Below are 70,850 nucleotides of genomic sequence, written 5' to 3'. Positions count from 1 at the left end.
TCCAATTTCTCTAACATCGCTTGTAGTTAAGACCCTAGAGAAGCTAGTCACAAGACATATTATGGCTCATCTAGAAGATCATGACTTGTTAAGCCCTCATCAATATGGCTTTCGAGCTGGTTTTTCCTGCACATCCCAACTTATTCGCCTATTTCACTCCTGGGCATCAGCCTTAGATAAAAACAAAACATCAGATGTCGTCTTCTTGGACTTTGAGAAAGCGTTTGACTCAGTCCCACACAAACATCTCATCTCTAAGCTTGGCCGATATGGTATCAATGGTCAGATTCTCGAGTGGCTAGGTGATTTCCTGCAAGATCGTTTCCAACGTGTTGTTCTGGAAGGTGAAAGCTCAGACTGGTCCATGGTTTACTCTGGTGTCCCTCAGGGAAGTATTGTTGGGCCAATGTTGTTCTTGTTGTATGTCAACGATATACCTGAGAACTTATCGTGTTCAAGTGAAATGTTTGCCGATGATACTCTATTGTTTAACTCAGATCATCCATCATCTGTTCATCAACCTGTGTGTGAAAGCTTGTCTCAGATCGTAGACTGGTGTAAAAAGTGGCTTTTGAAACTTAAAGCAACTAAATCCAAATGTATGAAAATCACGAGATCTAGATCTGTAACACCTTGCTCGTACAACATCAATTCAATCCCACTGGAACAGGTTAAAACACACAAACATCTTGGAGTCACTATATCATCTGACTTATCTTGGAAACCGCATGTTCTCTCTGTTGCTGCTAAAGCAAATAAGATACTTGGCCTACTAAAGCGCACATTTGGGAAAAGCTCTGAAGCAATATCAATTGGATACAAGTCTATGGTTCGGCCAATTGTTGAGTATGCCTGTCCTGTGTGGAATCCACATCAACAATATCTTTCTGATAAGCTTGAAAGAGTGCAAAGGAATGCTTCCAGGTGGATCCTTGGTGGTTCTATCGACTATAGTGAACGTTTGAAGTATCTTGGCTGGCCAACACTCAACTCGCGTCGTGAATTTCTTAGTTTAGTGCAATTATTCAAATTCATTAATGGCTTTTCAAGAGTAGACTTATGTAATTACTTAACTTTCTCCAATAGTCGGACGAGATCTACCAACAATGTCAGAATCTGGACGCCTTATGCTCGAACAAATATCCTCAAGAACTCTTTTTGGTATAAATATATAAAAATCTGGAATGACTTGCCAAGTGACATAGTTAGCTCTAGCTCTGCTAGTAAGTTTAAAAAAAAACTGAAAGAACACATTTTTAAATAATATCAATAATATTGCACCAATATCCATTTATCAATTAACTTGTTTTTTCAATAATTTTTACCTTTACATTTTAGTTTTATTTTTATTGCATATTGCTTTTATTCTGGGGGCTGCCGTCAATGAGAATTTAGTTCCTCTCTGGCTTGACCCTTTTTGCCTTTTTGCATCTCGATGTTATTTCTATTGTTATCTGTCTGTATTATTATTATTATTATTATTATCTTATTATTTAGGCAAATGAAGTTATTATAAATAAATAAATAAATAAAAAAGCTAACGCGAGGTTCATTACGGAGGCCATCATGAAATGCTATTTGCAGAATTGTTAAAAAGGCATTTGATGGAGACTAATAAACCCTCCCTCCCCCCCCCGAAAAAAACAATAACTGCTAACTTTTAGAACACAAAAAGGAAACTTTGATACTGTCTTAAATTGTCAACAGTCATTAAATGATGGTCAGCTCATAAGCATATTGTATTGTGTACTCTGTTTTCATTCTGACTGGCAATTTCCTTACACCTGCTGGCCTAGTTAAGCAATAAGAAGTCAAGCAAACATTCATTTTTCTTCATCATAAACTTGCTGGTAGTGAAGACCAAACATGCATCTCCGTATAACAATTCTTCTTTGTGCCGTTGTGTACGGCGTAAGCCGTATTTCAGAGCCAGACCTGAGAGCTCTTAACTTTGTAAACAAGATAGAAGGACAAAAAGCTGAGCGGAAGCATTATAAGAGATAGGAAGTTGATTCGGAAATTTCTCGCCAGCTGGAATGTGTGGACGAAGAAGTATGTCATTCATATAACTTTGGAGCCATAAAGGGCGACTCAGAGAGATTCAAGTGTCAGCTAAGCGACTCTGATCGATTCGCTGGATTTGCTAACTTTACCGAGGATGAAAATTTCATTTACAGAGGAATGACGGTAAGCTAAATCTGTCCTAGTCCATCAACAATGACTAAATACTAAACAATGTCTAATTACTAAAAGACAACGCAGTTTAGGCTGTGATGTGATGCGTTTAATATCTTAGCCTTGCTTTTTTTCTTTCGCATAGATGTTGCTTAGAAACTTTCCTTTCAGGAAGAAGCGTAAAAGTTGCCCGAGGCGATAGCCGAGGGCAACTCTAGCTTCTTGAGTGCTCTCCAAAGCACGTGGAGCACGTGGAGCACGTGGGAAGCCACGTGCTCCATAACTCGGTAGTGCACAGCTGAAAGCATGAACCAATTGTTTTAAAACATAGCCGGTAGAATTGTGCATCAAATCCGACGCGAAAAACGGACAACAATATCAGTTGAAGCGAATCGTGACGGCGCTGAGGTCGATTCTCCTTTTCCGTTGTTTTTCTCTTTTTCTGCCTCATTTAAGAACTCTAGCCCAAGGGAAAAGGTCGAAACATTGTCTTCGTTTTCGGACTAGTAGGCCGAGTTTCTGTTCATATCCATTATTGTAGCGAAATATTTAACAAATGGTAAACACCACAGCGTACACTATTGAGTTATGGATGCACGCGGGAGGTTGCTAAGCACGAAAGAAGCGTAAGAGTCGCTCGAGGCGATAGCCGAGAGCGACTCTAGCTTCTTGAGTGCTTAGCAAACCTCCCAAGTGCATCCATAACTCAGTAGTGTACGCTGTGGTGTTTACCATTTGTTTTATAACATAACATTGATACATTGTAGCTAAAGAGTTCCCTTTTATTTAACAAATCTTACGTGACCAGAAAAAACAAGCGCGCGCGGAAAAATAGTCTTTGCATTTGCTCACGTCAGCAGCGTACACCCATGGGCAAATGGGGGACGCTAAATTGACCAATCAGAGCGCGCGCTTTACTTTGGTTATGTTATAAATTATTTTTCCCCGCACTAAGAATGGCCGCTCGTGCGAAAAAAAAAAACATTTCTGGCGAATTCGGTTTTTCTGACGCTATCAGCGTGCACTATCGGGATTTTGAACACGCTTACGTATAATGAATTTGATTGCGCGACTCTGCTAGCTATGTTCTAAAGAGAGATATCGCACCTCTTGAGTACATCTACACCTATCTTAAGTTTAAAGTATTTTTAAATAGTTTTTCTTGAGAAGCCAAATGTCATGCATTATGATAAAATTGAAAAGGAAAGGTTTCCAAGGAGGTATTTTCTTAACAGAGTGATTGCGAGGATGACAGGTTACAATGCGGCACAAAAGGAATCTGCATTCCCAGTTATAAAGATGGAGGCGATGGATGCAAATGTGAGGATGGCTGTATCGGAAAACCATGCAGTAAGTTAAGAATTTACACATGGCAGTGTTTTAACATCAATTGTGGCTTAATCTTAAAACCCCCCTCCGTTTTCTTTTTAACAGAAGCGAAGAGCTGCTCTCAATTGTTTCAAGGTGGTTTCAGTTCCAGTGGCTTGTACACCATCAATCCAGATGGCGGCAAACCAACTCAAGTGTTGTGTGACATGACCACGAATGGTGGAGGTTGGACTATTTTTCAGAGACGTTTGGATGGCTCTATTGACTTCTATCGTTGATGGGAATCCTGCATAAGAAGGTTTGGAAATCTGAAAAGCGAATTCTGGCTCGGAAACGACAATCTTCACCGTTTGACAGCCGCTGATGGCGTCATGTTGAGAGTTGACCTGGAAGACTTTCAGGATGAGAACATCAAGTACGCTGAGTAAACGACTTTTAAGGTGGCAGGCGAGGCAGATAAGTACAGGCTTTTAACTGGAGGATACAGTGGAACGGCTGGGGACTTTATGGCACCACACAAGTAAGAAATGTTTTCGTGTTGACAGAGAGCGAATCTATAACCAGCCGGAAGAGGGGCGCGCTATGATTAGCATTTGTGGCCTTAGAGAACTGATACCGGAAAGAAACTGAACGGCATATATTTCCATTGTTAAAAGATTTCTCCGGTTGGTCGTTTTTACGACTAACTAATCTATTCTATTCCTCTCTATGATATTGTATTACAAATCTAGTTCTTCATCTCTATCTCTCTGGTGTCTCTCGGTTTTTCTGTAAGGCAATTTGTCAACGTAATTCCATTGAGCAGAGTTGGTGTTCTAAGTTTAATGAGAACATTATCTCTACAATGGCTGTGCAGAAATAAACATGGCAACGTCAGTTTTATTTTATTCCAGCCAAATGTAGTTTTCCACGAAAGATCAAGATAGTGATCTATATGATGCCAGCTGTTCCCAACTCTTTAAGGGGGCGTGGTGGTACAATAACTGCCATGGTTCCAATCTGAACGGATTGTACCTCAATGGCCGACATGCCTGTTATGCTAATGGTGTCAACTGGAACACATTCAGGGGCCTATACTACTCACTAAAACGCACTGAGATGAAAGTCAAAACCAAGGAATAAATCAGTTTCGCAGGATGACAAATGCATGATTTTACGTATGGCGACTTAATTGAAACGATCTTTTTCTCATAGCTTTAGTGGATCAATCTTGACCGACTGATAGTTTTAGAAAAGCAGATATATGGCATAAGCTGTAGTTGTCATTCTCTTGGGTGTGCGCCGACGATGGTTTCGGTGTCCCGCTCGCATCCTTCCCTAGTATGCTTCTAGTTACTTAGTTATATTTCGTAGTCGTTCTTTTCCGGCGACCAATATTCATGATTTATTCATTTTATTTATTCACTTAGTGTGTGTTACCGAATCAGACTTTTAAAGAAAGCCTCAAGTTATTGATCGGCTTAAGCTCACGCACAAGTCCCCAGGAACAAGGTTGTGCTAGCTTTTATATGGAGAAACAATGAACTTGGACGAAATGTGTGATAACTTATTCAGGCTCCAGTTTAGACTAAACCCTGTGTTTTGTGAATCAAAGTTTCAAACCAAGCAGTCAAATATTCCTGGATCTGTTGTGTATCTTTTTAAGCCAACAACTTTGGGACGTTTCTTTACAATTGGAGCGGAAATCAGCTTCGCCATCCTCCTTGTCAGCCCTCCCTGTAAATGAATTCTTGATTTGGCTTTAGTCTCTTTCCTGTTATTATAATAAACAAACTCGAATGCTAAAAAAATGTTTGTCGGTAATTGCCACCCGAAATTTATTTGCAAAATACAGGAGGCGCCAACTTACGCCCACGTGGCTGTAGCTCAAGCCAATTAGGCACTCAGCCATTATTTATCGCCGGAGGGTGGGGGTAGGGGCAGTCAGAGGAATTTGAGGGGATTGCACGCCTAGAGAGCTGTTCACGATGCTTTCGTTTGTCTCATTTTGCATTATCGGCTGTCGAGATGAGTAAGCGACATTAATTAGATCTGGTCGGGGAAACCAAAATATGCGGATCCCGAGTAAGAGAATTAAGTCAATTGTTAGCACTGACTTTGTTCCAAAATTTTCGTTCACGAAGACGATGTCATTGGAGGCAACGAAAAGTCTACGAGAAGGTTAAAGTAATGGCCAGCGAGCGCCCCCCAGTTACTTGCACTGCATGAAGCGGGACAATAGGGATCTTACGCAAACCACGACGGCGACGGCGACGGGAACGTGAAAAAACAAAAGATCTAATTGGAAGAACAATAGCCCAGCACGTGCGTTTTAAGACTTTGTTCATTTCTTAGCTTCTCTTTGCAAAACAACAACGTGAAATCACCAAAATTTGCGTCGTCTGTGAACCGAAACCGCGACGGCAAATTATTTTAATCTCCATTTGGCCCTCAACGCTACTTTCATGCATTATGTTGAGGTTGAGGTCTGGCGCCCTATGAGACGGTAAACCCATGCCGTCATTTTCGAAATTCTAACTAAAAGTAGAAATTAATTTTTTAATCGACGTCTTCAGTGGCGTTGCCGTCCTGACTGCGTAAGGTCCCTAATTATAGACGGGGTGAGGAGAGGTTGCCGAGGGTCTGGAACTCTGTCAAAACACCAAAATTAAACCAAAGTTTCCTTCAGGTGTGTGCGTCCAGTTCAATAAAAATCTGACCCCAAACTTAAATGTACAATTGCGAGTACCAAAACATTTTATCGGGAACTGGTAACGACGGATGACTTAGGAACATCTTTGATTTACCTTCACTCTCCTTTTCGCTCAATTAAAATTACAACAAGTTACACATTAATAATTGAGAATACGAAGTTGAAAACTAAAAAATGCATAAACATCAACCACTGAGAGATTCCGAGGCATCTAAGTAAGAGACTCCGAAACATGAATCTGATTAAACCACTTTTAGCGTCCTTAGCAATTGCTTTTACATGCGGAGACCCTCGAATCATAACACCTGACATCAAGGCGGTTAACTTTGTTAGAGAAATAAGGGGACGACGTCTTAATGGAAGTGTTATTAGAGAAATAGAAGTGGATTCAGAGGGTCTATGTCAACTGCAGTGTGTGGAAGAAAGTTCCTGCGTGTCCTACAACTTTGGATCCAGAACAAATAAGAAGTTTAAATGTCAACTAAGCGACTCTGATCGCTTCACTAACTTCAGGAATTTCACCAAAGACAACGAATTTCTGTACAGAGGAATGATGGTAAGAAATTCTGAATATCATTTTCTAGAACGAAGCAGATAAGCTTTATATTCCCTTTATAATAAACTTGACTTTGCAAAAGTGTTCGCTGACATGATGGGTAAATTTTTGAGTCTTTCAGGATTCTACTGAAACAACTTCGGATTAAAAAAGAAAACTCAAACCTCCTCGTTCTTTAATGACGGGAAAAAAAATTATATAATGTGTAAAACAAGGACAGTGTAATCAACTGTGTTACTAAAACCATATATTCTCAATATTCTCAGGTAAAATTGGAAGATAAGGATTCGTTCTAAGAATATAATGGAAAGAGAATATCAAAGATGGAACAAAATTCCTTGAAGAGCTGCTTTTTAGTTCTTTGATCGCAAATTTAAGTTTTAGGTTAATTCTAATTATGTGAGAGGTAAGCATCTGCAGTACACAAAAAACTTTTCAATTATTTAAATTGCGGAACAATTTCCTTTTTTCTTTGGAAACAGTCCATATGGATGTTTTTCTTGAGCAATCGTATTACAAAAAGATTGTTTTTCTGTGAGTTTATTAAAGTTTTAAAGGTATAATATCTTTGCTACTGTGACTGTAACGTTAACTTTGCTAAAGAAAAATATATTTTTTTACAAAGCTCATGTAGAAAATGCCCTCTGTTATTTTTTTTAATGATCAGTTGATAATACATATCTCTCAATTGTCTGTATTTGACTCTGAGAAGAATTCATCAGCGAACTTGTTGGCAACTAAAGAAAATTATTAATTAATAGGGGTCCTTCGTTACCAACGGAACTGCATCCATAGAAACCTCGTGGTGAATCCCAAGAATCAAAATAATATTTTCGAGTTTTTATAATCAACTCATCCCCAGGTGTAAATGCACTGTCGGCGATATTCGAAACAAACCAATGAAGGGCACAACGAAAGCATAAGTTTACCAGGTTGATTAGATTTACTTTGGAAAAAATAATTGCGTTATGTATCCTTTTGTGTAGGTTATTTAGGTGCTTTTGAACAATTTGAGCCACGTCTGTTTATCTGATACTACTTCTTCCCCTTTCAGCAACAGAGATGTTATATCCAGTTTCTTTTCAGCTCACTGGTAAATAGAATTCAGAACAATTAGGTGATACTCGATCGTCCTTGTGCGAGAAGACAAGAACGTCCAACCATTTGCAGATAGCATAGCAAAGGCGTTACAATCCCCTCAGTTAATTTAAAACACTGAGTGTTAGTCCTTTCAGGAATCTTTGTGTTGGCCGGTCTAGAAGCTTACAATTCAATCTGAAAAATGAAACAGGTGCAATTTTAAAAGTCTATCAAACAATCAATCTCAAGGATACCTTTGTTGTAGTAAAAGTAATCAGGTGTTTTTGTTTCAACAGAGCGATTGGGAGGTCAATTCTTCCCTTTGTGCAAAAAACGAAATCTGTGTTCCCAATTATAAAGACAACACTGCATAATGCAAATGTCGTTATGCATCTGGATATACTGGAAAACCATGCGGTAAGTATTGTGGCTGGCGCTTTCACTAATTTTCGACTCTCTACTGACAGAATGCATGTTTGGAACAGAATCTTCATAATACGAGGTGTTTTACTCCCTTCAAAGTTAACTTGATCTGCAACTGGAGGCTTCCTTACAGTGGAATTTTTCACATTGTTATCACTTGGTCAAACTTCCTAGTCGATCTTTCTTAGTATTTTTGGATACACCGAATGAGGATATTCTTATTAAGAAAACGAAAGATAGTGAATTTTGAGTTCGAGTTGCGAAATAACAAAAGTTGTCCCTCGCTTTTTCAAGAGCGTAAGACAGTACAATAATCTGGGTCTCCTATGGGAACAGAGAATCCGACTGGTGAGCCTCAAGGTAAGCCACTGCTGTGTTCATAATCATCTAACAACAAATCTTGTAAACAGTAAAGATCCTGAGTTACCGCATCAGCTCTCCTCGTAATGCTTTATCAAAGAAGTGTAATCAACCTTATGATTTATTTCTGTTACGCATACGGCAGAAGCACAAAGCTGCCAGCAGCTCCTTAAAGATGGCTTCAATTCCAGTGGAGTGTACACGATCAATCCAGATGGAGGCAAACGAATTCAAGTGTTGTGTGACATGACCACGGATGGTGGAGGTTGGACCGTTTTTCAGAGACGTTTGGACGGCTCCGTTGACTTCGAACATGACTGGAAAACTTACAAAGACGGGTTTGGAAATCTGATCGGCGAGTTCTGGCTTGGAAACGACAATCTTCACCGTTTGACAGCCGCTGATGACGTCATGTTGAGAGTTGACTTGGAAGACTTTGAAGGGAACATCACCTACGCTAAGTACGCCACTTTCAAAGTCACAGACGAGGCAGAAAATTACACGCTCACTCTTGGAGGATATACTGGCGAGGCCGGTGACTCCCTCACATATCATAGGTACGTAAAACATACAATTTAACAGGACCTTTTTTACAGGTAAAAGTTCGGAATTTTGGAACTATAACAAAAACAAATGACCTTCTACAAGCCAATAATTATAAAGAACGTCCCTCCTTAAAAGATTGATTAACATAAAATGCGAACATCCTGAAAAAAGTCAAATAACACTCAAAAGCAAATCTGAAATCTTGGTATTTGTCTTGCTTCTCTTTTTACACGTTTCTATGAATCTTTTTATTTGTAATTAAAAGTCATTTGATAATGTTTTTCATTTGTAAATTTCCTTTATAGTGATAATCAGTTTTCCACCAAAGATCGAGATAATGACCAGTCACCATTCTATCACTGCGCACGTGATTATCAGGGAGGAGGCTGGTGGTTTTATAACCCTCAGTGTGTTCAATGCAATCTTAACGGTTTGTATAACGATACCAGCGGCCGAACAGGGGTTAACTGGAGGGCCTTCCGAGGCGCTTACTATTCACTCAAACGTTCTGAAATGAAAATCAAGCCCAAGGATCAATGATGTATACATATGTGTGCTTCCATTATCTTATTACTGATTTACTAAAAGGTTAGCTTCTGCAAGTTCACTTACAATACAAACTTTATTGACATTCCAATAAATGGCTTTTCAATGCCAATTTACAAAAACTGAAAAATTCACAGATAGATCTAAAAACGATTACCTTTAAATCAACTTTCAACTTTAACTCTCGATTTTATCATTCATCAGTAAATTTCTGTATCCAGATAAACTTGAGCTTCTTTTTAAAAGTAGTGATATTTACAATAGATTTTAAAGAAGTGTCTAAAGTCTAAAGTCTCAAAGGCTTTAGTTTAAGACTGTAACTTCAACGGGAAAATTAAAATAACACAGCTCTTATCCACCATTCCTAGAGTTGATCGAGCTTAGCCTAACCATTGACAATAATTCTGAAAAATGAAAGCTGCAACCAACATCTCCACTTATGCACGTTTCATTAGTGGCAGGTATAAGTACCTAAATAAAAACAAGCAAACAATTTCAGGCGTGGTAAAACTAGACTGACCAGGTCGAGATTACTGTTAGTCACGCATAAAATTTGTTGAGAAAGTGTCGCGAGTTTTAAGGACCAATCATACGGAGTAGTGAAGCAAACCAACGTAACCTTTGATCTCTTTTGATACTCAATTGAACATCGCTCTAATTAAACTTTTCGATTTAGTCCCTTTATTTGTCTTTTCCACTAACTCTGTTTCATGGAATAGACAACAGGATTAAGGTGATTTCTCAGAAATAAAAGTTAAAGAACAATTTTTTCAAACTTTCCTTAAATGGTCCCCTCCAACGTCTATTTCGAAATATACATATAGAAAGACAGTTCACTGTGCTTGTTTAAGGGACGACGAGCCTTTAAGGTTAAAATTTAATTTGCATCATCGAGTAAGAGGCTTCGTGAACCCTTTTCGCTATATCTTTTTTCCCTCTGATAAATATTTTTTAAATATCTCCAAATTAAAGAGGACTATTTGTACACCATAATTACGCAATAAAAACTATAGGTCACCTTGCTCGTTCAAGATGCAATGACCACCTTCCTTTTCATTCTTGTTTATTTCACGCTCACCACCGCTTTGATTAAATTGAATTAGCGTAAGAAAAGGATTAGCTTAAATATATTTTGCTTTTAGCCAATAGAAACATCACACTACACGGGCATATATGACCACCATTTTGATATGTTTTGTTCTTGGTTTAACATTCATTTCCATGTAACTTCTGCGTTAAAAATACAATAAACAACGTGAAAATGAAATAAAGGATGTCAGTTTCGTTTCATTTGAGCTAACCGGGAGGCTAACCGCCTCCCGGTTAGCTCAATGGATAGAGCGTTGGACTGTTGTGCGGGAGGTCGAGGGTTCGAGCCCCGGTCGGACCAACACTCAAGGTCTTAAAATAACTGAGAAGAATATGCTTCCTTTCTATAACATCAAGAAATGGTTAGATATTCTAGTCTTCTCGGATAGGGACGAATAAATGGAGGTTCCGTCTCCTACAGGGTTAGGGGTAGGAGACGTTAATTTCCCACGCACGAGATTACTGTGTGATGGATGTCCTCCCCAGGGGTGGGATGGGCGGGTTATGATTGATTGTAAAGCACTGTTGATCTGTCATTGTAAATAGCGCTCTATAAGTGATAAGTTGTAATTGTAATTTTAATTGTATTTACTTTCAATTTAAATCATTAAACTTCTTGGTGCTCTTGATACAAGTAAATCACGCTTCTATTTCAAATATTTTCGTTAAAACTGTTTTGTTTCGCCCTCTTCCGTTCGCCAAGCCAATGTATTCACTCTGACGAATAGCTAACACTCGAAACGTCAGCTTTACTGACTATTTAAAGTGCTTGGCCATTTTAAATTGTCAGTTCAATGTATAAAACCAATTTATCTGATTATAACCTTGCCAAGTAAAGCTGTGGGAATTGAGAAAATTTTTCTGATTTCAGAATTTCTGTTCGTCGTTGCAATTGTAATGAAAATTTTCAAAATTTGTGTTAAATCTCGCAAAGACTCACTGAAAACCCAGTTATTGGTTAAAACTTGACATTGATCAGAATGAACTATTTTTAAAACATTCGCTGTAGTTTGATCACATTTCCATTCCTCTTGAGCATTTCACTCTAAGATTCTGCATCAAGACTAAGAAAACCAAGAGCAAAAGTGTGGAATTCGACTTGCCGAACCATTTTTAGTTTAGCGTCTATAATAATTTCTGTAAAACTTGATTGCAGGGTGAATCGTATTGTAATGCTATTTCTGAGTGACTGCTGTGTATTTAACGCGTTCTGATCGTTCTCGCAGTCTTGCTACATCATTCTCTAAGATTGTTAGCGGGCTTCCCTGTTTGTTCAGTTTCGCGCCCTTTTGATCACACGACCTCTGTAACCTAGTAATGTCCAGTGTGTGAATCGAGTAAATTTTAACCGTTTGTAGTATGGATACACAATAGGAACGTTTGTTTTGTTTCCCGTTTTTCTTTCCACGTAGAAACCAATAAGAGAAAGCTTGATCCATACAGAATTATACAAAAAAGTCATCTCCCTCGCTTATCTATTGGTATTTTCTCATATACTGCAGGGGTCAATTTAATAAAACTTCTACACTCGTAATCTATAAGTTAGACCGTTATATTTACAAGTGCAGACGAAAAGTAGTTTAATAAACATCGTTACAAGTCCAGGTTACAAGTGTCCGTAAACGAGTTTAAGAAACATCGTTACAAGTCCAGGTTACAAGTGTCCGACTTGAAATTACAGGTGTAGCGCTACAAGTATAAAAGATGGTAAGTATCCAATTTAATAAAACTTTTACAAGAGTCAAACTTGTATTTTTACAAGAGTTCGACTTGTAAATCACAGGTGCAAAATACCTGTCGCATGTCACTTTTAAACACTGAGTACTTCTTCTGAAAAAGGACATGGGAGCGTCACAGTATGTCATCTTCTAGTGATGAGGAACTCGACGAACTGCTAAGACGTCAAGTTATCCGTCGACCTTGGAATTTCCAAAACAGAAGGCTTTTCGACACCGAAAATCCAAGGGAATTTCGAGAGAAGTTTCGACTGCCTGTGGACGCCTTCGTCCGCCTTTTGGAATTAATAGGCTCGCACTTGGAGCATAGAACGAGACGTAACAGAGCACTATCAGCAAGACAGCAACTTTTAGTATTTCTCCACTTCCTTGGAACAAATTCCTTCTATCACGTAATGCACTCTTGTCATTGTATCTCCACATCAACAGTACGGCACATCATTCATCGCGTTTTCCCTGCAATACTAAGCTTGAATTAAAAGACAAGAGTGAAAACGAAAACAAGGGTAAAAGCACGGAGTACTGGAAGAACGTTTTCAAAAAGTGGGCGAGTGAAGGAAACTTCCAAACAAATTTAGAAGAGTACGAGAGCGATGTCCTCGACCGAACACTGGCGCAGTTGCATGCCGAGTTACGAAAAGAAAACGGGGATGGGAACGACTGCCTGAAAGTAATGCAGGCATCACTGGAGAGATATATCTAAAATCAAAAGCCTATCCAAAGTCCTGGTATCTTTGTCCAAAAATTAAATTTGATTCAGCTCAATCGTGCGTTTGTGGCCATTGATTCTCTGTCAACTTTAAATGGCTTCCTATGACTGATTAATGAAGAGCGCATTTAGAAATTCAGTCATTTTCCCCTGAATTTCATTAACATGTAATCGCATGGGTCACGTAAAATTAAGGATTAATATCACTTGTGTTTTCAGAAGTTGCTGAAATTGCCCGAGTCGAAGCGACTCGGCGGGCAATTTCAGCAACTTCTGAAAACACAAGTGATATTAATCCTTAATTTTACTCGGTCCTATGCGATTACCTATATTAAACTAACCCCAGATCTCCGAAATTCCGCTTGAGCTGTATGAAAAATAAGATCAGCTTTCGACATTTCTATCATAACTTGGCTAACTCAAAAAAGATATCTTCCTTTCATAGATCTGTTGGCATTCGTTGGGTTGGGAAAATGATGTTGCCAGTAAAAAACAAATTAGGAGCTACTCTACATTCAACTGTTTTAGTTATGGTAGAAACATGTTACCAACTTTTCTGATGCCGACAGCAACTGAAATTAGATCTTCAGTCGAAAACGCGAGAAAGCGCAGATGTGTACCTTGCGGGAGCTCTTCGTATTGCTTTTGTTTGTTATCTTTTTGCACAACTGTTTGTCAAAATATTTCATACTTTTCTACTTTTCTTAAAATTTCTACCGTCACTTGCAAAATAAATTACAAATTTTAATTTTGAAATAAAGTTTTTGTTTTTAATCTGCATCACTTATTTTTGAACTTCACTTTTATTGTGTTTTGTTTGTTGAAGAATTGCCATCTATAGTCTCGGGAGGAACGACGTGGTCGAGTGGTTAGGGTGCTGGACTTGTAATCCGGTGTCCCGGGTTCAAGTCCTCCACCCTGCCACTCACTGGATTTGTTCTCGGATGCCCCTAGTTCAACTCCTCGGCTGCGCTCTGTAAATAGCCCACTGGTCTGCCTCCTGCCAGTGGGAATTTTTAAGCTCTTAGTTAGTCTACATTGTGGCTGAAAAGCCCCAAAGGAGGAGCCTCAATTAACGTATATTATTATTATAGTCTGTTTTCAACGCAATGGTAAATATTATAAAATTAGATGGTGGAACTAACAGGTGTGAATAAATGTTTTGATGCTTGGGAATTAAAACGGAAAATTTCATTATACATTTTTATCAGAATTTTCTGGATTGGACAAAGAATGAAACATGCGGCAAAAAATGACTTGGCAAGCTATCGTAGATTATGCTCACCTACCGAGCGTCAATAATACATAATTTATTGTTAAGTTTTTTGCTTAATCTTGGTTTCAGTTCCCTCTGGCCTTAGTTATATATGTACATAGCTGTTTTAAATTTCAACGGTTACTTTTGAAAATGTATGAGGAGTACATACGAAACGTCAAGTCATAATCAAAATGTGCAAGTTCAATATATTTATCACTATTGTTTGTGTCTTATTTTTGATCAAAATACGATGGCCCAAGAACAAAAACATTTACGATATAATTTAAACACCTTAGTTGTTTCATTAGATTTTTTTTGAGACGGCTGTAAGCTAATAGCACTCAATGAAAACAGACCTGTACCTTTTCTAAACCTCTTAAAACTGACAATGTAGCTATAGATCCTCTCGTCAACACAGTTGTTTACAGTATGATTAGGCCTATTTCTGAGCATGATTGAGAGGCCACAAACTTTGCTAAAGCAGTAGAGGGGAAAAAGCTAGATGAAAGGGTATTCTGAAACTGTTTGCGAGTTTGAGTGCTTCAGAGAAATCCGATGTAACTCTTACAACTTTAAAACAGCAAAAAAGCATGGGGAAAGTTTCAAGTGCCAGTTTAGCTACTCTGATCGATTTTTTAAGGGAATAATAACTTCACCGAAGATGAAGACATTGTTTGCCGAGGAGCAAAGGTAAATAAAATTCCTGTAAGGTAAAATACATCCCACTAGAGAGTGCTTCATTTCTTTTTAAGAGGCAAGACATAAATGAAAAACCTGCACGAGTTTAACCTCGAGCCTCAACGAAAAAATGTAGAAAGAAAACAGAGCAAATTAAAGAGAATAAGCCTATTCGAGACCTTGGATACCTAAGGCTATGAACGTAAACAAGAGTTGTACAGATAAATTAATTATAATTGTAATGAAAGATGGAAAACGTATACAAAAAGTGACATCTAGGCCTGTAAAAGTTTTAAAACACCTCTCTGATTATCTAGGAATTATTCAAAATGCTTCTCTCGTGCGTACTAGTACTCTCACTGACGATAACACTCGTGCAGTCGGTTATATTAAAAATATTTTCGTGAAAACAGCAAACATTTTTACGCTGGTGTTTCCAAAGTTAGTCCAAAATAATCAGTCAAGGAAAGAAAGGAATCCTTGGTGACACCCGAGAATGGCAAACGGTTCCCCGTTGCTTGAATTGGCGTCAGACGTACAAACACCGTCAGACACAAACACGTCTTCATGTTTTCTTCAAACAGTCTTGCCCATCAGCAAAGTATGAGACAGGAGTAAAAAATCAATAAAGCTATAAGTTTATCCCTGTTTAGGGCAACGAAAATTGCATGTCACTTTCGCTGGAAGTCATCAAAGCTGACCGTACCAATAAATGATTTTAAATAGTTCTAAATAACACCCCCGTACTTTGACCAGAATTTTCCAGACTCAGGTTCAACAACTCAGTTTAGACATGTTTTTTTTTTGGGGGGGGGGGGGCAACCACAAGAAAATAACAAAAGAAACAAAGCAGCTCTCCAAATAATTATCTCCGTGTACAATACTTGTGAGGAGAATACTCCTCTGTGCATCGACAAGGGGATGTGCATTCCTAACTACGAGGACGGCATAATAAGATGCAATTGTGACAATGGCTACTCACAAAAACCATGCAATAAGTACAATGTAAAACACCGCTTGCTTATCTCAGGGCCGAAATGCTATGCAGGAGGTCGAGGTCTCATGCCCCAGACTGGACCAACACAGGGTCTTAATATCATTGAGAATAATGTGTTGCCTTTGCTATGACATCTGCAAAGGACAAGACATTCAAGTCTCCTCGGATTAGGACAAAAAAACAGTAAGCCCCTTTTCAGCACTGAGTCTTCTCTATGCTGTTTTGGGCTGCGTCGGTGGGGGTAACGAAATAATTTGGATATATCAACAAAGTTGAAATGGTAAATTGGCCACCGTAACGATTACAAAAGCTGACGTTTCGAGCGGTAGCCCTTCGTCGGAGCGAATAGAGGAATTGTGGGTTGTGTGTGCTTTTAAAGGCAGAAAATGGAGCTACGTTATTGGTGGGAACATGGCAACGAGAAATGCCATGAAATATTCTTGCTTTTAATGAATTTTAATTTCGGGAGAGATTCATCCGTCTACTTAAACAGAGAAAATATCCCTTCCACCTTCTCTGTGTGGATATGGTTCCTTGAAAATTAGTGCTTAAATTGTAGAAGACAGAATATCTAGGGCAGCACAGCTTACAAATTTTATCTTTACCCATTATTTTAAATGGTTTTGATGGTCTTATATGCCTGTCTTCCTGCCTCCCTATCTACCTGTCTGAGTGCCTGTCTGCACGGGCCTGCCTGCCTGCCTGCCTGCCCGCTCGCATGTCTGCAACACATCTCATCATAATTACTCCTAGAACTTCTTGTCTTTACTTTTTACCTAAATTTCACAAACCTAACAACTTATGTGGGCCCATTGTCTCGACTTGCAGTTGCCCTACCGAACTTATTTCTTCCTATTTAGACAAAATTATGGCTCCCATCGTCAAAACTTAACCATCGTATATCAAAGACAGCCAACACGCTCTTCAAATGTTTCGCGACTTTAATTTCCTTGGCCATGACAACCTTCCTTTCACTATGGACATTACGTCTCTTTATACAGTCATTCCTAATAGCGAAGGTCTTCTGGCCCTAAAACATTTTTTCGGTCAACGCATTGTTAAAGAACCTAAATCTGAAACACTACTTAGCTTAGCTGAACTAGTGCTCACACTCAGTTGTTTTTCATTCGGGGACAACTTTTTCAAACAAACCAATGGTGTAGCAATTGGTACCAAAATGGGACCCAGCTATGCCAATGTTTTTTTGTAGGTTTTGTCGAACACAATTTTTTCAGCCAGTACAACGACCCCAAACCCCTGAACTCTACGGTCGCTTCATCCTCTATCTCCTCTACCAGAGCGAAGCTAATTCAATTCATAACCGCAGTCAACTCCTTTCACCCGGCTCTAAAATATACCTGGGAAATTTCCCACAATTCTTTATCCTTTTCAGACATCAAAGTTTCAATTGAAGGCAACGGTTTATGCACTAGTGTGTATTACACACCTACAGACTAACCAAGTTACTTGTTCTCATGATTCATCTTCGAATCCATCTCGTGTCAAGAATTCCATTCCCTTTTCTCGCAAAACTCTTGAACAAAAGTTTATCTTTCAAATCGGCACTCTTAACCCCATCGGTATCAACGAACGCTTTTTATTCTACAAATTTATTCGTGTTTTTCTCGACACCGTGTTCACACCAATGGCGTACCTCCGCTCTCTGCATATAAACCCACACACAACCTACAATTCCTCCTTTCTCTCTGACGAAGGGCTAACGTTCAACTTTTTAACTCTTTACGGTGGCCAATTTTCAATTTCAACTTACTGAGTTGATATAACCAAATTCCTTTGTTACCCCCACCGACGCAGCAACACAGTTTGTTTAGAAACTTACCCCCTTTATTTATTTGCCTGTATGTCTGCCTGCTTACCTATCTGCCTGTCTGTCTATTTATCAGTCTGTCTTTCTGATCGTCTGTCTGTCACCTGGCTGTCTTTCCTTCTTGATGATCAACTGTCTTTTTGCTCATCTATCTGTTTGAGCCGATATGTCTCCTTGCCTTCCTGATCGTTTGTCTACCTGAATATTATAATTGTTTCCTCCAAGCCCGAGAAGTTGTAAGGTTAAATAGTTTCCTCGAGACGTACACGAAATTAAAATTAACATCCCTCTCGAAATTTTATTTTCAGTAATATGCAGTTCATTGCGAAAGATCATGATAATGATACACGTGGTAACAACTGCGCCCAAGTCTCCAAGGGGGCGTTGTGGTACAAGAGCTGCCTCGCATCCAATCTTAACGGATTGTACCTCGATGGTAGACATGCTTCGTATGCTGATGGAGTCGACTGTGGCCGTTTTAAAGGCCATTATTACTCGTGCACTAAAACGAACTGAGATGAAATTCAAGAACAAAAAATTATCTTCCTTTCAGCAAATTAACTGTTACCTTACGTGACAACAACACTTGGAGATTTGATTTAATAGTCATCTAATGTCAACAACTTGTTCAACTCCGGAAATAGAAAATACAACGATCGTGTTCGCAATTTTCTGTCGGTGATATGCAGTTTTCTACCAAAGATCAAGATATTAAACGATGAAAGTGGTGGTATCCGTGTATAACTCTACAAGTTTTATTTGGTTTGTTGCGATTGCAATAATTTGTGTTGTAAAAAATGCAACCTGCAAATAAGTTTAAACTTTAGAATAAAATTTCTCATTTCTGACCAGACAATCGAGCATCGACAATCTCCAACAGGATACCACTTGAAAAAGAAACTTAAGAAAATTAATTAATGAAAAGCGTAAAATATGTGGGGAATCGTGAATACATGTTCATTTATATTTTCTAATTCATCATGTTGCATGAAGCATAAAGGAAATAAGCACTCAAAAGCAAGAAAAGCCTCAGGGAAATAAAGGAGGCACAGAAAGCTATGACAGAGTACCTGCTTCCTTAAATTAATGGACCAATTTAAACAGGCCTTAATTATCAACTTGCTTAAAAGCATTTGACAATTTGCAACGCACGCTCCTACTTCAAATATTTAGTTACATTGCTGATCCACCTTCTTCATTGATTTTCTTTACAAAAAAAAGACAAATTTCACTTCAACTTTCCTCTGCGACTGAACACAAATCATAAGATTCTCATTCTTCTCTAAGCAGCTTTTCTCAGCATCAGTTGTATTTCCGCGTAGGATCTCAATGATGCTATTAAAATTTTATCAAATTAAAGAGTCATGTTTTCTGAAAATTAATCAATTATTGAAACAATATCGTTAATATATACAGCAAACAGCTAAAGGAAATTGAAAAGTTCTTTTATCTGGCTGAGAATATACCGTGAAATAACTTATTTTATGTTTCATTTAGGCTCTCTGTATGAGAGCATTTCAACTTTTCTTACTTCTTGAAAGGCTGAGCAAATTGGTGAAGGAGATCGTCAATTTTTACTTATCATTGCAGACTAAAACCACAATCCTTTTCAGTCATTTAATAATGCAGTCGAAATTTTCATTGAGTTTTTTTAATTTGTGTCTTTCTCAGTCGTCTATCAAACATTTTTTTCTGAATCTTAATCCAAAAACACTTTTGGATGTACGAAGTTGTTTTATGTGCTTTGTTGCGATTGAAATAATTTGTTGTAAAAAAATGCAACCTGCAAATAAGTCTAAACTTATGAATAAAATTTCTCATTTCTAACGAGAAAGTTAAACAATCGAGCATCAACAATCTCCAACAGGATACAACTTAAAAAAGAAATTGAAGAAAAATAATTAGTAGAAAAAAGGGTGAAATATGAAGTAAGTGTGAGGAGTCGTGAACTCATGTTCATCTATATTTTCTAATTCAGCATGCTGCATAAAGCATAAAGGAAATAAACGCTCAAAAGCAAGAAAAGCCTCAGGGAAATAAAGGAGGCACAGAAAGCTATGACAGAGTGCCTGCTTCCCTAAATTATAAAATTAATGGACCAATTTAAACAGGCCTTAATTAAAAACTTGTTTAAACGCATTTGACAATTTGCAATGCACACTCCTGCTTCAAAAATTTAGTTACATCGCTGATCCACCTTCTTCATTGATTTTCTTTACAAAAAAAAAAATATTCACTCCAACTTTCCTCTGTGACTGAACGTAAATCATAATATTCTTATTCTTCTCTAAACAGCCTATCTCCGACGAAGGGCTAACGCTCGAAACGTCAGCTTTGGTAATCGTTACGGTGGCCAATTTACCATTTCAACTTTGTTCATATATCCAAATTATCTCAGTATCAGTCGTATTTCCGCGTAGGATCTCAAAGATGCAATTAAAATTTGATAAAAAAAAGAGTCATATTTTCTGAAAATTAATCAGTTATTGAAACATGCATATATTGTTACTATATACAGCAGACAGCTAAAGAAAATTGAAAAGTTCCTTTATCTCGGTTAGAATATAACGTGAAATAACTCATTTTATGTTTTATTTAGGCTCTCTGTATGAGAAAAAATGAATCAACCCTCGCTCCGCGAAAAATAGAGTCTGGGTGAAAGAAATAGGAATACCCTGCGAAATGATGTAATTTGAAATGATTTATATACTACTTAAGCAACAGGCCTACGCGAATGGTCACCTTAAAAGCATATGGTATTACTTGTACAGTTTTCATTCTGACAATTTTCCTGCACCTGCTTAGTATACCGTAATTAGGCACTAAAAATGATAAAAAAATTTACTCTATTTCATCATAACCTTTCTCAAGGTAAATACTCAACATGCGTCTCTTTACGATAAATTTTCTTTGTCGCTTTCTGTGGGCATAACCCTTTTTTCAGAGCCAGATTGGATGGCTGTTATATGAGGCAATTTGACAGAGTTTTGATACGAGTATAGCAACAAAATGATATAATAAAATAACCTGAATAATAATGTTTAAAGGAAGCTAACGCGAGGTTCATTACGGAGGCCATCATGAAATGCTATTTACAGAATTGTTAAAAAGGCATTTGATGGAGACTAATATACCCTCCCTCCCCCCCCCCTCGAAAAAAACAATAACTGCTAACTTTTAGAGCACAAAAAAGGAAAATTTGATACTGTCTTAAATTGTCAACAGTCATTAAATGACGGTCAGCTCATAAGCATATTGTATTGTGTATCCTGTTTTCATTCTGACTGGCAATTTCCTTACACCTGCTGGCCTAGTTAAGCAATAGAAGTTAAGCAAACATTCATTTTTCTTCATCATAAACTTTCTGGTAGTGAAGACCAAACATGCATCTTCGTATAACAGTTCTTCTTTGTGCCGTTGTGTACGGCGTAAGCCGTATTTCAGAGCCAGGCCTGAGAGCTGTTAACTTTGCAAACGAGATAGAAGGACAAAAGCTGAGCGGAAGCATTATGAGAGAAATGGAAGTTGATTCGGAAATTTCTTGCCAGCTGGAATGTGTGGACGAAGAAGGATGTCATTCATATAACTTTGGAACCATAAAGGGCGACTCACAGAAATTCAAGTGTCAGCTAAGCGACTCTGATCGATTCGCTGGATCTGCTAACTTTACCGAGGATAAAAATTTCATTTACAGAGGAATGACGGTAAGCTAAATCTGTCCTAGTCCATCAACAATGACTAAATTCTAAACAATGTCTAATTACTAAAAGACAACGCAGTTTAGGCTGTGATGTGATGCGTTTAATATCTTAGCCTTGCTTTTTTTTCTTTCACATAAGTGTTGCTTAAAAACTTTTCTTTCAGGAAGAAGCGTGAGAGTTGCCCGAGGCGATAGCTGAGGGCAGCTCTAGCTTCTTGAGTGTTCTCCAAACTTCCCACGTGCTCCATAACTTCCCACGTGCTCCATCAGTTGAAGCGAATCGTGACGGCGCTGATGCCGATTCTCCTTTTCCGTTGTTTTTCTCTTTTTCTGCCTCATTTAAGAACTCTAGCCCAAGGGAAAAGGTCGAAACATTGTCTTCGTTTTCGGACTAGTAGGCCGAGTTTCTGTTTGTATCCATTATTGTCGCGAAGTATATTATTTTTCCCCGCGCTAACAATGGCCGCTCGTGCGAAAAAAAAACATTTCTCGCGAATTCGGATTTGCTGACGCTATCAGCGTGCACTATCGGGATTTTGAGCACGCTTACATATAATGAATTTGATTGCGCGACTCTGCTAGCTATGTTCTAATGAAAGATATCGCACCTCTTGAGTACATCTACATCTATCTTAAGTTTAAGGTATTTTTAAATGGTTTTTCTTGAGAAGCCAAATGTCATGCATTATGATAAAATTGAAATGGAAAGGTTTCGAAGGAGGTATTTTCTTAACAGAGTGATTGCGAGGATGACAGGTTTCAATGCGGCACAAAAGGAATCTGCATTCCCAGTTATAAAGATGGAGGCGATGGATGCAAATGTGAGGATGGCTATACCGGAAAACCATGCAGTAAGTTGAGAATTTACACATGGCAGTGTTTTAACATCAATTGTGGCTTAATCTTTTATAAAAACAAACTTAACACCCTCTTCGTTTTCTTGTTAACAGAAGCGAAGAGCTGCTCTCAATTGTTTCAAGATGGTTTCAGTTCCAGTGGTTTGTACACCATCAATCCAGATGGCGGCAAACCAATTCAAGTGTTGTGTGACATGACCACGGATGGTGGAGGCTGGACTATTTTTCAGAGACGTTTGGATGGCTCTGTTGACTTCTATCGTGGATGGGATTCCTACATAAGAGGGTTTGGAAATCTGAAAAGCGAATTCTGGCTCGGAAACGACAATCTTCACCGTTTGACAGCCGCGGATGGCGTCATGTTGAGAGTTGACCTGGAAGACTTTGATGAGAACATTAAGTACGCTGAGTACACGACTTTTAAGGTGGCAGGCGAGGCAGATAAGTACAGGCTTTTAACTGGAGGATACAGTGGAACGGCTGGGGACTCTATGGCACCACAAAAGTAAGAAATGTTTTCGTGTTGACAGAGAGAGTATTTATAACCAGCCGGAAGAGGGGCGCGTTATGATTAGCATTTGTAGCCTTAGAGAACTGATACCGGAAAGAAACTGAACGGCATATATTTCCATTGTTAAAAGATTTTTCCGGTTGATCTTTTTACGACTAACTAATCGATTCTATTCTTCTCTATGATATTGTATTACAAATTTAGTTCTTCATCTCTATCTCTCTGGTGTCTCTCAGTTTTTCTGTAAGGCAATTTGTCAACGTAATTCCTTTGGGCAGAATTGGTTTTCTAAGTTTAATGAGAACATTTATCTCTACAATGGCTGTGCAGAAGTAAACATGGCAACGTCAGTTTTATTTTTATTTCAGCCAAATGCAGTTTTCCACGAAAGATCAAGATAGTGATCTATATAGTGCCAGCTGTTCCCAACTCTTCAAGGGGGCGTGGTGGTACAGTAACTGTCATGCTTCCAATCTGAACGGATTGTACCTCAATGGCCGACATGCCTCTTATGCTAATGGCGTCAACTGGAACACATTCAGGGGTTATTACTATTCACTAAAACGCACTGAGATGAAAATAAAAACCAAGGAATAAGACAGTTTCGCAGGATGACAAATGCATGATTTTACGTATGGCGACATAATTGAAACGATCTTTTTCTCATAGCTTTAGTGGATCAATCTTGACCGACTGATAGATTTAGCAAAGCAGATATATGGCATAAGCTGTAGTTGTCATTCCCTTGGGTGTGCGCCGACGATGGTTTCGGTGTCCCGTTCGCATCCTTCCCTAGTAGGCTTCAAGTTACTTAGTTATATTTCGTAATCGTTCTTCTCCGGCGACCAATATTCATGATTTATTCATTTTATTTATTCACTTAGTGTGTGTTACCGAATTAGATTTTTAAAGAAAGCTTCAAGTTATTGATCGGCTTAAGCTCACGCACAAGTACCCAGGAACAAGGTTGTGCTAGCTTTTATCTAGAGAGACAATGAACATGGACGAAATGTGTGTTAACTTATTCAGGCTCCAGTTTAGACTAAACTCTGTGTTTTGTGAATCAAAGTTTCAAAACCAAGCAGTCGAATATTCCTGGATCTGTTGTGTATCTTTTTAAGCCAACAACTTTGGGACGTTTCTTTACAATTGGAGCGGAAATCAGCTTTGCCATCCTCTTCGTCAGCTCTCCCTCTAAATGAATTCTTCATTTGGCCTTAGTCTCTTTCCTGTTATTATAATAAGCAAACACGAATGCTGAAAAAAATGTTTGTCGGTAATTGCCACCCGAAATTTATTTGCCAGTTAGGCACTCAGCCATTATTTTTCGCCAGAGGGTGGGGGGTAGGGGCAGTCAGAGGAATTTGAGGGGATTGCACGCCTAGAGAGCTGTTTACGCTGCTTTCGTTTGTCTCATTTTGCATTATTGGCTGTCAAGATGAGTAAGCAAAATTAATTAGAGCTACTTGGGGAAACCAAAATATGCGCATCCCGAGGAAGAGAATTAAGTAAATCGTTAGCACTGACTTTGTTCCAAAATTTTCGTTGAGAAAGACGATGTCATTGGAGGCAAGGAAAAGTCTACGAGAGGATTAAAGTAATGGCCTGCGAGCGCGCCCCAGTTACCTGCACTGCATGAAGCGGGACAATTACAGACGGGGGTGGGGAGAGGTTTTCCGAGGGTCTGGAACTCTGTCAAAACACCAAAATTAAATCAAAGTTCCCTTCAGGTGTGTGCGTCCAGTTCAATAAAAATCTGACCCCAAACTTAAATGTACAATTGCAAGCACCAAAACATTTAATCGGGAACTGGCAACGACGGATGACTTAGGAACACTTTTGATTTACCTTCACTCTGCTCCTTTACAATAACGTAATTTGTGTATTGATTGTTTTCTTTTCGCTCAATTGAAATTACAACAAGTTAACGATTAATAATTAAGAATGTGAAGTTGAAAACTAAAAACTGCGATAAATATCAACCACTGAGAGATTCCGAGGCATCTAAGTAAGATACTCCGAAACATGTATCTGATTAAACCACTTTTAGCGTCCTTAGCAATTGCTTTTACATGCGGAGACCCTCGAATGATAACACCTGTCTTCAGGGCGGTTAACTTTGCCAGAGAAATAAGGGGACGACGTCTTAATGGAAGTGTTATTAGAGAAATAGAAGTGGATTCAGAGGGTCTATGTCGACTGCAGTGTGTGGAAGAAAGTTCATGCGTGTCCTACAACTTTGGATCCAGAACAAATAAGAAGTTTAAATGTCAACTAAGCGACTCTGATCGCTTCACTAACTTCAAGAATTTCACCAAAGACAACGAATTTCTGTACAGAGGAGTGAAGGTAAGAAATTCTGAACATCATTTTCTGGAACGAAGCAGATAAGCTTTACATTCCCTTTATAATAAACTTGACTTTGCAAAAGTGTTCGCTGAAATGATGTGTAAATTTTTGAGTCTTTCAGGATTCTACTGAAACAACTTCGGATTAAAAAAGAAAACTCAAACCTCCTCGCCCCTTAGTGACGGGAAAAAAAATTATATAATGTGTAAAACAAGGACAGTGTAATCAACTGTGTTACTAAAACCATATATTCTCAATATTCCCAGGTAAAATTGGAAGATAAGGATTCGTTCTAAGAATATAATGGAAAGAGAATATCAAAGATGGAACAAAACTCCTTGAAGAGTTGCTTTTTAGTTCTTTGATCGCAAAGTTAAGTTTTAGGTTAATTCTAATTATGTGAGAGGTAAGCATCTGCAGCACACAAAACACTTTTCAATTATTTAAATTGCGGTAGAATTTCCCTTTTTCTTTGGAAACATTCCATATGGGTGTTTTTCTTGAGCAAGCGTATTACAAAAAGATTGTTTTTCTTTGAGTTCATTAAAGTTTTAAAGGTATAATATATTTGCTATTGTGATTGTAACGTTAACTTTGCTAAAGAAAAATATATCTTTTACAAAGCTCATGTAGAAAATGCCCTCTGTTATTTTTTTACTGATCAGTTGATAATACATATCTCTCAATTGTCTGTATTTGACTCTGAGAATAATTCATCAGCGAACTTGTTGGCCACTAAAGAAAATTATTAATTAATAGGGGTCCTTCCCTATTAACGGAACTGCATCCATAGAAACCACGTGGTGAATCCTAACAATCAAAATAGTATTTTTGAGTTTTTATAATCAACTCATCCCCAGGTGTACATGCACTGTCTGCGATATTCGAAACAAACCAAGGAAGGGCACAACGAAAGCATAAGTTTACCAGGTTGATTTAGATTTACTTTGGAAAAAATAACTGCGTTATGTATCCTTTTGTCTAGGTTATTTACGTGCTTTTCAACAATTTGAGCCACTTTTCTTTTTCTGTTACTACTGCTTCCCCTTTCAGCAACAGAGACGTTATATCCAGTTTCTTTTCAGCTCACTGGTAAATAGAATTCAGAACAATTGGATGATACTCAATCGTCCTTGTGCGAGAAGACAAGAACGTCCAACCATTTGCAGATATCATAGCAAAGGCGTTACAATCCCCTCAGTTAATTTAAAACACTGAGTGTTAGTCCGGTCAGGAATTTTTGTGTTGGCCGGTCTAGAAGCTTACAATTCAATCTGAAAAATGAAACAGGTGCAATTTTAAAAGTCTATCAAACAATCAATCTATAGGATACCTTTGTTGTAGTAAGAGTAATCAGGTGTTTTTGTTTCAATAGAGCGATTGTGAGGTCAATTCTTCCCTTTGTGCAAAAAACGAAATCTGTGTTCCCAATTATAAAGACAACACTACAGAATGCAAATGTCGTTATGCATCTGGATATACTGGAAAACCATGCGGTAAGTATTGTAGCTGGCGCTTTCACTAATTTTCGACTCTCTACTGATAGAATGCATGTTTAGAACGGAATCTTCTAAATACGAGGTGTTTTGCTCACTTCAAAGTTAATTTGATCTGCAACGGGAGGCTTCCGTATAAAGTGGAATTTTTCACATTGTTATCACTTGGTCAAATTTCCTGGTCGATCTTTCTTAGTATTTTTGGATACACCGAATGAGGATATCATTTTTATCAAGAAAACGAAAGGTAATGAATTTTGAGTTCGAGTTGCGAAATAACGAAAGTTGTCCCTCGCTTTTTCAAGAGCGTAAGACGATACAAAAATCTGGGTCTCCTATGGGAACAGAGAATCCGACTGGTGAGCTTCAAGGTAAGCCACTGCTGTGTTCATAATCATCTAACAACAAATCTTGCAAACAATAAAGATCCTGAGTTACCGCATTAGCTCTCCTCGCAATGCTTTATCAAAGAAGTGTAATCAACCTTATGATTTATTTCCGTTACGCATACGGCAGAAGCACGAAGCTGCCAGCAGCTCCTTAAAGATGGCGTCACGGCCAGTGCAGTGTACACGATCAATCCAGATGAAGACAAACCAATTCAAGTGTTGTGTGACATGGCCACAGACGGTGGAGGCTGGACCGTTTTTCAGAGACGTTTCGACGGTTCCGTTGACTTCGATCGAGACTGGAAAACTTACAAAGACGGGTTTGGAAATCTGATCGGCGAGTTCTGGCTTGGAAACGACAATCTTCACCGTTTGACAGCCGCTGATGACGTAATGTTGAGAGTTGACTTAGAAGACTTTGAAGGGAACATCATGTACGCTAAGTACGCCACTTTCAATGTCACAGACGAGGCAGAAAATTACACGCTCACTCTTGGAGGATATGCTGGCGAGGCCGGTGACTCCTTCACATCTCATAGGTACGCAAACGTACAATTTTTCAGGACCATTTTACACGTAAAAGTTGGAAATTCGGGAACTGTAACAAAAATAAATGACCTTCTACAAGCCAACAATTATAAAGTACCTCCCTCCCTAAAAGATTGATTAATATATAACACAAAAATCCTGAAATAAAGCCAAATAACACTCATAAGTAAGTCTGACATCCTGTTATTTGTCTTTCTGTTCTCTTTCCACATGTTTCAATGAATTTTTTTTTATTTGTAACTAAAAGTCATTTCATAATGTTCTTCATTTATAAATTTCCTTTATAGTGAATATCAGTTTTCCACCAAAGATCGAGATAATGACCAGTCACCATTCTTTAACTGTGTACGGGATTATTAACTTCAGTGTTTTCAATGCGATCTTAACGGTTTGTATAACGTTACCAACGGCCAAGCAAGGGTTATCTGGGAGGGCTTCCGAGGCCTTTACTATTCGCTCAAACGTTCTGAAATGAAAATCAAGCCCAAGGATCAATGATGTGTACATATGTGTGCTTCCATTATCTTATTACTGATTTACTAAAAGTCTCTGCAAGTTCACTTACAATACAAACTTTATTGACATTCCAATAAATGGCTTTTCAATGCCAATTTACAAAAACTGAAAAATTCACAGATATATATATAAAAACGATTACCTTTAAATCAACTTTCAACTTTAACTCTCGATTTTATCATTCATCAGTAAATTTCTGTATCCAGATAAACTTGAGCTTCTTTTTAAAAGTAGTGATATTTACAATAGATTTTAAAAAAGTGTCTAAAGTCTAAAGTCTCAAAGGCTTTAGTTTAAGACTGTAACTTCAACGGGAAAAATTAAAATAACACAGCTTTTATTCACCATTCCTAGAGTTGATCGAGCTTAGCTTAACCATTGACAATGATTCTGAAAAATGAAAGCTGCAACCAACATCTGCACGTATGCACGTTTCATTAGTTGCGGGTATAAGTACAAGAGAACCTAAAAATAAAAACAAGCAAACAATTTCAGGTGTGGTAAAAACTGGAGTAACCAGGTCGAGGACACTTTTAGTCACGCATAAAATTTGTTGAGAAAGTGTCTAAGGACCAATCATAGGGAATAGTGAAGCAAACCAACGTAACCCTTGATCTCTTTTGATACTCAGTTGAACATCGCTCTAATTAAACTTTTCGATTTAGTCCCTTTATTTGTCTCTTCCACTAACTCTGTTTCATGGAATAGACAACAGGATTAAGGTGATTCCTCAGAAAAAATAGTTAAAGAACAATTTTTTCAAACTTTCCAACGTGTATTTCGAATTATACATATAAAAAGGCAGTTAACTGTGCTTGCTTATGAGACGACGGGCCTTTAAGGTTAAAATTTAATTTGCATCATCGAGAAAGAGGCTTCGTGAACCCTTTCCGCTATATCTTTTTCCCCTCTGGTAAATTTTTTTTCAATATCTCCAAATTAAAGAGGACTATTTGTACACCAAAATTACGCAATAAAAACTATAGGTCACCTTTCTCGTTCAAGATGCAATGACGATCTTGCTTCTCGTCCTCGTCCATTTCACGCACAACACCGCTTTGATTAAATTGAATTAGCATTACAAAAGCATTTGCTTAAGTATGTTTTGCTTTTAGCCAATAGAAACATCACACTGCACGGGCATATATGACCACCATCTTGATATGTTTTGTTCTTCGTTTAACATTGATTTCCATGTAACTTCTACGTTAAAAATACAATAAACAACGTGAAAATGAAATAAAGGATGTCCGGTTCGCTTCATTTACTTTCAATTTAAATCATTAAACTTCCTGGTGTTTTTGATACAAGTAATCCCGCCGCTATTTTAAATATTTTCGTTAAACCTGTTTTGTTTCGCCCTCTTCCATTCGCTAAGCTAATGTATTCACTCTGACGAATAGCTAACATTCGAAACGTCAGCTTTACTGACTCTTTAAAGTGCTTGGCCATTTTAAATTGTCAATTCAGTGTATAAAACCAATTTATCTGATTATAACCTTGCCAAGTAAAGCTGTGGGAACTGAGAAAACTTTTCTGCTTTGAGAATTTCTGTTCGTCGTTGCGATTGTAATGAAAATTTTCAAAATTTATGTTCAATCTCGCAAAGATTCACTAAAAACCCAGTTGTTGGTTAAAACTCGACATTGATCAGAATGAACCATCTTTAAAACATTCGCTGTTGGTCGCATTCCCATACCTCTTGAACATTTGACTCTAAGATTCTGCATCAAGACTAAAAAAACCAAGAGCAAAAGTGTGGAATTCGACTTGCCGAACCATTTTTAGTGTAGTTGTTATAATAATTTCTATAAAACTTGATTGCAGAGTGAATCATATTATAATGTTATTTCTGAGTGACTGCTGTGTTTTTAACGCGTTCTGATTGTTCTCGCAGTCTTGTTACCACATTCTGATGTACTAAGATTGTTAGCGGGCTTCCCTGTTTGTTCAGTTTCGCGCCCTTTTTGATCACATGACCTCTGTAACCCAGTAATGTCCCGTGTGTGAATCGGGTAAAATTTTAACCGTTTGTAGTAGAGATACACAATATGAACGTTTGTTTTGTTTCCTTTTTCTTTCGACGTAGAAACCAATAAGAGAAAGTTTCATCCATACAGAATTATACGAAAAAGTCATCTCCCTCGCTTATCTATTGGTATTTTCTCATATACTGGAGGGGTCAATTTAATAAAACTTCTACACTCGTAATCTACAAGTTGGACCGTTATATTTACAAGTGCAGACGAAAACGAGTTTAATAAACATCGTAACAAGTCCAGGTTACAAGTGTCCGACTTCTAATTACAGGTGTAGCGCTACGAGTGTAAAAGATGGTAAGTACCCAAATTAATAAAACTTTTACAAGAGTCCAACTTGTATTTTTACAAGAGTTCGACTTGTAAATCACAGGTGCAAAATACATGTCGCATGTCACTTTTAAACGCTGAGTACTTCTTCTGAAAAAGGACATGGGAGTGTCACAATATGTCATCTTCTAGTGAAGAGGAACTCGACGAACTGCTAAGACGTCAAGTTATCCGTCGACCTAGGAATGTCCAAAACAGAAGGCTTTTCGACACCAAAAATCCAAGGGAATTTCGAGAGAAGTTTCGACTGCCTGTGGACACCTTCTTCCGCCTTTTGGAGTTAATAGGCCCGCGCTTGGAGCATAGAACGAGACCTAACAGAGCAGTAACTGCAAGACAGCAACTTTTAGCATTTCTCCACTTCCTTGGAACAAATTCCTTCTATCACGTAATGCACTCTTTTTTTCATTGTATCTCCACATCAATAGTATGGCATATCATTCATCGCGTTATCCCTGCAATACTAAGCTTCAAGGGGGAGTTCATACGATGGCCTGGCCAGCCTCTAAGTATCGCCGCTAAACTCAGAGACATCGCAAGCTTTCCGTGTGTTGCAGGATGCGTCGATGGAACTCACCTTTAAGTGAACCCACCTCACAATGATGAAGACGCCTACGTCAACCGCCATCATTCCAAATCTCTGAATGTCGCCATGGTATCAGGCCCAGATTACACATTCTACTTCTGTAGCAGGCGATGCCCAGGAAGGTGGCATGATTACGAGTGATTAAAGAAAGCTGACTGTGGACCGCCTTAGAGCAACAGGGGAATAGACCATTCCCAAGAGCAGTTATTTTAGGCGACCCTGCCTTCGCCTGTAACAATTGGTTGACCCCCCCTTTCAGAGGAGACGCAGAAGGGGCTCGCTCCAGGTTTAATGAGGCGCGTAAGAAAACACGATGCACAATCGGGAGGGCATTTGGCGTTCTCAAGAGAACGTTTTACGCTCTCCACACGGGTATAAGAGTGAAAAACATGACGAGAGCTGCCGAGCTTGTCCAGTGCGCTGTTGCATTGCACAACCTCTGCATCCTATTTAGCGATAATGGCTGTGATCTGCTGGACGATGCAGATCTCAACAATGTCCACGATGAATTGGATATCGGTCCTGGAGAGGAACGAGAGCACAGAAGGCAGCAGCTGTTGCAGCATTTCCTATAAATGTGAGGACTTATACAAATGACGCTGAATTAAAAACTGCTACTGTTTTAATATCGTGCCAATTAAATGGGCCATTTTTTATTCAGTGACAATAATCATTACCTTTTATTACACAAAGTCACTTACACCTAACTTCCAAAGGAAAAAATGAGTGTACAAGTAAGTCATAATTCTGATATCGCCCTGAATCAGCGCGGGTGGCGCCGCAAGCTGAAAGCAATCAAGACAACTTAACGATCGAGACAGTAAAAAAAAATTAGCTGTACATCTACAAAGGCGAACGATTCGAAAAAGACGCAATCCCTGATGTGCGTTCTCAGTGCTACACAAAAAGCAAATTCTCATGAAAAACTGGCATATAATAGAAACACAACCACTACTGAGCAAACTATACAAAAATCCGCCTCTCGTATCTTACAAAATAGGGCGGTCGCTCAAAGACATACTCGTGAGGGCTAAACTTTGAATAGGCTACTCTAAACACACGCTGGGGAGTCGTGTAGGCCTGTCAACCCCAATTTACGGCACCATCTTCCTCTTCGCTACTGGAGACAACTTCGCTTCGTTCAGAAGAAGATTCACTTGACAAAACTTCAATATCTGCCATCTCCTTCGCCCACGAATACAAACAAACAGTGAGTGAAATAAACCACGCTATCGGAGTGAACACAACCAGTGACGTCATCAATCCATTTCGCTCGGTACCAGAGCCCGAACATGGTTTTGTGTAAAATTTTTGATTCGAACGGTTAAAAAAGATATCTTTCGCCTCATTTTGGCCAAAGCAAATTATCTCATGATGATCACCATATTCAAAACTACAGGTTAGAGCAAAAATTTCAGATACGAAAATTTTGTTTCAGTAGCACTTTAAAGTATTTCGGCTTTTATTGAAGTCTCTGTAAATCATCACTTCTGCAATTATCTTTCAATTTGATGTAGCATGAACATACTTGCCATTCGATGGTTTGACCATATGATACCCCCAGATATTTTTCGTACTATTTTTCCGAGCCACGTGGAGCCAGCAACAAATATGGAGAATGAGCAAAAATTTCCGCATGTATTGTACGTTAAACTTACGAATAAGGGATTTCTTAATTCACTTTTATTTCAATTTCACTTTTAGAAAATTGACTTCTAGTTATCGAAATGCATCTTAAGGCAAGTAATTTTGTTTAATGAACAGAGCATTTGTGAGATCAGCAGTTCCTTGTGTGGGGAAAACGAGATCTGTGTTCCTAACTATAAAGGCAACACTGCAGAATGTAAATGTCGTTATGCATCTGGATATACTGGAAAACCATGCGTTGAGTGTTCTTAGACTTATTTCACTAGAGAGTTGTGTGAATTATATGATTCAAGAATACCTTTATGCGCAGCTCTTAAAAATACCAAATGATCGCCAATAAATGAAAAAAGCAAGAATAAATGGCCTCTCAATACAAGATAGGGTTGATTACAATTATTCGTAGTAGTTTGGTTAGGGGCCGACCATTTAACTTTTGAGGGGGGAGTGGGTGATTTCTGGTCATCAAGAAGTTTTTTTTCCAGCAATCTGCTGTGCAGGATTTTTTTTTCTGATTTTTTGGTACATTTTCTCTGTTACATTTGGGCTGCATCCAATTTTTTCTTCCAACAAACGCTTGCAGGAATCTCTTTTCAAAATCACCCACCCCCTCTCAAGAGTTAAATGGTCGGCCCCTTACGTCGTTCATAAAAGAGAGGCACAAAGCTGTGCCCAACTCAGCCTTAAGACAAGTTATACTCACCAAGCCTTATCGAATAAAGATGATTTACTCTGACTAGTATTTCTTCCTGAAACCGATACGGCAGAAGCACAAAGCTGCCAGCAGCTCCTTAAAGATGGCGTCACATCCAGTGGAGTGTACACGATCAATCTAGATGGAGGCAAACCAATTCAAGTGTTGTGTGACATGGCCACGGACGGTGGAGGTTGGAACGTTTTTCAGCGACGTTTGGACGGCTCCGTTGACTTCGATCGAGACTGGAAAACTTACAAAGACGGGTTTGGAAATCTGATCGGTGAGTTCTGGCATGGAAACGACAATCTTCACCGTTTGACAGCCGCTGATGACGTCATGTTGAGAGTTGACTTGGAAGACTTTGAAGGGAACATCACGTACGCTAAGTACGACACTTTCAATGTCACAGACGAGGCAGAAAATTACACGCTCACTCTTGGAGGATATACTGGCGAGGCCGGTGACTCCTTCACATTTCATAGGTACGTAAAACATACAATTTTTCAGGACCTTTTTTACACGTAAAAGTTCGGAATTTGGGAACTATAACAAAAACAAATGACCTTCTACAAGCCAATAATTAGAAAGAACGTCCCTCCTTAAAAGATTGATTAACATAAAATGCGAACATCCTGAAAAAAGTCAAATAACACTCAAAAGCACATCTGAAATCTTGGTATTTGTCTTGCTTCTCTTTTTACACGTTTTTATGAATCTTTTTATTTGTAATTAAAAGTCATTTGATAATGTTTTACATTTGTAAATTTCCTTTATAGTGATAATCAGTTTTCCACCAACGATCGAGATAATGACCAGTCACCATTCTTTCACTGCGCACGGGATCATCAGAGAGGAGGATGGTGGTTTGGTAACACTCAGTGTTTTAAATGCAATTTTTACGGTTTGTATAACGTTACCAACGGCGTAAGAGGGGTTACCTGGTTTGCCTTCCGAGGCCCTTACTATTCACTCAAACGTTCTGAAATGAAAATCAAGCCCAAGGATTAATGATGTATACATATGTGTGCTTCCATTATCTTATTACTGATTTACTAAAAGCTTCTGCAAGTTCACTTACAATACAAACTTTATTGACATTCCAATAAATGGCTTTTCAATGCCAATTTACAAAAACTGAAAAATTCCCAGATATATCTAAAAATGATTACCTTTAAATCAACTTTCAACTTTAACTCTCGAATTTATCATCCATCAGTAAACTTCTGTATCCAGATAAACTTGAGCTTCTTTTTAAAAGTATTGATATTTACAATAGATTTTGAAGAAGTGTCTAAAGTCTACAGTCTCAAAGGCTTTAGTTTAAGACTGTAACTTCAACGGGCAAAATTAAAATAACACAGCTTTTATCCACCATTCCTAGAGTTGATCGAGCTTAGCCTAATCATTGACAATGATTCTGAAAAATGAAAGCTGCAACCAACATCTGCACGTATGCACGTTTCATTAGTGGCAGGTATAAATACAGGAGAACCTAAAAATAAAAACAAGCAAACAATTTCAGGCGTGGTAAAAACTGGAGTAACCAGGTCGAGATTACTGTTAGTCACGCATAAAATTTGTTGAGAAAGTGTCGCGAGTTTTAAGGACCAATCATAGGGAATACTGAAGCAAACCAACGTAACCCTTGATCTCTTTTGATGCTCAATTGAACATCGCTCTAATTAAACTTCTCGATTTAGTCCCTTTATTTGTCTCTTCCACTAACTCTGTTTCATGGAATAGACAACAGGATTAAGGTGATTCCTCAGAAAAAATAGTTAAAGAACAATTTTTTCAAACTTTCCAACGTGTATTTCGAATTATACATATAAAAAGACAGTTAACTCTGCTTGTTTAAGAGACGACGGGCCTTTAGGGTTAAAATTTAATTTGCATCATCGAGTAAGAGGCTTCTTGAACCCTTTTCGCTATATCTTTTTTCCCTCTGATAAATTTTTTTAATATCTCCAAATTAAAGAGGACTATTTGTACACCAAAATTGCGCAATAAAAACTATAGGTCACCTTGCTCGTTCAAGATGCAATGACTACCTTCCTTCTCATTCTTGTTTATTTCACTCTCACTACCGCTTTGATTAAATTGAATTAGCATTAGAAAAGCATTAGCTTAAGTATGTTTTGCATTTAGCCAATGGAAACATCACACTACACGGGCATATATGACCACCATCTTGATATGTTTTGTTCTTGGTTTAACATTCATTTCCATGTAACTTCTGCGTTAAAAATACAATAAACAACGTGAAAATGAAATAAATGATGTCTGTTTCGTTTCATTTACTTTCAATTTAAATCATTAAACTTCCTGGTGTTCTTGATACAAGTAAATCCCACCGCCATTTTAAATATTTTCGTTAAACCTGTTTTGTTTCGTCCTCTTCCATTCGCTGAGCTAATATATTCACTCTGACGAATATCTAACATTCGAAACGTCAGCTTTACCGACTCTTTGAAGTGCTTGGCCATTTTTAATTGTCAATTCAGTGTATAAAACCAATTTATCTCATTAAAACCTTGCGAAGTAAAGCTGTGGAAACTGAGAAAATTTTTTTGATTTGAGAATTTCTGTTCCTCGTTGCCATTGTAATGAAAATTTTCAAAATTTATGTTAAATCTCGCAACGATTCACTGAAAACTCAGTTGTTGGGTAAAACTTGACATTAATCAGAGTGAACCATTTGTAAAACATTCGCTGTAGGTTGATCCCATTTCCATTCCTCTTGAACATTTCATTCTAAGATTCTGCATCAAGACTAAAAAAACCAAGAGCAAAAGTGTGGAATTCGACTTGCCCGAACCATTTTTAGTTTAGCAACTATAATAATTTCTGTAAAACTTGATTGCAGAGTGAATCGTATTATAATGCTATTTCTGAGTGACTGCTGTGTTTTTAACAGACAGACAGACAGACATCTATATTTATACAGGATAGCCCCTTCAGTGTAGTAAACACTGGTATCAACGGGGGTCCTGTTACCCACCCAACCCACCCCAGGGGAGGACATCCATCACACAGTAATCTCGTGCGTGGGAAATTAACGTCTCCTGCCCCTAACCCTGCAGGAGACGGGACCTCCATTTATTCGTCCCTATCCGAGAAGACTAGAATATCTAACCAATTCTTTATGTTAAAGAAAGGAAGCATATTCTTCTCAGTTAATTTTAAGACCCTGAGTGTTGGTCCGGCCGGTATTGAACTCTCGACCTCCCGCACAGCAGTCCGGCGCTCTCCCAATTGAGCTAACCAGGCGGCGTTCTGATCGTTCTAGCAGTCTTGCTACATCATTCTGATGTACTAAGATTGTTAGCGGGCTTCCCTGTTTGTTCAGTTTCGGGCCCTCTTGATCACATGACCTCTGTAACCTAGTAATGTCCGGTGTGTCAATCGGGTAAATTTTAACCGTTCGTAGTATGGATACACAATAGGAACGCTTGTTTTGTTTCCCGTTTTCTTTCGACGTAGAAACCAATGAGAGAAAGTTTGATCCATACAGAATTATACGAAAAAACATCTCCCTCGCTTATCTATTGGTATTTTCTCATATACTGCAGGGGTCAATTTGATAAAACTTCTACACTCGTAATCTACAAGTTAGACCGTTATATTTACAAGTGCAGACGAAAACGAGTTTAATAAACATCGTTACAAGTCCAGGTTACAAGTGTCAGAAAACGAGGTTAAGAAACATCGTTACAAGTCCAAGTTACAAGTGTCCGACTTGTAATTACAGGTGTAGCGCGACAAGTGTAAAAGATGGTAAGTATCCAATTTAATAAAACTTTTACAAGAGTCCAACTTGTATTTTTACAAGAGTTCCACTTGTAAATCACTGGAAAATACATGTCGCAGCTCACTTTTAAAAACTGAGTACTTCTTCTGAAAAAGGACATGGGAGCGTCACAATATGTCATCTTCTAGTGATGAGGAACTCGACGAACTGCTAAGACGTCAAATTATCCGTCGACCTAGGAATGTCCAAAACAGAAAGGTTTTCGACAACGAAAATCCAAGGGAATTTGGAGAGCGGTTTCGACTGCCTGTGGACGCCTTCGTCCGCCTTTTGGAATTAATAGGCTCGAGCTTAGAGCATAGAACAAGACGTAACAAAGCACTAACGGCAAGACAGCAACTTTTAGTATTTCTCCACTTCCTTGCAACAAATTCCTTCTATCACGTAATGCACTCTTTTTTTCATTGTATCTCCACATCAACAGTATGGCATATCATTCATCGCGTTATCCTTGCAATACTAAGCTTGAAGGGGGAGTTCATACGATGGCCTGGCCAGCCTCTAAGTATCGCCGCTAAATTCAGAGAGATTGCAGGCTTTCTGTGTGTTGCAGGATGCGTCGATGGAACTCACGTTTAAGTGAACCCACCTCACAATGATGAAGACGCCTACGTCAACCGCCATCATTCCAAATCTCTCAATATCGCCATGGTATCAAGCCCAGATTACACATTCTACTTCTGTAGCAGTCGATGCTCAGGAAGATGGCGTGATTACGAGTGATTAAAGAAAGCTGACTGTGGACCGCCTTAGAGCAACAGGGTAATAGACCATTCCCAGGAGCAGTTATTTTAGGCGACTCTGCCTTCGCCTGTAAGAATTGGTTGATCCTCTCTTTCAGAGGAGACGTAGAAGTGGCTCGCTGCAGGTTTAATGAGGCGCGTAAGAAAACACGATGCACAATCGGGAGGGCATTTGGCGTTCTCAAGAGAACGTTTTACGCTCTCCACACGGGTATGAGAGTGAAAAACATGACAAGAGCTGCCGAGCTTGTCCAGTGCGCTGTTATATTGCACAACCTCTACATCCTATTTAGCGATAATGGCGGTGATCTGCTAGACGATGCAGATCTCAACAATGTCCACGATGAATTGGATATCGGTCCTGGAGAGGAACAAGTGGAAAGAAGGCAGCAGCTGTTGCAGCACTTCCTATAAATGTGACGACCTATACAAAAGACGCTGAATTAAAAACTGCCACTGTTTTAATATCGTGCCAATTAAATGGGCCATTTTTTATTCAATGACCATAATCATTACCTTTTATTACACAAAGTCACTTACACCTAACTTCCAAAGGAAAAAACTGAGTGTACATGTAGGTCATAATTCTGATATCGCCCATCACCAATTTGCAGTATTCCTTAGACTATCAATAGCATTACAATATAGTAAGTTCGACAAAGGTCCAAAGGCTACTTTTATATAATTCTTTTAATTTACATTTTGGACGCCGTTTAATGAAATTAATTTTCAAGATCCTTTCTCAGTTTTTTTATCTCCAATCTCAGCTTAACGTTTTCTAGTTGGAGCTTTCTCTTTCTAAGGCGTAGTATGTCGTCCTCTTCTTTTCTGCAGCTGATGATTTCCCTTTAGCCTTGAGAGCTCCTTTCTTTCCAGCTAATGGCAGAGCTTGGCGTCTAATTTTGTTGGCGTTGGTGTTTCGGCGATTGCCTGCCTGGGTAACATTTGTGGTGAGCTGACACCACTATGTCCACTTACTTCTTCTGCTTCACCAATCCCAGTTTCTGTGGTAGAAACTTGCACTTCCTCAGTGTAACTTCCAACGCCACCTAGTACAAAGAAATTGAACGTAACGATAACTTCATCATATGTTGCGTTAGAAGTCGCTCCGGTTTGTCCGCGTTGGGGAAGGATAAGTGTCGCAGGGTGGGGTCTAGGGTTTCAGGATCCAAGATTAGATACCACTTCCGAAACCTCTTCCGAAACGGCTTAAGGATTTGAGTTCGTTTATAAACCTTTTACTCCAGTTTGACATCATACAATAGTTCATCCCCCTTTTGAAAACGCATTAAAAAACGTTCTCATTTCATTACCAACAAGGCACGTTTAATACGGTTGAAACCTTTAAATATGGGTTACAATTATTTTACCTTCAATGCGAGAAGTTGTTGTAACAACGATCTCCTCTCCAAATACAATATCTGAATTGTCGACTTTCAAGGGCTCTGTGTTTCCACCTTCGCGGCTTAAAACATCGAGGACTGTCTCGTCTACCTCGGTGAGCGACTTCCCCCTGCACCCGTCTTCTTAGATTCGCTACCTTTTTTGAGAGTATCCCTGCGAATACTTAGTTCTTACTGACCGAGAGGGAGCTCTGTATGGGAGAATCTTTACCTCGTTCGCCAGTACAGACCGAACGCAGTGAGTCTGTACTAGCGACCGAGGTCAAGATTCTCCCATACAGACCGACCTAGCTCGGTTAATAAGATGTTTATTATATGGCTGTGTCTTATATGCCAATTTTTTATATTCTTTCTACCTTTTTTTCTAGACCGGTCTAGATGCCGGTCTAGATGGGAAAATCTAGACCGCTTTCAATATTGATTTCAGCCAATCAAATTCGTGAATTCAGTAGTTCCTAGTCCTTGTGAGACGCAGCCATATAATAATGGCCCATAAAACATCTCGAAGTATTTTGGCGCAGTCTATACTTGCGCCAACGCCGTGTAATTGCCTACGAATCTTTTCCCACGCTTCTTGCTTTACTTTCTTCGTTACTTTCGACGAAAATGGCGCCAAAAATATCCTTTTATGCTCCTTCACAAGCTGATCCAAAAGCAACTTTTGCTGTTTGAAGAACATGCTCAACGACTGTTTACGAATAGAACTGTAAGCAAAGGAAGCAAAGCCGCATGTATTGAAAGGACAGCAGCCACTTTTAATTGCATTTGTAAAAAAGTCACTTGTTACATTCTAACGGAGTTAACAGTTGTAAGAAGGCTCCTATAATTCTACAACTGTAATTTACAATTGCGCTCTGACTCGAGATACACGTGTAAATTCCGGTGTAGAATATTGTTTTATTAAATGCTTGTATTTACAAGTCGGACTTTACCCGCGTTAATTACACGTGTAAAAGCTACAAGTGTATTTTCTTTATTGATAAAATAGAGGGCAAAATTACGGAATAATAATTGGTCAACGAATAGGGTATTTTTTCTTAATTTTTCTTGAGAAGAGGCCAAAATTACTAGCTCGTGATTGGTACTCACGTTGCCTAGCAACAGCTTATGCTATCGAAAAGTTGTTGCAGCTGAAGATTTTCGTTAACAATGGCGTCTCGTTTCAAGATAGTTGACTAGCGATATATCGAAGAATTAAAAGACAAGAGTGAAAATGAAAACAAGGGGAAAAGCACGGAGTACTGGAAGAACGTTTTTAAAAAAGTGGGTGAATGAAAGAAACTTCCTAGCAAATTTAGAAGAGTAAGAGAGCGATGTCCTCGACCGAACACTGACGCAGTTTTATGCAGAGTTACGAAAAGAAAACGGGGATGAATATGAGCCCGACTGCCTGAAAGTAATGCAGGCATCACTGGAGAGATATCTAAAATCAAAAGCCTATCCAAAGTCCTGGTATCTTTGTGCAAAAATTAAATTTCATTCAGCTCATTCGTGCGTTTGTGGCCATTGATTCTCTGTCAACTTTAAATGGCTTCCTATGACTGATTACTGAAGAGCACATTCAGAAATTCAGTAATTTTCACCTCAATTTCATTAACAAGTAATCGCATGGGTCCTCGTAAAATTAACGATTAATATCACTTTTTCGCTATTGCATAAATAGCGCTATCTTCTGCGAGGATCGTGCATCATACGTATCTAATACCGCAGTTCAAAATATATGAACTTCCTATATTCATTGTATCTCATTTATCACTTTCACGGGTTTATTACGAATCAACTTAACGGCCTGCTCCCAGTTGGCTTGTTAGCTCAATTGGTAGGGCGCTGCACTAGTATCGCAGAGGTCAGTGGTTCGAGTCCCGTACAGGCCTGATTTTTTTCAGGTCTGATTCTCGCTATTGCATAAATAGCGCTATCTACTGCGACGATCGTGCATCATACGTATCTAATACCGCAGTTCAAAATATATGAACTTAATATATTCATTGTATCTCAAATATCACTTGTGTTTTCAGAAGTTGCTGAAATTGCCCGAGTCGCTTCTCCCTATGCGATTACCTATACTAAACTAACCCGAGATCTCCGAAATTCCGCTTGAGCTGTATGAAAAATAAGATCAGCTTTCCACATTTCTATCATAACTTGGCTAACTCAAAAAGGATATCTTCCTTACATAGATCTGTTCGCATTCATTGGGTTGGGAAAATGATGTTGCCAGTAAAAAGAATTAGGAGCTCTTCTACATTTAACTGTTTTAGTTATGGTAGAAACATGTTACCAACTATTCTGATGCCGATAACAACTGAAATTAAATCTTCAGTCGAAAACGCGACAAAGCGCAGCTGTGTACCATGCGGGAGCGCTTCATATTGCTTTTGTTTGTTATCTTTTTGCATAACTGTTTGTCAAAATATTTCATACTTTTCTACTTTTCTTAAAATTTCTTCCATCACTTGCAAAATAAATTACAAATTTTAATTTTTAAATAAAGTTTTTGTTTTTAATCTGCATCACTTATTTTATACAACTTCACTGAAAAGGATTTTTTTTTGTGTGTTTTTTTTGGTCAAGAATTGCCATCTAACTAATATCCCTCTCTAGGTCGGTATTTTATCATTACCACATAATTCATAATATTTAATATACTTCCTCAAAACATCGAACTAGTAAAGTGCTTCACTATTATTCATCGACATGTTCTTTGTGTCTCGGCATACATATTGAAATGTTCATTTCTGCTATTTCTCTATGCGTCGTCTTTTTAGAAGAGATTCTCTTGAATTGGGTAAATCTGTTCGTCGTTGTCGTCGCAGTATTTCAACAGAGGCACACTACAATATTTCTTTTGAACTTACAAACTGGTTGAATATCACTTTTAAACGACCACTAATAAGGTTATTCAAAAAAAATTAATACGTTTTTCAAAAAGGTATGTTTGATTTTAAATATGGTCCTAAAATGCTACTTATAGCCCTTAAACTATTAATGACGGAATGTTTCTTTACTTGTACGAAGTTTTCATGTTAATAACTGATGACCACGAGCTAAACCCCCAAGGATCCCCATAAGGGGCGTTTCTTCTTCGCTCAATCTATTTGAAGCAGCCAAATAAAATTTCCTACATTTTATAAATTCAAAATGACGTGGTTTCAAAGTGATTATAACTTTACCGAGTAAAACTTTCAGACAACTGAATTCTTGCTCCTGATTTTGATCATTTCCGTTCGTCGTTGCAATGGTATTTCAGTAAAACATTTCAAAATTCAGGTTGAAATGTGCAAAAACGCCACTGAAAACCCAGTATCTGCCTGCATTCAGACATTTACCAGAAAGATCCAATTAATTAAAAGAGATAGCGTGATGTTTTCTTTGTTTTCTCATGAAATCAATAATAGGTTTAACCACAGACTGTAATCTCACAAACAAACACGAATATAACCCTTCTTTTCCCTTTGAACGTGATGGATACTTTTATAAACGGAGTCATTCGAGACATAACACTAAACTTTGAAACCATGTTTTAATTTCGCTGAAGATTCAAGAGGAAAACTGCTCAACGGACGTTTTATAGGCGGATTCATGCTGACGTCATTGTTTACATTTTTGCTCATTTGCATACGGCCTTGCGTAAAGAAGGAAGCATGTTAGATACAAATTGACTTCAGGCAGCTAAAGAGCTAGAAAACCTTAGTACATAGTGAAATTTTTAGCCCTTTGGGTGTAATATTCAAGGAGAAATAGTCCATCAAAAACTGCAACATTTCTGGGTGGCAAAAGCGCCAATGAGCTCATACATTCTATGTAAAATTTTGAGTTTTTAAACCCGTGTTGCACAAAAAGTATTCAATGCATTAGACTCGTATTCATTGGCCGAGTTAATAGTACTTTGACCTTTCGATATTCAGAACTGATTTATTTTTAGCTCCATCAGAAACTGAATTGCTTATGCTAATGAGGCAAATATTGTAAACAAGGATTCCCCTATAAGCGAATGGAACAGGACGCAGAGAATTCTTTTCTATTGAAATGTGAGGAATAAAGTTTATGTTTGCTTTGCAACTAGAAACCCAGGCAAAAAGTTATTTAAATGTTAACTGAGTGATCTGACCGATCTGATGGGCTGGACGATTTTAATATAGACCACGAACTTTTCCACTTAGACTAGGTTTACACTAGAGGAAATTGTTCCGGATTCGTGATGAATCCGTAACGTTATAGTACCGGATTGATTTTGACGTTTACACGAAAGTGGACGAATCCGAAATAAAAACTCCCCGGTTTGGTCGTGTCTCCGGAGATTTTGAATACGAAATATACGGTGGGAACTTTGAATCCGATAGCTTTTGAATCCGGAAAGTTTTGTCGTGTAACCGCTTTTTTTTCTCGAATTCGGATATTATTTCCGCCTGCAATCTTTTGAGTTTGCAGTGAAACCAACACGTAGGAGCTGGTGCTAACATTGCTGGCGGTCTCCGGTTGCCTAATCCTGTTGCAGTTTCAGGCGATAAATTTTATCATGTGTACCGCAGTATTTTTGAGGAAACGCAAATTATTATTGCAAGGAAGTTTAACGTCAGCCAAACTTACTCGCCGACTACGTAGATGGCAGGATCGACGACCGAGACGGTTTTGGATTAGGCCAGGTCGAGCAAGTGCCTGGTGGGACAATATGATGGGAAATGTCACAGTAGCTAGCGAGCGGAGAGAAAAGTTTAGAATGTCCCACCCTACCTTTATGGAACTTTGTGAAGATCTTAGACCCCTACTTGAGAGAAAATCAGAAAAAAACGAAAAAAAAAAAAAAAAAACCGCAGTTGTCGTTGTGTGTAAACGGTCAGGAATCCGAATATCCTTTCAGTGTAAAGTCTACTAGTCTTTAATTTCAAAAACCTCAAATGAAACTTAAAGCTTAGCTTTTAGTACTGAAAAGCAGGATCTAACCCTGATAGATTTCGTTTCGCCGCCCACCTGTTTGGAAATTGAAAATGTCGGTGTTATTATTTTTGAATACAATAATTTTTTGAAAATTACACCAAAACCATTACACTACTTCATGGGTATTTGCAAAATTGTTCTGTTAATTGTACAATATTTTCTTCAAAGAACATACATTTTTATTATGTTGCGCTAGTGTATCCTTAGGATGTATTTCGGTGATTTACCTTTTATACTTTTGTATTTTTCTTGAATTTTCTATCATCATTAATAAAATTCATAAATAATAGAGCGAAACGTTTTGTAAACGAATACTATTTGAATAAAATTTGTAATGTGCATTCATTTGCAAATTTGGTTAACACGTTCACCTGAACGATAGGTTTTGTGTGTGTATGTAAAAGGTAACATACTCCCTTACCGTATTTTAATATTACCACAAAATTCAAATTATTTATTCTTAAGATTTGAATTTGGTTCCTCAAAACACCTAGACATATAAAGGATGAAACTATGTTTATAAGCTTTAATTATCTGAGCGACTTTTCGAACGACATTAAAAGGGACTCTCTTTTAATGTTCCTCATTGCCATCGCCGTATTTCAGCAGAGGCACCTAACAAAATTTTAAAACTAAAAATGAACTTTCCTGAAAAGTTATTCTTTTGTTTAAATATTCCCCCAAAGTGCTAGTTACAGCCTTTGAATCAATAACAGGATGTTTTTCTACTCAAGTTTCTGTGTTAATAATAGATGACCAAGAGATAAAACGCTAAGGATCACTATGAGTGGCAACATTTCTCGCGAAAACATGTATGCAACACTCCTTCTAACTTCCTTAATGATAATTTTAACAAACGGAGAAAGTCGATTGATAACATCCAATTACAAAGCCGTTAACTTTGCCAGAGAAATAAGAGGTCGAAAGCTTAAGGGAAGTGTTATCAAGGAAGTTGAAGTAGATTCAGAGGCTTCTTGTCGACTGCAGTGTGTGGAAGAAAATTCATGTCTGTCGTACAACTTTGGACCCGGTCAAAACAAAATGTTTAAATGTCAACTGAGCGACTCTGATCGGTTTACTGGACTGAGTAATTTCACTAAAGATCCCGAAGTTCTTTATAGAGGCATAAAGGTAATTTACTTCAATTTGCAATTCTTTTTCGTTATTCCAAGGAGGTTATCACCTTTGACTTTGGGAACGATGCAAATGTTTTCATAGTGCGTTGAGTAATGATAAAGAAATACTATTTTCTAGTAACTACAGAACTTTTCCTACCATCGTCTAATTTTGAAAGGTTAAAAGGTAAAATCTAACTTTTGTTGGGTGCGTAAATTTGATGGCTCGGAAGTGAGATCTAATCCAAAATATGTTTCTATCGTTGTTGCCTAAGAACAGAAAACGTTAATCTACGCCTTTGAAGGACATTTTGTAATAATAATGAGTACTGATGACTGACCTCATTTACCTTCTTACCCTAATGTTACCAAAAACTGCTATCAATAAAATACTATATTTGAAATAAACACGAAGGCGCGCTATAAACGGAGAGGTCCCTTAGGTGCCTGGTAGACGAACAAAAGGAGCTAATGAGATGTTTACCTCCATCAGCATGGTGGCAATGATGTAACGTGCGAACAACCTACTTCGATTTCAAATTTACCGCCACAAAAATAAAGACAGTTTCCATTGGAGAAAGGAAATACAAATCTCAAAAATTCTTCTATTGTGATGAAAACATAAAACAATTTTGCGTCCGCTGTTTACTGCTTTGGATTAGCTATAGCTCAAGCTGACTTGACTCTTAGAGTTCTACATCACACGACGGTTGATTGACAACTGGTCCCCAGAGGTAACAAAGGCACCTCTCCTTTTATAGCGCGCCTTCGTGTTTAAAGTGTGTCGGCTTTTCTTGAAGCCTTTCAAAGCATTTCAATAAACCCTCTGTAAATCATCACTTCTGCAATTATCTTTCAATTTGTTGTAGCATGAACATACTTGCCATTCGATGGTTTGACCATATGATACGCCCAGATATTTTTCGTACTATTTTTCCGAGCCACGTGGAGCCAGCAACAAATATGGAGAATGAGCAAAAGTTTCCTCTCGTATTGTACGTTAAACTTTCGAATAAGGGATTTCTTAATTCACTTTTATTTCAATTTCAGTCTTAGAAAATTGACTTCTATTTATCGAAATACATCTTAAGGCAAGTAATTTTGTTTAATGAACAGAGCATTTGTGAGATCAGCAGTTCCTTGTGTGGGGAAAACGAGATCTGTGTTCCCAACTATAAAGGCAACACTGCAGAATGTAAATGTCGTTGTGCATCTGGATATACTGGAAAACCATGCGGTGAGTGTTCTTAGACTTATTTCACTAGAGAGTTGTATGAATTATATGATTCAAGAATACCTTTATGCGCAGCTCTTAATAATACCAATTGATCGCCAATAGATAAAAAAAAAGCAAGAATAAAGGGCCTCTCAATACAATGGGGTTGATTATAATTATTCGTAATAGTTTCGTTAGGGACCGACCATTTAACTTTTGATGGGGGGGTAGGTGATTTATGGTCATCAAGAAGTTTTTTTTCTAGCAATCTGCTGTGCAGGATTTTTTTTTTTCCGATTTTTCGGTACATTTTTCTGTTACATTTGGGCTGCATACAATTTTTTTCTTCCAACAAGTGCATGCAGGAATTTTTTTTCAAAATCACTGACCCCCCCTCAAAAGTTAAATGGTCGGCCCCTTACGTCGTTCATAAAAAAGAGGCAAAAAGCTGTGCCCAACTCAGCCTTAAGACAAGTTATACTCACCAAGCCTTATCCAATAAAGATAATTTACTCTGACTAGTATTTCTTGCTAAAACCGATACGGCAGAAGCACAAAGCTGCCAGCAGCTCCTTAAAGATGGCGTTACATCCAGTGGAGTGTACACGATCAATCCAGATGGAGGCAAACCAATTCAAGTGTTGTGTGACATGGACACAGACGGTGGAGGTTGGACCGTTTTTCAGAGACGTTTGGACGGCTCCATTGACTTCGATCGTGACTGGAAAACTTACAAAGACGGGTTTGGAAATCCGATCGGCGAGTTCTGGCTTGGAAACGACAATCTTCACCGTTTGACAGCCGCTGATGACGTCATGTTGAGAGTTGACTTGGAAGACTTTGAAGGGAACATCACGTACGCTAAGTACGCCACTTTCAATGTCACAGACGAGGCACAAAATTACACGCTCACTCTTGGAGGATATACTGGCGAGGCCGGTGACTCCTTCACATTTCATAGGTACGCAAAACATACAATTTTTCAGGACCTTTTTTACACGTAAAAGTTTGGAATTTAGGAACTATAACAAAAACAAATGACCTCCTATAAGCCAATAATTATAAAGAACGTCCCTCCTTAAAAGACTGATTAACATAAAATGCGAACATCCTGAAAAAAGTCAAATAACACTCAAAAGCAAATCTGAAATCTTGGTATTTGTCTTGCTTCTCTTTTTACATGTTTCTGTGAATCTTTTTATTTGTAAATTAAAAGTCATTTGATAATGTTTTTAATTTGTAAATTTCCTTCATAGTGACAATCAGTTTTCCACCAAAGATCGAGATAATGACCAGTCAGCAATCTATCACTGCGCAAGGGAGAATCAGGGAGGAGGCTGGTGGTTTTATAACCCTAACTGTTTTCGATGCAATCTTAACGGTTTGTATAACACTACCAACAGCCAAACAGGGGTTATCTGGGCAGACTTCCGAGGCTTTTACTATTCACTCAAACGTTCTGAAATGAAAATCAAGCCCAAGGATCAATGATGTGTACCTATGCGTCCTTCCATTATCTTATTACTGATTTACTAAAAGCTACTGCAAGTTCACCTACAATACCAACTTTATTGACATTCCAATAAATGGCTTTTCAATGCCAATTTACAAAAACTGAAAAATTCACAGATAGATATATATATATATATATATATATATATATATAAACGATCACTTTTCAATCAACTTCCATCTTTAACTTTCGATTTTATCATTCATCAGTAAATTTCTGTATCCAAATAAACTTGAGCTTCTTCTTAAAAGTAGTGATATTTACAATAGATTTGAAGTGTCTAAAGTCTAAAGTCTCAAAGGCTTTAGTTTAAGACTGTAACTTCAACGGGAAAAATTAAAATAACACAGCTTTTATCCACCATTCCTAGAGTTGATCGAGCTTAGCCTAATCATTGACAATGATTCTGAAAAATGAAAGCCGCAACCAACATCTCCACTTATGCACGTTTCATTAGGGGGCAGGTATAAATACAAGAGACCCTAAAAATAAAAACAAGCAAACAATTTCAGGCGTGGTAAAAACTAGAGTGACCAGGTCCAGATTACTGTTAGTCACGCATAAAATTTGTTGAGAAAGTGTCGCGAGTTTTAAGGACCAATCATAGGGAATAGTGAAGCAAACCAACGTAACCCTTGATCTCTTTTGATGCTCAATTGAACATCGATCTAATTAAACTTTTCGATTTAGTCCCTTTATTTGTCTCTTCCACTAACTCTGTTTCATGGAATAAACAACAGGATTAAGGTGATTCCTCAGAAAAAATAGTTAAAGAACAATTTTTTCAAACTTTCCTTAAATGTTCCCTTCCAACGTCTATTTCGAAATATACATATAAAAAGACAGTTCACTGTGCTTGTTTAAGAGACGACGGGCCTTTAAGGTTAAAATTTAATTTGCATCATCGAGTAAGAAGCTTCGTGAACCCTTTTCGCTATATCTTTTTTCCCTGTGATAAATTTTTTTTTAATATCTCCAAATTAAAGAGGACTATTTGTACACCAAAATTACGCAATAAAAACTATAGGTTACCTTGCTCGTTCAAGATGTAATGACTATCTTGCTTCTCGTCCTTGTCCATTTCACGCACAACACCGCTTTGAATAAATTGAATTAGCATTAGAAAAGCATTAGCTTAAGTATATTTTGCTTTTGGCCAATAGAAACATCACACTACATGGGCATATCTGACCATCATTTTGATATGTTTTGTTCCTGGTTTAACATTGATTTCCATGTAACTTCTGCGTTAAAAATACAATAAACAACGTGAAAATGAAATAAAGGATGTCAGTTTCGTTTCATTTACTTTCAATTTAAATCATTAAACTTCCTGGTGCTCTTGATACAAGTAAATCACGCCGCTATTTTAAATATTTTCGATAAACCTGTTTTGTTTCGCCCTCTTCCGTTCGCTAAGCCAATGTATTCACTCTGACGAATAGCTAACACTCGAAACGTCAGCTTTACTGACTCTTTAAAGTGCTTGGCCATTTTAAATTGTCAAGTCAGCGTATAAAACCAATTTATCAGATAATAACCTTGCCAACTAAAGCTGTGGGAATTGAGAAAATTTTTCTGATTTGAGAATTTCTGTTCCACGTTGCCATTGTAATGAAAATTTTCAAAATTTATGTTCAATCTCGCAAAGATTCACATTAAAACCCAGTTATTGGTTAAAACTTGACATTGATCAGAATGAACCATTTTTAAAACATTCGCTGTGGGTTGATCACATTTCCATAACTCTTGAACATTTCACTCTATCATTCTGCATCAAGACTAAAAAAACCAAGAGCAAACGTGTGGAATTCGACTTGCCGAACCATTTTTAGTTTAGCTGCTATAATAATTTCTGTAAAACTTGATTGGAGAGTGAATCGTATTATAAAGCTATTTCTGAGTGACTGCTGTGTTTTTAACGCGTTCTGATCGTTCTCGCAGTCTTGCTACATCATTCTGATGTACTAAGATTGTTAGTGGGCTTCCCTGTTTGTTCAGTTTCGCGCCCTTTTGATCACATGACCTGTGTAACCTAGTAATGTCCTGTGTGTGAATCGGGTAAATTTTAACCGTTTGTAGTATGGATACACAATAGGAACGTTTGTTTTGTTTCCCGTTTTTCTTTCGACGTAGAAACCAATAAGAGAAAGTTTGATCCATACAAAATTATACGAAAAAGTCATCTCCCTCGCTTATCTATTGGTATTTTCTTATATGCTGCAGGAGTCAATTTAATAAAACTTCTACACTCAGTAATCTACAAGTTAGACCGTTATATTTACAAGTGCAGACGAAAACGAGTTTAACATTTGTGGTGAGCTGGCACCACTATGTCCACTTACTTCTTCCGTTTCACCAATCCCTTTACTGCGGTAGAAACTTGCACTTCCTCAATGTAACTTCCAACGCCACTTATTTTGCATATCATAATAAAGGGCGGATGTGTGATTCTGAGCTCCCGAGTTATTCGACTTGTACTCCTCTTGTGTCTTGTTCATTTGTATAGTATTAAATATATTAATCAGTAGTTTCACCAGCAACCTTTGTGGCTTCCCTTCGTGTTGATGTATGGGATCCCATGAAAATGGGTTCCCACTCCACTGATGAGCAAACTCGTGATCAGTGGGTAAAAAAAAGGAACAAAGCGTATGCAAGGGTGGGAATGAGTGTGTAAAATGAACATAAAAGTTAGGTGTTAAAATTGAGGGAGCGACTTCTATAACAACAGCACGCTCCTAAACTCAATTTAAAATTGTAAAAAATATATGTTATATATTATCAAAATAAAAAATAAATAAGTAAATAAAATCAAAATAAAATAAAATAAAATGAAGTTAAAATATTATATAAGAGTAACTATTAGAAAGAGGGGGCGAAGCATTTAAGGTTTAGGGTTAAATTGCTAATTTTATATTAGAGTTTTGGTTATAGTTAGGGTTGGGGTTAGATTAGATTAGGTTTAGGGTTAGGGTTAGGGTTAGTGCTAGATTAGGGTTGTGGTGGGGTAAAGGTTAGTCATAGGTAAGGGTTCGCTTAGGGTTAGTGGAATGGGGTCTCTGTTTTTGACTGTAGGAAGGGAAAGGGGCTTATAGAATAGGATAGGGAAAAAAAAGGATTATTAATAAAAATAAAGTATTCTCCTTTTACAATTATTTTTATGGACAGGAGACTGTAGGAATGGGAAGGATATCCTTGGGTTTCACCCACGTGACCAATACCTTAGCAACGGTTACTATCCGCCATCGTGGTGTCCCTCGAGCGTAAACAAACCGTATCTAACGAAGAGTTCATGTGAGAAAGAAGGGATGGTTTTATGCATTATTGTTGGCTGTTCGAGCAAAAGTGGAAAGCATAAAGACTAAGGATTTTTTCGTATGATAATTTAATAATTTTATTATTTCTATAGCGCAAAATTCATTATATATATGATCTAATGCGCTATACCTAAGATCATCACAAATCAAGGGGAAGAACAGGAGGAACTAGAAGTTGTTGTATTGTTCGAGGCTTGCGGCAGTTGTAGATCCTCGATTTTTTGGTCGAGCTTTTCTTTGAGCTTCTTAGCCGATGAGAAATCGATGTCTTTAGCCCTCGCATACGGCACTTCATTGACCTATGTCGGCAAAATCCATGAGCATTTTACCTGAGTGCAAGTAAGCTTGGGGTGTCACGAAAACTCACACCCCGAAAACTCAGACTCCTCGAAAATTCAAGAGATAAACTCGACTCATGATCACTCCTGGTAATCCCTCGTGTATTTTGACCTTTTGGGTCTTCATCCAACTGAAGCAGCAAAAGCAAGGCCGCAAGTTGCACGTTTCGCAAAATCGTCCGATGGTTGAGTATTAAAACATTTTAGAGTGACACAAGACTTCATTTAGCTTAGATTTCCTCCATTTTTCCCGTTAATTTTGAACTTTTCATTCACAGTTAACGGGATCAAATGCGCTCGCTCCAACACCAAAGTATTAAAATGTGGCGTGATTTTGACGAGCCGAAAGGGACGTTTGTTTACCTTTTTGTATTTCGTCGCACGGATCCTTGTTGTCGCTCTGTTAAAATTCTTAAATAGTTCGCGATTATAATGGATACAAACAGAGACTCGGCCCACCAGTACCAAAACGAAGACAATTTTGCCACCCTTGGGCTAGAGTTCTTAAATGAGGCAGAAAGAGAAAAACAACGCGAAAGAAGACTCGGCATCAGCGCCGTCACGATTCGCCTCACCGAAGAATCACTCTTGATATTGTTGTTCGTCTTTCGCGTCGGATTTGTTGCATTATTCCACCGGTTATATTATAAAAAAATTGGTTCATGCTTTATGCTATGCACTATCGAATTATGGAGCACTTCGGAAGCTTGGAGAACACTTCGAGGGACCTGAGTTTTCGGTGTCTGAGTTTTCGTGACACCAGCGACCTTGCCATGAATTCTAGTAGTTGCCTCTAACATAAATAAAACACTCGCGATATTTGAGCATGACTCAGCCAGTCCAGCTTTGCATCCCAAGCAATGGGCTGACAAAATAGTCCCATCGTTTTCGGAAATGACCCAAATGTTCACTAAAGGATCGTTCATATGCTGTGAATGCCAAACTCGTGCTCTCACGGCATACTTGCCGGCGATTACTTTGCCTACAACTGAGGTTACAAATCCCGACACCATTTGATTAAACGCCTCTAGACTCTTGAACGCCTTGAACTGCTTGTTGGTGTAGAAGCTGGTCTCAAGAACGAGGTAACTGAGCAAGTCCGACGCTTCCACAGGAGGCAAGCATTTTGGACTGAACTTCTCGGCTGGTATGCTTGCAGGGTCAACCCCAATGACCGAGATCTTTTGCAAACATCTTTCCTTCCAGCTCTCTAAGCTTTCGGCATACTCAAAGAGCACTGGGATACCTTAAGATGAATGCCAGATACTTATATCGCTTTTTTCTTCCTGGATATTCATGTAGTTGGCGAAATAATACGGCGATAAGAGAGAGGGCTTCACTATAGAAATCGACTAATTATTCATAAATTTGACACCCGAGGGACACCAACATGGCGGATACTAACTTCAGCAAAGCTTGTGACGTCACCTGAAACCCAACCATAGGTAGAAGAGGAGCAGTGTTGATCGAGGAGTGGTGAAAGAAGATGTGAAGTGTCTATAAAAGCTGTTTAAAGATGGAGAGAAATGGAAATCAAACCGGCCGGGTGAGGAGAGAAGGATGCATCGGCACCAAGGCTCCTTATGGTTGTGAGTCGTCAGGGGCAAAGCACAACCGAGCGAGGATGTTTCTAACCTGGTACCAGGTCAATGCCCGACATCCTCGTGCCGAGTCCTTGTTGAAGAAAGCGAGAAAAACTACACAATTATAGTGAGAAATTAGAAAGTGATTGGAACCTATTTTAAAGGAAAAAAAAATGATATATATATATATACATATACAGTTTTGATAATATAGAGGGAGGTAAATATGTATACTAAATAAAGAAAAATTTCAGATATAATAGAAGAGAAAACTTATGTAAACAAATTAAAAGTTTTGGAGATATTACGGAGGAGAATGCAATGCTCATGTAGAGAAACAGAGAATGCGGTGCTAATACAGAAGAGAATACCTATGTATATTAAAAGAAAAATAATTAAATGAATAAAAACAAAAAACAAAAATAATAATAATTTCAAGTGTGTGTACACTGAACGGAAGTGTCACGAAACGGGAAATAGAATTAAGAGGGGAGGTGTGTTATTATTATTTATATGAAGAAAATAAAGATAGATACCTTAAGAAATATGAGAGGGAGCTGCCTTATCCTTAATATTCAAAGGAAAAATTATATTTATAACGAAAAAAGATTATCGCTATCGGCTCCGTGTTGCGAAATAGCGGAGTTGAAAGATCTTAATCTGGGACGGTCACGTCAGAATGGCGTGATCGTATTGCGTGAGTCTTATGACGTACGGGTAACGCGCGATTGCTTTTGGGAAATTGATGAAGAGTGTTCATCGATCTTCGTCGTAAAAGGGATTTTGACTCTCGAGATGTCTAGAAAATGAATTATTTCTAAAGATAAAGGAGATAACTATGTGCGTTAGCAGAAGGAATTGAATGGAGACGTCGATGTAAGGTTATCGGACGTTGTTGGAAGAGGGCGAGGACCCATTGTTGAGATCTTTCGTTCTAATCTGGCTGTGGAAAGTGATTAACTGTTGGGATGCATCGATCCATCTTCGCTGTGAATGGTTCGCCGAAAAGTATGGTGTCGAACGGTGAGCAGTGAGCTCAATAAAGTAGAGATCGGAAAGATAACAATAATTGTATTGATTTATTTAAGTAGAGAATAGCTAGAGTAGATGCATCCAATCTATTAATGTAGACAATAGCTAGAGTAGATGTGACACAATGAATAAAGCATAGAGCATACCAAGAGTTAAGTGGATTAAATTGTTCTGCATACTTTTACAATATAGAATAGATGTTAGTAACAAAAAGACAGTTTTTGATGGAGATAGTGTGGAGAAAGCCCCGCAAAAAAGGAAAGGCTATAAGTATAGAAATAAAGTACGATTATGACAAATTCGAGTTTTGGCAATAATTATGTATAAAAATAAGTATAATGAGCAAGGCTAAAATACAATCATGAGTTAAAATGCAAAAATGAGCTAAGATAAATTACAAAATTATTTGAGATTATCAATGAAAAATGTCGAAAGACTATAATGAGGCAAGAATAAGGTAGATTCTTTAATAAACTACCTAAGAATTATATACATAGTGGCTTTAATGGTCAACTACCGTCTCAAAATGGAATTAAAGTGTTAAGAAAAGAACATCAGGGATGTCTTTTCTATATTTAAGAGAATTTTGTTGCGATTTAGTTTAAAAATAGCTCAAGGCACAGAAATGTATAAGAACGTAATGATCATGTTGGAATCCATAAACTGTAAAAATTGAAATACAGAAAAATATATATATATTCACATATATGTTTATTTTAAATGGCATTAAAAATTTTTTATTACTTGGTAATTTTCGAGTGTAATAGCTTATTGGTGAGTAGCATGGTGTGCAGTTTGGGGGTGTTGCTGTATGCTTTGGTGAGTTTGGGGATATGCATGTTGTGGTAGTTGTATAGGATGTGGCGTACTATTTTGTCTGTTCGTGCGTGTTTGTTGTATTTGCTGCGGTAGTAGATTGTAGATTTTTTAGTGGATTGGTTTCTTTTGGTGAGTTGTCGTCTTTTGTGACAGTGGTAAGGTAGCCAGGGGTAAGAGTTTTTAGTGATTAGTTTGCTGGGGGTAGTCAAGAGCGGTCAATCGTAGAGAAAAGAGTTTGTGTATGAAGTCGTAATCGTCTTTGATTTTTGATAGTCTGCTGTATCGTACAGTTTCAGTCTTGATGATGCCTGTGAAAATGTGTTGTGGGTGATTTGTTGAGAAATGGGGGTACATGTATTTGTGATGGGGCTTTTGGTAAATTTGATGGTGAATTTTATGATATAGTATGGTGTGGTAATTGAGGGAAATTGTGAGGTCTAGGTAGTGAATGGAATGACAATTGGTGGTGAAAGTGATTGGGATTTGTGAGGGATATGTAGCGGATAAATGGTTAATAAAATCTGTAATGTTGTTTTTGTCTGTCAACAAAAATCCGTCGTCGATGTATCTACAAAAAAGGAAAAGTCCAGTGGTGTCGCGTTCCGAAAAGAAAGTTAATTCCCTGAGCAGCAAGACCAGGTCAGCGATTTGCCGGCTGTGGTAGCTGCCCATAGCAACCCCTTTGATTTGTTGGTAAACGTCCTGTCCTGATAAGAAAAAGTTACGGTTGTTAATAAAATTGTTTAAATTAAGTAAAAAGTCTCTGTAAAAGGTTGGTAGGTTTAATAGTTTACAACTGGTGGTGATGGCATGGATGGTGTCTGAATGTGAGATGTTGGTGTAGTGTGATGTGAAGTCAAAAGTCGTTAAAGTAAAATCGTCAATATCGTCAACATAAAAGTTGTGAAATGAGTCCAAAAGGTCAGTTGAGTTGTAAATTAAAGGAAAGGGAATGTTTCGTTCTTCAAAAATGTCTTTCAGTTGTAAAATAATTTTGTCAAGTTCTGTACCAAGTAAACGTGAGGGGTTAGAAGTCGTCCAGCTGTGTGCAGTTATAATGGGTCGTCCTGTTAGATTGTGAAGGTTTGAGGGTGAGCAGTATCAGTCAGTTTATCTACTTTAGGTAGGAGTTTCAAGTAAGGTAGTTGAAGTTTGTCTTGTGTAATAGTGTTAAGTAGCTTTTTGTCGGTTGAGGTTGAAAGTAGTTTGTTAAAACGTATTTGTAGTTTTCTAAGTAATTTGTTGGAGTTTGTTATAGTCTTGGTAAGGTCAAAATTGTCAATATGTTTGTATGTGGTGGAGTCTGTAAGTTGTCTGGTATATTCGTCTTTAAACCATGTGATGGGCACAAGGGCCCATCCCATATTTTTGTCTGTCTTGGTAAGAATTATGTCACTGTGTTTGTTAAAGTTGTGGATGTGGGATGCGTGTGACTGTGTGATGTTGAGGTGTTGTGGATTAAAAAGGTTGTGTAAGTGTGTGGTTGACTGTAGGTATTGCTTGGAGTAAGAAATGGTGTTGTGGACAGAATCGATGATGTGGACATTAAAATATGGTCTAGTTTGTTCTTCTTGGATAAGCTTGACTGGGTTTTTGTTTGCGTAAGGGCGGTATCTGCGGTAGAGGCTTGTAGTTTTCTTTCTGGTTGATTGGTTTGTAGCTTTAAGTGGATTGGTTCCTTTGTAGATTAGGTTGTTAAGAGCGGAGCTGACTTCTGTAGAGATTGTTTTCTTTATGTTAGGTATGGTGGTAGAATCTGTAGTTGGTATAAAATTGGTTCCTTTGTTCAAAAGTTCTGTGAGGTCAGGGGAAAGGTTGATGTTTGTGAAATTGTGAATTTTGTCGATTAAAGAAAGTTTTTCTTTTTCTGCTGATAGTTGTGATTTGCGTGAGGTTATGCATTCATTCTCTAGTAAGAGAGCTGTGTCTTGTGGCCAAAGATGGACTCTAGTTTGGAGGTGATCGATGAATTTGTGTAGATTTGTGGTGATGGAATGGATGCGTCTGCGAAGGATGTAGCCATGGTTTTGTTTGATTCTCTACAGGTGTTGGATTCTTTTTTGTTGTTTTGATTTTTCTTCATCTTTAAGTTGTTTGATTCTATTGAAGAGTGCTGTATTTTCGCCTTCAAGGTATTGGATGCTTTGCATGATAGTGGTAGTGTTTAGTTGAGTGCTGCTTTTAGTAGAGTAAGTAAGGTTTCCGTTGTGGGTCTTAAAACCTGTAGTAGTAAGACTGGATCGAAGATTGTAGATTGTAGCTTTGTTTTTTTTTTCAGTTATAGTTGATAGGTGGTGGACTTTTATTTTATTTTATTTTATTTTATTTTACTTTGATTTTATTTACTTATTTATTTTTAATTTTAATAATATATAACATATATTTTTTACAATTTTAAGTTGAGTTTAGGAACGTGCTGTTGTTACAGAAGTCGCTCCCTCAATTTTAACACCTAACTTTTATGTTTATTTTACACACTCATTCCCACCTTTGCATACGCTTTGTTCCTTTTTTTACCCACTGATCACGAGTTTGCTCATCAGTGGAGTGGGAACCCATTTTCATGGGATCCCATACATCAACACCAAGGGAAGCCACAAAGGTTGCTAGTGAAACTACTGATTAATATATTTAATGCTATACAAAGGAATTGAATGGAGACGTCGGTTAAAGTGGCAAACTGGGATTCGAGACTCTGTACAAAATGGCGGGCACACGTTTATGTCACTATTAGAGTGAATCGAGCAAACGTTACTACAGCCTATTACGCCAATTCAACCTCGACTTTTAGACCTGTTATACAACTGTTACATGATGTTGAACTTAACCCTGGACCAGCCAACAGCTCTATTAGAAACAAGTCTGAAAATTCAAATGGCAATGTGAAGATTGCCCATCAACGTTCGCTCGCTTAAATGCCGTGAGCATTTCGTTCTTGTAAAGGAAGCGGTACTGGAAAATAAGTTTGACATATTTACCGTATCCGAAACATGGCTCAACAGTTCAGTTACGGATTTGGAAATAGAAATTCCTGGCTATGTTATCTACCGTATCGACCGACAGGCGAAGATTGGCGGTGGAGTATGTGCTTATGTCTCACGAGATTACAGGACGGAGTACTTGAGCAATATATCTCTTATCACGGCCTCTGGCTTTCACCAACTGTGGCTAAAAATCCAGGTCAGTAACATGAAGTCTTTCATTGTCTGTACAACCTATAGACCACCGGACACATCGTTATCTTGTTTCGATTCAGATCTCACAGAGAACTTTATTTATGCCTCGTCGTTCAATGTTCCAATTTATCTATTGGGAGATTTGAACTGTAGACTTGAGAATAGCAACGATCCTGGAGCTAATGCCCTTGTTAATTTCTGCCGTTCCTATAACTTGTCAATATTGATCAACACGCCAACACGAGTTACAGAGACTTCGAAATCAATTCTAGATGTTATCCTTGTATCGGACGCAAGACAAGTTCAAAACTTTCAAAACTGTTTTTTCATCAAAATGGAAAAAAGCTGTGGTTACACCAATCCCAAAAGAGGGCGACCAGGAACAGGCAAACAATAATGGACCCATCTCACTTATACCAGTCTTATCAAAGGTTTGGGAAAGGGTGGTACATAATCAGCTCACCTCGTATCTGCAATCGAATGACACCCTATCAAAGAGCCAAAGCGGTAACAAGAGATGGCATTCGTGCGAAACATCGGTGATTGAAACAACTGACACAATTCTTAACGCCATTGACAAAAAGAAGTTAACGGCAGTTGTTCTATTAGATATGAGCAAAGCCTTCGATAGCGTCAATCACGACACGTTAATTTTAAAATTGCAAGATGTCGGAATTTCCAGTGACGCTCTCCAATGGTTTCGTAGTTACCTAAGCAACAGGACACAAGTAGTACGAATCCATTCAACGCTATCTGAGCCTTTGTCTGTGACCAACGGCGTCCCTCAAGGAAGTATCTGAGGCCCACTACTATTTAGCATATATACGAACGATCTTCCATCGATCCCACAGAAATGCAGCACTCAGAGTTATGTAGATGATACGAAACTCATCACTTCCTTCGAACTTAAAGACAACCTGGATGCAATTTCTGATTTAGAAGACGACTTGTTTAAAATAGGAGAATGGTGTTCCAACAACCAATTGTTCCTTAACCCTGGCAAAACCAAGCTGATGATATTTGGCAGCAGGCAGATGCGTGCAAAATTGCAATTTTGCTCCCTTTCCTTTATGGGTGAGGACATCGTTCCCGCAGACACCGCCAAAGACTTTGGTGTGATTTTGGATTCTAATTTAACTTACGATGAACACATTAGTAAGACCGCTTCCTCGAGCATGTGCCGCCTCGGCCAAATAAACCGTGCCGAGCATGTTTTCGACAAACGTACACTTTTGATGATTATTGATTCCTTAGTTTTCAGCAGGTTATTTTATTGTTCCAATGTTTGGTCAAATACCTCAAAATGTAACGTTAACAAGTTACAAGCGGTGCAGAACTTTGCATGCCGCATTGTTAGCGGTGCGTGTAAATTTGACCACGTTACACCAATTCGCAAGGAACTAACTTGGCTTTCAGTTCAAAGCCAGCTTTACTACCGGAACGCTACTATGGCCTTTAGATGCATGACTGGTCAGGCTCCAGATTACCTCTCATCAAAATTCATAAAGCGAGCCGAGGTTAGTCAACGTAGCACCAGAAATTCGCAGCTTTGCAAATTCCATTCTTTAGAACAGCTAGCAGTCAGAGAACATTTTTCTATAGAACTGTAAACTTATTGAACTCTTTGGATAATTCCTCTAAACTGTGCAACTCCGTTAATGTTTTTAAAAAAACGTTTAAGGACCAAATTACTCAAAGCGTTGTAATTTTATTTGTATATTTGTATACCTTTATTTTTCTTTTAGAACATTCAGATTTTAAAACATCTTTAATTGTAAATAGGATTTGTTAATTGTAATAGGATTATTTTTATAACATTGTCTTTGAAAAGCCCCCTTGGGGAAAGTCAATAAAGTATGTATGTATGTACCTAGTGCAAAGAAATTGAACGTAACCTCATCATATGTTGGGTTAGAAGTCGCTCCGGTTTGTCCGCGTTGGGGAAGGATAAGTGTCGCAGGGTGGGGTCTAGGGTTTCAGGATCCAAGATTAAATACCTCTTCCGAAACCTCTTCCGAAACGGCTTAAGGATTTGAGTTGGTTTATAATACTTTTACTCCAGTTTAGCATCATACAATAGTTCCTCCCCCTTTTGAAAACGCATTAAAAAACATTCTCATTTCATTACCAACAAGGCACGTTTAAGATGGTTGAAACCTTTAAATATGGGTTACAATTATTTTACCTTCAATGCTAAGAGTTGTTGTAACAATAATCTCCTCTCCAAATACAATATCTGAATCATCGACTTTCAAGGGCTCTATGTTTGTACTTTCGTGGCCTAAAACCTCGAGGACTGTCTCGTCTAGCTCGGTGGTCTCTCAACCTCCCCCTGTACCCGTCTTCTTAGATTCGCTAACCTTTTTGAGAGTAGCCCTGTGAATACTGGCCCATAAAACATCTAGAAGTGTTTAGGCGCTGTCTATACTTGCGCCAACGCCGTTTAATTGCCTACGACTCTTTTCCCACACTTCTTGCTTTACTCTCTTCGTCACTGTCGACGAAAATGGCGCCAAAACTATCATTTTATGTTCCTTCACGAGCTGAGCCAAAAGCAACTTTTGCTATTCGAAGAACATGCTCAACGTCTGTTTACAAATAAAACTGTAAGCAAAGGAAGCAAAGCCGCATATATTGAAAGGACAGCAGCGACTTTTAATTGCATATGTAAAAAAATCGCTTATTACATTCTAGCGGAGTTAACAGTTGTAAGAAGGCTACTATAATTCTACAACTGTAACTTACAATTGTGCTCTGACTTGAGATACACGTGTAAATTCCGGTGTAGAATATTGTTTTATTAAATACATGTATTTACAAGTCAGACTTTACCCGTGTAAATTACACGTGTAAAAGCTACAAGTGTATTTTCTTTATAAAGTAGAGGGCAAAATGACTGAATGCTGCTTGGTAAATGAAAAGGGTATTTTTTTCTTAATTTTGCTTGAGAAGAGGGCAAAATTACTAGAGATAGTTTGCGAGGAATAATATATCGAAGAATTAAAAGACAAGAGTGAAAACGAAAACACGAGGAAAAGCACGGAGTACTGGAAGAAGGTTTTTAATGAGTGGGCGAAGCCTATCAAAGTCCTGGTATCTTTGTGCAAAAATTAAATTTCATTCAGCTCATTCGTGCGTTTGTGGCCATCGATTCTCTGTCAACTTTAAATGGCTTCCTATGATTGATTACTGAAGAGCGCATTCAGAAATTCAGTAATTTTCCCCTCAGTTCATTAACAAGTAATCGCGTGGGTCCTCGTAAAATTAAGGATTAATATCACTTGTGTTTTCAGAAGTTGCTGAAATTGCCCGAGTCGAAGCGACTCGGGCAATTTTAGCAACTTCTGAAAACACAAGTGATATTAATCCTTAATTTTACTCGGCCCTATCCGATTACCTATACTAAACTAACCCCAGATCTCCGAAATTCCGCTTGAGCTGTATGAAAAATAAGATCAGCTTTCGACATTTCTATCATGGCTACGCTAACTCAAAAAAGATGTCTTCCTTACATAGATCTGTCGGCATTCGTTGGGTTGGGAAAATGATGTTGCCAGTAAAAAAAATTAGGAACTATTCTACATTTAGCTGTTTTAGTTATGGTAGAAACATGTTACCAACTTTTCTGATGCCGACAACAACTGAAATTAAATCTTCAGTCGAAAACGCGAGAAAGCGCAGATGTGTACCTTGCGGGAGCTCTTCATATTGCTTTTGTTTGTTATCTTTTTGCATAACTGTTTGTCAAAATATTTCATACTTTTTTACTTTTCTTAAAATTTCTACCATCACTTGCAAAATAAATTACAAATTTTGATTTTCAAATAAAGTTTTTGTTTTTAATCTGCATCACTTATTTTATACAACTTCACTGAAAAGGATTTTTTTTGGTGTTTTTTTGTTCAAGAATTGCCATCTATCTAATATCCCTCCCTAGGTCGGTATTTTATCATTACCACATAATTCATAATATTTAATATACTTCCTCAAAACATCGAACTAGTAAAGTGATTCACTGTTATTCATCGACATGCTTTTTGTGTCTCAGCATACATGATGAAATGTTCATTTCGGCTATATCTCTAGCCGTCGTCTTTTTAGAAGAGATTCTTTTGAATTGGGTAAATCCTGTTCGTCGTTGTCGTCGCCGTATTTCAACAGAGGCACACTACAAAATTTCTTTGGAACTTACAAACTGGTTGAATATCATTCTTAAACGACCACTAATGAGGTTATTCCAAAAAAAATTAATACGTTTTTCAAAAAGGTATTTTTGATTTTAAATATGGTCCTAAAATGCTACTTATAGCCCTTAAACTATTAATGACGGAATGTTTCTTTACTTGTAGGAAGTTTTTACGTTAATAACTGATGACCACGAGCTAAAACCCCAAGGATCCCCATAAGGGGCGTTTCTTCTTGGCTCAATCTATTTGAAGCAGCCAAATATAATTTCCTACATTTTCTAAATTCAACATGACGTGGTTTCAAAGTGATAATAACTTTACCGAGTAAACTTTCAGACAACTGAATTCTTGCTCCTGATTTTGATCATTTATGTTCGTCGTTGCAATGGTATTTCAGTAAAACATTTCAAAACTCAGGTTGAAACGTGCAAAAACGTCACTAAAAATCCAGTATCTGCCTGCACTCAGACATTTACCAGAAAGATCCAATTAATTAAAAGAGATAGCGCGATGTTTTCTTTGTTTTCTCATGAAATCAATAATAGGTTTAATCACAGACTGTAATCTCAGAAACAAACACGAATATAACCTATCTTTTCCGTTTGAACGTGATGGATACTTTTATAAATGGAGTCATTTGAGAGATAACACTAAACTTTGAAACCATGTTTTAACTTCGCTGAAGATTCAAGAGGAAAACTGCTCAACGGACGTTTTATAGCCGGATTCATGCTGACGTCATTGTTTACATTTTTGCTCATTTGCATAAGGCTTTGCGTAAAGAAGGAAGCATGTTAGATACAAATTGACTTCAGGCAGCTAAAGAGCTAGAAAACCTTAGTACATGGTGAAATTTTTAGCCCTTTGGGTGTAGTATTCAAGGAGAAATAGTCCATCAAAAACTGCAAAATTTCTGGGTGGCAAAAGCGCTAATGAGCTCATACATTCTATGTAAAATTTTGAGTTTTTAAACCCGTGTTGCACAAAAAGTATTCAGTGCATCAGACTCGTATTCATTGGCCGAGTTAATCGTACTTTGACATTTCGATATTCAGAACTGATTTATTTTTAGCTCCATCAGAAACTGAATTGCTGATGATAATGAGGCAAATATTGTAAACAAGGATTCTCCTATAAGCGAATAGAACAGGACGCAGAGAATTCTTTTCTATTGAAATTTGAGGAATAAAGTTTATGTTTGCTTTGCAACTAGAAACCCAGGCAAAAAGTTATTTAAATGTTAACGGAGTGACTCTGACCGATCTGATGGGCTGGACAATTTTAATAAAGACAACGAACTTTTCCACTTAGACCAGGTTTACACTAGACGAAATTGTTCCGGATTCGTGATGAATCCGAAACGTTTTAGTACCGGATTGATTTTGACGTTTACACGAAAGTGGACGAATCCGAAATAAAAACTCCCCGGTTTGATCGTGTCTCCCGAGATTTTGAATACGGAATTTACGGTGAGAACTTTGAATCCGATAGCTTTTGAATCCGGAAAGTTTTGTCGTGTAACCGCTTTTTTTTCTCGAATTCGGATATTATTACCGCCTGCAATCTTTTGAGTTTGCAGTGAAACCAAAATGTAGGAGCTGGTGCTAACATTGCTGGCGGTCTCCGGTTGCCTAATCTTGTTGCAGTTTCAGGCGATAAATTTTATCATGTGTACCGCAGTATTTTTGAGGAAACGCAAATTATTATTGCAAGGAAGTTTAACGTCAGCCACACTTAATCGCCGACTACGTAGATGGCAGGATCGAAGACCGAGACGGTTTTGGATTAGGCCAGGTCGAGCAAGTGTCTGGTGGGACAATATGATGGGAAATGTCACGGTAGCTAGCGAGCGGAGAGAAAATTTTAGAATGTCCCACCCTACCTTTATGGAACTTTGTGAAGATCTTAGACCCCTACTTGAGAGAAAATCAGAAAAAAACGAAAAAAAAAAACATACTCCCTTACCGTATTTCTATGTTACCAAAAAATTCAAGTTATTTATTCTTAAGATTTGAATTTGGTTCCTCAAAATACCCAAACATATAAAGGATGAAGCTTTGTTTATAAGCTTTATCTGAGCGACTCTTCGAACGACATTAAAAGGGACTCTTTTTTAATGTTCCTCATTGCCATCGCCGTATTTCAGCAGAGGCACCTAACAAAATTTTAAAACTAAAAATGAACTTTCCTGAAAAGTTATTCTTTTGTTTAAATATTCCCCCAAAGTGCTAGTTACAGCCTTTGAATCAATAACAGGATGTTTTTCTACTCAGGTTTCTGTGTTAATAATTGATGACCAAGAGCTAAAACGCTAAGGATCACTATGAGTGGCAACATTTCTCGCGAAAACATGTATGCAACACTTCTTCTAACTTCCTTAATGATAATTTTAACAAACGGAGAAAGTCGATTGATAACATCCAATTACAAAGCCGTTAACTTTGCCAGAGAAATAAGAGGTCGACAGCTTAAAGGAAGTGTTATCAAGGAAGTTGAAGTAGATTCAGAGGCTTCTTGTCAACTGCAGTGTGTGGAAGAAAATTCATGTCTGTCGTATAACTTTGGACCCGGCCAAAACACAATGTTTAAATGTCAACTGAGCGACTCTGATCGGTTTACTGGACTGAGTAATTTCACTAGAGATCCCGAAGTTCTTTATAGAGGCATAAAGGTAATTTACTTCAATTTGCAATTCTTTTTCGTTATTCCAAGGAGGCTATCACCTTTGACTTTAGGAACGATGCAAATGTTTTCATAGTGCGTTGAGTAATGATAAAGAAATACTCTAGTAACTATAGAACTTTTCCTACCATCGTCTAATCTTGAAAGGTTAAAAGGTAAAATCTAACTTTTGTTGGGCGCGTAAATTTGATGGCTCGGAAGTGAGATCTAATCCAAAATATGTTTCTATCAGAGCACCTGTTTCGATTTGTGAATAAACATGTTAATTCGTTGTTGCCTAAGAACAGACAACGTTAATCTACGCCTTTGAAGGACATTTTGTAATAATAATGAGTACTGATGACTGACCTCATTTACCTTCTTACCCTAATGTTACCAAAAAATGCTATCAATGATAAACTATATTTGAATTAAACACGAAGCCGCGCTATGAAAGGAGAGTTCCCTTCGGTGCCTGGTAGACGAACAAAAGGAGCTAATGAGATGTTTACCTCCACCAGCATGGTGGCAATGATGTAACGTGCGAACAACCTACTTCGATTTCAAATTTACTGCCACAAAAATAAAGACAGTTTCCATTGGAGAAAGGAAATACAAAGATCAAAAACTCTTGTATTGTGATGAAAACATAAAACAATTTTGCGTTCGCTGTTTACTGCTTTGGATTAGCTATAGCTCAAGCTGACTTGACTATTAGAGTTCTATATCACACGACGGTTGATTGACAACTGGTCCCCAGAGGTAACAAAGGCACCTCTCCTTTTATGGTGCGCCTTCGTGTTTAAAGTGTTTCGCCTTTTTTTGAAGCCTTTCAAAGCATTTCAATAAACCCTCTGTAAATCATCACTTCTGCAATTATCTTTCAATTTTTTGTAGCATTAACATACTTTCCATTCGATGGTTTGACCATATGATACGCCCAGATATTTTTCGTACTATTTTTCCGAGCCACGTGGAGCCAGCAACAAATGTGGAGAATGAGCAAAAATTTCAGCTCGTATTTTACGTTAAACTTTCGAATAAGGGATTTATTAATTCACATTTATTTCAATTTCAGTTTTAGAAAATTGAATTCTAGTTATCGAAATGCATCTTAAGGCAAGTAATTTTGTTTAATGAACAGAGCATTTGTGAGATCAGCAGTTCCTTGTGTGGGGAAAACGAGATCTGTGTTTCCAACTATAAAAACAACACTGCAGACTGTAAATGTCGTTATGCATCTGGATATACTGAAAAACCATGCGGTGAGTGTTCTTAGACTTATTTCACTAGAGAGTTGTCTGAATTATATGATTCAAGAATACCTTTATGCGCAGCTCTTAATAATACCAGTTGATCGCCAATAGATGAAAAAAGCAAGAATAAAGGGCCTCTCAATGCAAGATGGGGTTGATTATAATTATTCGTAGTAGTTTCGTTAGGGACCGACCATTTAACTTTTGAGGGGGGGTGGGTGATTTCTGGTCATCAAGAAGTTTTTTTTCTAGCAGTGTGCTGTGCAGGATTTTTTTTTCTGATTTTGTGATACATTTTTTCTGTTACATTTGGGCTGCATGCAATTTTTTTCTTCCAACAAGCGCTTGCAGGAATATTTTTTCAAAATCACCCACCCCCCTCCTCAAAAGTTAAATGGTCGGCCCTTTACGTCGTTCATAAAAGAGAGGCAAAAAGCTGAGCCCAACTCTGCCTCAAGATAAGTTATACTCACCAAGCCTTATCGAATAAAGGTAATTTACTCTGACTAGTATTTCTTCCTGAAACCGATACGGCAGAAGCACAAAGCTGCCAGCAGCTCCTTAAAGATGGCGTCACATCCAGTGGAGTGTACACGATCAATCCAGATGGAGGCAAACCAATTCAAGTGTTGTGTGACATGGCCACGGACGGTGGAGGTTGGACCGTTTTTCAGAGACGTTTGGACGGCTCCGTTGACTTCGATCGTGACTGGAAAACTTACAAAGACGGGTTTGGAAATCTGATGGGCGAGTTCTGGCTTGGAAACGACAATCTTCACCGTTTGACAGCCGCTGATGACGTCATGTTGAGAGTTGACTTAGAAGACTTTGAAGGGAACATCACGTACGCTAAGTACGCCACTTTCAATGTCACAGACGAGGCAGAAAATTACACGCTCACTCTTGGAGGATATACTGGCGAGGCCGGTGACTCCTTCACATATCATAGGTACGTAAAACATACAATTTTTCAGGACCTTTTTTACACGTAAAAGTTCGGAATTTGGGAACTGTAACAAAAACAAATGACCTTCTACAAGCCAATAATTATAAAGAACGTCCCTCCTAAAAAGATTGATTAACATAAAATGCGAAAAGTTAAATAACACTCAAAAGCAAATCTGAAATCTTGGTATTTGTCTTGCTTCTCTTTTACACGTTTCTATGAATCTTTTTATTTGTAATTAAAAGTCATTTGATAATGTTTTTCATTTGTAAATTTCCTTTATAGTGATAATCAGTTTTCCACCAAAGATCGAGATAATGACAAGTCACCATTCTTTCACTGCGCACGGGATAATCAGGGAGGAGGCTGGTGGTTTGATAACCCTGTCTGTGTTCAATGCAATCTTAACGGTTTGTATAACGCTACCGACGGCCTAACAGGGGTTATCTGGGAGGCCTTTCGAGGCATTTACTATTCGCTCAAACGTTCTGAGATGAAAATCAAGCCCAAGGATCAATGATGTATACATACGTGTGTTTCCATTGTTTTATTGCTGACTTACTTAAAGCTTCTGCAAGTTCACGTCAAGTTTCGAAAGGCTGTAGTTTGAGACTGAAACGTCCACTGAAAAAAAAAATTTTTAATAACACAGCTTTCATCCACTATTCTTAAAGTTGGTTGAGCTTAGCCTAACCATTAACAATAATTCTGAAAATTTCAGCTTCTACCAACATCTGCACGTATGCACGTTTCATCAGGGGTATAAGTTCAAACAATTAAATTAAGGTTGCACAACGAATTCGCAAACACTCTTGGAGGCTCCCAATCGAAGACAAATTAATTTCCAATTACTTCTTACAGTATCTAAAACCCTTGGTTTTCTTTTTTACCTTTCTATGCTATGGACATGGTTAGAACAGGACCTTACAAGGTGCTCCTTGAGCCCATTTCATCGGGTGATGTGAAAATAGACATAGGAAAAATTATTGCAAACTATTTAAGGAATATGCAGTCTACTGCATGATACTTGAATGTTTTAATTGAGCTGTGGTATGAAAGGGCTACTGGTTAACCAGAGATGATTTAGATACCTTGTTGGAGTGATTGTTATGAGTTATTACGTCCATAGATAGGATAAGGGCACTTACTGAGAGTCTGTTAAAATGTTGTTGGCTGGCGAACTAGGCCACAAGTTCATCTCTAAGGGTTAGGTCCATGAATTAGTTCCATTTGAGTAGTAGGTAGGTTTACGATTTCCGAGATAGTTTGCCCACTTGCACTCTTCACTAAGAATTCTTAATCAAACTTGCACAGAACAAGTGGTGACAGTTCACTCTCACCACCGCTTTGCACTTGAAAAGGAAGTCAAATGGTGAGACGTTAGCTTCATCTCTCAATGGATTAAATTAGCCTTAGGAAAGCACTAGCTTAGGTCTGTTTTGCCATTATCGACTTTTAGCCAGTAGAGTCATCTAGCCCCTGCTACGGGCGGAAACAATGATTAAAGGGGGTAAGTTTCTATAGAAACTGTGGTGCTGCGTCGGTGGGGGTAACAACGTAATTTGTTTGTATCAAATAAATTGTGGTTTGTATGTGGGTTTATATGCAGAAAGTGGAGCAACGTTATTGGTGGGACTCCCATGGCGACGGTAAAAACACGAATAAATTAGTAGAATGAAAAGCGTTCGTTGATAACTGTGGGATTAAGACTTTTGTTCAAGAGTTTTGCGGCTTTCCGCAATAAGTGCAAAAAGTTATACATCGGCGAAACAGGGAGACGACTAGGTGACCGATTCCGAGAACACCTTCGCGACGTAGATAGGAACGACAAGGACGCATCAAAACCAGTCGTCAGACACTTTAATCTACCTAATCATTCTAAGCAACATATTGCAATCTGTGGTCTTTCTTTACATTTAGGTAGCTCGGAAAGCCCCAAAACTCTTAAACAAAGGTTTATCTTTCTAATCGGCGCTCTTAATCCCACAGTTATCAACGAACACTTTTCATTCTACTTATTTATTCGTGTTTTTCTCGTCGCCATGTTCCCACCAATAGCGTAGCTCCACTTTCTGCATATAAACCCACACACGACCCACAATTCCTCCATTCGCTCTGACGAAGGGCTAACGCTCGAAACGTCAGCTTTTTAACCCTTGACGGTGGCCAATTTACAATTTCAACTCAATTGATATAACCAATTACCGTATACAATGATGACCGCCAGTTAGATATGTTGTGTTCTTGGTTTAAATATTGTTTTTCATGTAACTTCTGCGTTAAAAATACAATAAACAACGTACGTGAACATAAAATTAAGGATGTCAGTTTCTTTTTATTTGCTTTAAATTTGTTGGCCCAAGTAAATCATGCCGCGATTTTAAATATTTTCACTTCACTAAGCTTGTTTTGTTGGTTGCTTTCAGTTTGTTTTTTATTACTTTTCTAACCTAACGTATCTGGAAGTGATTGCCCATTCGGTTCAATTCTACACGCTTTGCACACTGCTGATATCTGAGAGTTTAGTGTTTAACCGCCTCCCGGTTAGCTCAATGGATAGAGCGCTGGACTGTTGTGCGGGAGGTCGAGGGTTCGAGCCCCGGCCGGACCAACACTCAGGGTCTTAAAATAATTGAGAAGAATTTGCTGCCTTTCTATAACATCAAGAAATGGTTAGATATTCTAGTCTTCTCGGATAGGGACGAATAAATGGAGGTCCCATCTCCTGCAGGGTTGGGGTAGGAGACGTTAATTTCCCACACACGAGATTACTGTGTGATGGATGTCCTCCCCTGGGGTGGGATGGGTGGGAGGGTGGACTAGCACGAATGGTTCCTATGTTCCTTTCTAGTCCTTCCCCACTGCAAAACTTAATGCAGTGAAAATGGACTAAATTAAAATTAAATTAAATTAAATTAATACAGGTTTTTGGAAAAAATGAGGCGGCGATGTAAATTTGACATTGTTCTACCATCGGATTCACTACTAACAGTCCAGATGACTGCGTCCTTCCTAGTTCGAGGTGTGGTAGAAACATGTTACCCACTTTGCTGATGCCAAGAATAGTTGAAATTCAATCCTCAATTGAATACGTGAAGAAGCGTAAATGTGTTGCATGTGGCAGCACATAT

General features: G+C 38.1%; 5 protein-coding genes and 1 pseudogene across 10 annotated transcripts; all 6 read left to right on the top strand.

The window, feature by feature from the left end:
- The first annotated feature begins 1,866 nt into the window (after nt 1-1,866).
- On the top strand, nt 1,867-5,975 carry LOC111333574 (microfibril-associated glycoprotein 4-like; annotated as a pseudogene). Its single transcript, XR_015995397.1, has 4 exons — nt 1,867-2,187; nt 3,411-3,525; nt 3,610-4,010; nt 4,369-5,975. The product of XR_015995397.1 is annotated as a microfibril-associated glycoprotein 4-like (transcript).
- Nucleotides 5,976-6,370: 395 nt separating this feature from the next.
- Nucleotides 6,371-10,988, top strand: LOC111342128 (microfibril-associated glycoprotein 4). Its single transcript, XM_088727042.1, is given in 4 exon segments — nt 6,371-6,752; nt 8,129-8,249; nt 8,761-9,172; nt 9,467-10,988. Coding segments are annotated over 4 exon segments (1,092 nt in total). The 5' UTR covers nt 6,371-6,428; the 3' UTR covers nt 9,702-10,988.
- A 10,335-nt stretch (nt 10,989-21,323) lies between these two features.
- On the top strand, nt 21,324-24,170 carry LOC111342133 (microfibril-associated glycoprotein 4-like). The gene is made up of 4 exons (XM_088727103.1): nt 21,324-21,706; nt 22,439-22,553; nt 22,653-23,064; nt 23,439-24,170. The coding sequence occupies exons 1-4, from the start codon at nt 21,386-21,388 to the stop codon at nt 23,665-23,667; spliced, it is 1,077 nt and encodes a 358-aa protein (XP_088583229.1). The 5' UTR covers nt 21,324-21,385; the 3' UTR covers nt 23,668-24,170.
- Nucleotides 24,171-25,058: 888 nt separating this feature from the next.
- Nucleotides 25,059-34,893, top strand: LOC111346129 (ficolin-2-like). 3 transcript variants are annotated; one of them, XM_088727053.1, is made up of 5 exons: nt 25,059-25,419; nt 26,795-26,915; nt 27,221-27,286; nt 33,736-34,147; nt 34,442-34,893. In XM_088727053.1, exons 1-5 carry the CDS (start codon nt 25,096-25,098, stop codon nt 34,671-34,673), a joined length of 1,155 nt encoding a protein of 384 aa, XP_088583179.1. In that variant the 5' UTR covers nt 25,059-25,095; the 3' UTR covers nt 34,674-34,893. The 3 variants fall into 3 exon arrangements, with proteins under 3 accessions (XP_088583179.1, XP_088583185.1, XP_088583192.1); XM_088727059.1 differs by lacking the exons at nt 33,736-34,147; nt 34,442-34,893 and adding exons at nt 27,432-27,843; nt 28,141-28,709 and having other exon boundaries at nt 25,066-25,419; XM_088727066.1 differs by lacking the exons at nt 27,221-27,286; nt 33,736-34,147; nt 34,442-34,893 and adding exons at nt 27,432-27,843; nt 28,141-28,709 and having other exon boundaries at nt 25,067-25,419.
- A 10,302-nt stretch (nt 34,894-45,195) lies between these two features.
- On the top strand, nt 45,196-49,706 carry LOC111319510 (microfibril-associated glycoprotein 4-like). Of its 2 annotated transcripts, none has more exons than XM_088727074.1 (4): nt 45,196-45,691; nt 46,792-46,912; nt 47,414-47,852; nt 48,148-49,706. In XM_088727074.1, the coding sequence occupies exons 1-4, from the start codon at nt 45,344-45,346 to the stop codon at nt 48,380-48,382; spliced, it is 1,143 nt and encodes a 380-aa protein (XP_088583200.1). In that variant the 5' UTR covers nt 45,196-45,343; the 3' UTR covers nt 48,383-49,706. The 2 variants fall into 2 exon arrangements, with proteins under 2 accessions (XP_088583200.1, XP_088583204.1); XM_088727078.1 differs by having other exon boundaries at nt 45,205-45,691; nt 47,441-47,852.
- Nucleotides 49,707-65,164: 15,458 nt separating this feature from the next.
- LOC111342118 (microfibril-associated glycoprotein 4-like) lies at nt 65,165-70,038 on the top strand. Of its 2 annotated transcripts, none has more exons than XM_088727031.1 (4): nt 65,165-65,527; nt 66,662-66,782; nt 67,284-67,722; nt 68,005-70,038. In XM_088727031.1, exons 1-4 carry the CDS (start codon nt 65,180-65,182, stop codon nt 68,237-68,239), a joined length of 1,143 nt encoding a protein of 380 aa, XP_088583157.1. In that variant the 5' UTR covers nt 65,165-65,179; the 3' UTR covers nt 68,240-70,038. The 2 variants fall into 2 exon arrangements, with proteins under 2 accessions (XP_088583157.1, XP_088583162.1); XM_088727036.1 differs by having other exon boundaries at nt 65,171-65,527; nt 67,311-67,722.
- Nucleotides 70,039-70,850: the final 812 nt, after the last annotated feature.

The sequence above is a fragment of the Stylophora pistillata genome, chromosome 1 (genome assembly GCF_964205215.1).
Source record: "Stylophora pistillata chromosome 1, jaStyPist1.2, whole genome shotgun sequence".
Taxonomy (NCBI): domain Eukaryota; kingdom Metazoa; phylum Cnidaria; class Anthozoa; order Scleractinia; family Pocilloporidae; genus Stylophora; species Stylophora pistillata.
Note: the sequence above shows the minus strand (reverse complement) of the source record. Positions and strands in the feature narration are given on the sequence as shown.

What these genes read in the sequence shown, in the direction of transcription:
- LOC111342133 (XM_088727103.1), top strand. Translation starts at nt 21,386, where the DNA reads ATGCATCTTCGTATAACAGTTCTTCTTTGTGCCGTTGTGTACGGCGTA. An exon ending in TCATTTACAGAGGAATGACG is followed by an intron (nt 21,707 to 22,438) that starts GTAAGCTAAATC and finishes TTTTCTTAACAG; the next exon opens with AGTGATTGCGAGGATGACAG. An exon ending in GACTCTATGGCACCACAAAA is followed by an intron (nt 23,065 to 23,438) that starts GTAAGAAATGTT and finishes TTTTTATTTCAG; the next exon opens with CCAAATGCAGTTTTCCACGA.
- LOC111346129 (XM_088727053.1), top strand. Translation starts at nt 25,096, where the DNA reads ATGTATCTGATTAAACCACTTTTAGCGTCCTTAGCAATTGCTTTTACA. An exon ending in TCCGACTGGTGAGCTTCAAG is followed by an intron (nt 27,287 to 33,735) that starts GTAAGCCACTGC and finishes CCGATACGGCAG; the next exon opens with AAGCACAAAGCTGCCAGCAG. An exon ending in GACTCCTTCACATTTCATAG is followed by an intron (nt 34,148 to 34,441) that starts GTACGTAAAACA and finishes TTTCCTTTATAG; the next exon opens with TGATAATCAGTTTTCCACCA.
- LOC111319510 (XM_088727074.1), top strand. Translation starts at nt 45,344, where the DNA reads ATGAGTGGCAACATTTCTCGCGAAAACATGTATGCAACACTCCTTCTA. An exon ending in TTCTTTATAGAGGCATAAAG is followed by an intron (nt 45,692 to 46,791) that starts GTAATTTACTTC and finishes TTTAATGAACAG; the next exon opens with AGCATTTGTGAGATCAGCAG. An exon ending in ATATACTGGAAAACCATGCG is followed by an intron (nt 46,913 to 47,413) that starts GTGAGTGTTCTT and finishes TACTCTGACTAG; the next exon opens with TATTTCTTGCTAAAACCGAT.
- LOC111342118 (XM_088727031.1), top strand. Translation starts at nt 65,180, where the DNA reads ATGAGTGGCAACATTTCTCGCGAAAACATGTATGCAACACTTCTTCTA. An exon ending in ATATACTGAAAAACCATGCG is followed by an intron (nt 66,783 to 67,283) that starts GTGAGTGTTCTT and finishes TACTCTGACTAG; the next exon opens with TATTTCTTCCTGAAACCGAT. An exon ending in GACTCCTTCACATATCATAG is followed by an intron (nt 67,723 to 68,004) that starts GTACGTAAAACA and finishes TTTCCTTTATAG; the next exon opens with TGATAATCAGTTTTCCACCA.